General features: G+C 39.7%; 7 protein-coding genes and 1 non-coding gene across 11 annotated transcripts in view; 5 read left to right on the top strand and 3 right to left on the bottom strand.

Moving 5' to 3' along the window:
- Positions 1-2,637: 2,637 nt before the first annotated feature.
- Positions 2,638-4,835, bottom strand: LOC109428956 (T-complex protein 1 subunit theta). The gene is made up of 2 exons (XM_029874928.2): positions 4,613-4,835; positions 2,638-4,518 (listed from the first exon to the last, which is right to left on the bottom strand). Exons 1-2 carry the CDS (start codon positions 4,670-4,672, stop codon positions 2,938-2,940), a joined length of 1,641 nt encoding a protein of 546 aa, XP_029730788.2. The 5' UTR covers positions 4,673-4,835; the 3' UTR covers positions 2,638-2,937.
- A 6,869-nt stretch (positions 4,836-11,704) lies between these two features.
- LOC109428955 (guanine nucleotide-binding protein subunit gamma-1) lies at positions 11,705-13,072 on the top strand. The gene has a single exon (XM_019704800.3). It carries the CDS (start codon positions 12,029-12,031, stop codon positions 12,239-12,241), a length of 213 nt encoding a protein of 70 aa, XP_019560345.1. The 5' UTR covers positions 11,705-12,028; the 3' UTR covers positions 12,242-13,072.
- A 12,608-nt stretch (positions 13,073-25,680) lies between these two features.
- LOC115268406 (U4 spliceosomal RNA) lies at positions 25,681-25,821 on the top strand. The gene has a single exon (XR_003898291.1). It is a non-coding gene; the product is annotated as a U4 spliceosomal RNA (small nuclear RNA).
- A 3,218-nt stretch (positions 25,822-29,039) lies between these two features.
- LOC109408742 (zinc finger protein 271) lies at positions 29,040-37,653 on the top strand. 2 transcript variants are annotated; one of them, XM_029874929.2, is made up of 7 exons: positions 29,040-29,349; positions 29,748-29,886; positions 29,954-30,697; positions 30,756-31,023; positions 31,083-31,717; positions 37,055-37,253; positions 37,322-37,653. In XM_029874929.2, the coding sequence occupies exons 1-7, from the start codon at positions 29,315-29,317 to the stop codon at positions 37,528-37,530; spliced, it is 2,229 nt and encodes a 742-aa protein (XP_029730789.1). In that variant the 5' UTR covers positions 29,040-29,314; the 3' UTR covers positions 37,531-37,653. The 2 variants fall into 2 exon arrangements, with proteins under 2 accessions (XP_029730789.1, XP_062711271.1); XM_062855287.1 differs by having other exon boundaries at positions 37,055-37,187.
- A 1,468-nt stretch (positions 37,654-39,121) lies between these two features.
- On the bottom strand, positions 39,122-41,801 carry LOC109408741 (uncharacterized). The gene is made up of 3 exons (XM_029874888.2): positions 41,642-41,801; positions 40,373-40,481; positions 39,122-39,780 (listed from the first exon to the last, which is right to left on the bottom strand). Exons 1-3 carry the CDS (start codon positions 41,662-41,664, stop codon positions 39,544-39,546), a joined length of 369 nt encoding a protein of 122 aa, XP_029730748.1. The 5' UTR covers positions 41,665-41,801; the 3' UTR covers positions 39,122-39,543.
- A 3,623-nt stretch (positions 41,802-45,424) lies between these two features.
- On the top strand, positions 45,425-54,118 carry LOC109408740 (nascent polypeptide-associated complex subunit alpha, muscle-specific form). Its single transcript, XM_019682114.3, has 3 exons — positions 45,425-45,762; positions 45,830-45,995; positions 51,874-54,118. Exons 1-3 carry the CDS (start codon positions 45,640-45,642, stop codon positions 53,835-53,837), a joined length of 2,253 nt encoding a protein of 750 aa, XP_019537659.3. The 5' UTR covers positions 45,425-45,639; the 3' UTR covers positions 53,838-54,118.
- Positions 54,119-54,924: 806 nt separating this feature from the next.
- On the bottom strand, positions 54,925-55,510 carry LOC109408825 (DNA-directed RNA polymerases I, II, and III subunit RPABC5). Its single transcript, XM_019682205.3, has 3 exons — positions 55,359-55,510; positions 55,189-55,290; positions 54,925-55,127 (listed from the first exon to the last, which is right to left on the bottom strand). The coding sequence occupies exons 2-3, from the start codon at positions 55,281-55,283 to the stop codon at positions 55,019-55,021; spliced, it is 204 nt and encodes a 67-aa protein (XP_019537750.1). The 5' UTR covers positions 55,284-55,290; positions 55,359-55,510; the 3' UTR covers positions 54,925-55,018.
- Positions 55,511-68,542: 13,032 nt separating this feature from the next.
- LOC109428950 (uncharacterized) overlaps positions 68,543-70,650 on the top strand; it is a 2,898-nt gene continuing 790 nt past the window's right edge. The window contains exons 1-3 of one of the 3 annotated variants that reach the window (XM_019704795.3): positions 68,543-68,895; positions 68,950-69,075; positions 69,138-70,650. The exon at positions 69,138-70,650 is cut by the window's right edge and continues 790 nt beyond it. In XM_019704795.3, coding sequence (XP_019560340.3) covers positions 69,169-70,650 — 1,482 coding nt within the window. In that variant the 5' untranslated portion in view covers positions 68,543-68,895; positions 68,950-69,075; positions 69,138-69,168. The other 2 variants (XM_029874934.2, XM_019704794.3) reach the window with 2 other exon arrangements.

Below are 70,650 nucleotides of genomic sequence, written 5' to 3' on the forward strand. Positions count from 1 at the left end.
GGAGAATGACCAGAAACTTCAATGGGAAAGAATGCATTCTAGTATTGTAACATGAATCTTATCATGACAAAAAGCCAACACAAAGTTTTGGACTGGAAATCTCCCTGATAAAGACACCTAACTTAACTTAACAATACTATGGATCAAAATCAGTCACTTAATATAGACGATTGACACATTTGCTAACACAGCTACTAAACATGTTATTGTAACCAGTCAGACAATCCTTGATTTGCACTTTTTATCACTCCAAATTTTATTTTTCTTGCTGACTATATTACCATTTGCCACAAAACATTAAAAATAGTTGAAAATAGTGACTTTTCAACAGAAAAAGTGACTTTAGTTGAAACATCTTGAAAATAGTGACTTTTTAGTGACTGACCCGAAAATAGTGACCAAGTCACTAAATAGTGACTCGCTACCAGGCCTGATGGATGTTAAAAATTGCAATCAGTCAAAAGATTTCAAATGCTACTAAAACCAAAAAGCTCTCAGAGCTCAACAAGACAGCTCTATGAACATTAGCGTGGTTCACTGGAACCGTTTTCTCAGATCATAGCTTTTTTGGTTCCGTTTCGGGTCCTGAGTATCTGTGCAAAATTTGAGCGTGATCGGTTGCGTCTACACTTTGCGCATTGCAATTGAAATTTGTATGGGATTTTGTACGGGAAAACATACTTTTATGTAATTCAGTATCATAATTTACATTTTATATAACTCATTTTGGTATCACAATGGCCAATTTTTCCGAACTGGTTCATTATGCAACTGAAATGAGTTGCATAATGAAAAATAGTTGTATAATGTTCATAATGCAACTCATCCCAACTAACATTTTCAGCGCTATAAGCTTCAGTCATTTGCTTTCTGTTGTGTAACCATCGAGTAAAAGCAGTCAACGCTGAATAAAAGGAAAGCTAGTCAAATATAAATCATAAGCTAATACACGACTGCAAAACAAGCACCATACAGCTACCAAACTCGGTTTTCAGAAATCCATTGCTTGTCACTGGGGCTGCCTTTACTCCACTCTATTGCAACTCCGGGAGATTTCCCGGAAGATGTGAAAACTTGAACACATCGAATAGGAGTCTCCACTAACAAAACAGCTGCTACTATACAGTACAATTCATTATAATGACAAATCCCCAAACCAGAAGCGCTTTAAAGGCCGTTATGCGATTTAATTACGGCTAGATGCTGTAATAAAGAAACTGTTGGTTTACCAACACGGCTTGTCGGATGTAAACATTATTGTCAAAACAAACGTTAAGCGGGATATATAACTACTACACAAATTCTTTACAGCTATCCATGTATGTGCTGTAAAATTATTTGGGTTGCTTTTATTGCACTTTAAATCAATGCCGGAAAATTTGCCGGAAGATGTGCAAATCGAGTAAGAATCCCAGCCACTACAACAGCTGCTTTTATACAGTACGTTTGTAATGTTGCCAAAACACAAAACAGCAGCGCTTCGTAGCCGTTTAAAGAACACTCTTTCAGCTAGAAGGGAGGATTAGCCGGAATAGAAGATGATCAATCGACAGAACTCCACATGGCGACCGTGACAGGATTGTTCCAACAATAAACTTATCTACATCTAAAGTATTCTACATCTACACTACTGCTATTAAAGTGCTCAAATATCCTAATATGCTTAAGGAAATCTTTCTGGAGTTTTTTTTTCTAATAATTTACCTGGAATATTCTTCCCTGGTATTCTACTAAATTTCTACTGAAGTTTATCCTGAGAAATTCCTACAGGAATTTATCCATGGGATTCTGTTGGATTCACTTCAGAATAGTCTTAGGTATTTCTCACAGATTTTTACTGAAATTCCTCCAAAAACTCCTTCTGGAAATCTGCCAAGAGTTCCTTCTGGGAGTCTTTTAAGAGTTTCTTATAGGAGAAAAACCTGCATAAATTCATTCTGAAAGTTTTTGAGGGAATCTCCCGATGTAATTTGTTGAAGAATCTGCTGCAGAAATTCCTGAATTAATCTCCGAAGTAATTTCAGAAGGAATCCCTACAAAAAGTATCTAGAAGAATCTCCAAGAGGAGTTCTGGAGGAATTCTTATAAAAAGTCTTGGAAAATCGTCATTAGGAATTACATACTGGAGCTATCTGTAGAAAGGGCTCGTGCAAGATTCCCCAGATAATCACCCAGTTATAATCATGCTGTGCTTCACAAAACGCTCACAAGTTGGCGATAGTGTGTAAACATCAATCAAAATCGATCGACGAGAACGTCGTGAGCAAGCGATTTGCGAACAACAGAGTATTTAAACAAAGATTCGAACTAATTCTTAAACAGATGAGAAATGGAAAGTGAGTAGAGTACAAACTCTGTATCCAACCCTCGTTAGACCGAAAATGAAATACCCATCCCACACATGAACAATGCACTTGCAACAAAAGAACGAGTGATGCTACCAGAATTTGTTTAGAAAATGTAACCTTTTATACAGATTCTTCTCTAGGGTGATGCCATCTGTGGTATTGTGCAGTACCAAATTGATTTAGCTAATGCTAATAGGAAGATCATCGAAATTCGTGTATAGGTATAGAGGAAAAACCCTTCGGAAACAAAGGCTTTCGGATGCAATGCAGTAATCCTGGAACACGCCTCTAGTATCAAGTGATGGTTTTCATCCTCCGGGAACGAAATGTGTATTATGTGTACCTACGACTTAATGGTTGCCAGCCGCAACAGCAAAAAAGCTTACAAAACCAGCAAAGGTGTACGACCAGAAAAGTGGGTAAGTTTCCAAGCTACTTCTAAAAATGCGCAAACTTACGATGAGATGTGGTGGTGGTTGTTCTTGATGCTCACACAACACTGTTAAAGGGGCGGTTAATGAAGTTATATAGGTAATAATTAAAGTTTATAGAGAATATGATAAGAAGAAGGGCCAAACGAGGAAGCATCTTACGATTCGTCGTCGCTATTGGCCGCGCCGGCTCGCGGTTTTGGTCCACCGGCCCGTTTCGCCATGATGATCTGGTCCACCTTGAGGATCGTGCAGGCAGCTCCGACGGCGTATTTCAGGCCCCAGTACTTGGTCTGGAACAGGTCGTAGATTTTCGTGCTGGTCACATCGACTGTGGCCGGTTGCTCGGCATCGATGTCGAATCCTTCGTTCAGCTTGCCTTCCTTGTGGGCCAGGTAGAGCTTGTTCACGATTTCCGTTGCGTTGATGCCGCTGTTTTCTGCGAGGGCTTTGGGGAATGCTTCCAGGGCGACGGCGAACTTTCGGACGGCGTATTGATCGAGGCCGGGGAGGGTGTCGGCGTATTCTGCCAATTGGCGGGCCAATTCGATTTCAACGGCTCCAGCTCCCGGCAGGAAGCGCCCATCACGGGTAAGACCCTTGAACGTGTTGACTCCGTCGTCGATGGCGCGTTCGATATCGTCCATGTAGTTATCGGTGGAGCCTCGGATAACGATGGTAGCAATACGGCTGTCTGATCCCTCCGACCGGAAGATGCAAACCGAGGTGTCTCCGAGTTCGTTAACGAACACGTTGTCGCAGTAGCCAAGTTCCTCCGCACTGGGAGGGGTCAAACGGGGCAGGACAGTTCCATTGACGGCCTTGCTCAATCGACGGAGGTCGAATTTGGAGTTCAAACGAACTGCCATCAAACCGTACTTGTTCATATAGTGCAACGCCATGTCGCCGAACTTTCCCCCGGCAACAACCACCTTTGCTCCGGTGTCGGCAATGGCCTTGATCTGTGACTCCAACAAGTTTTCCTCTCCCTTGCTGAAACTCTTTAGCTCATCGGCGCTCTTGATCAACACGGTTCCCTTGGTTTCCGTCTGAATGATATCCACCGGGCAGGAGAACAAAGCAATCTTGGCATCCTTGGCCGATGAGATTTCTCCCTCGACGAACCTCTTGAATACCATGCCATGAATTACTTCGGACGTGTGCAGTCCACTGCCAAGAATCTTGCACACCCGGATGTTGTCCACATTGAACGTGGTCTTCTCCGGCAGGATCGACACACAAGCCTTCGTGATCAGTTCCGAGATGAATTCCTCATTTCCCAGCTGCTTGGACATGATCGAGGCTTTGATCGCTTCCTTGACCAGTTCCTGATTGCGATAATCCTTCACTTCGTGACACACCAGCTTCGGCAGAATCTCCAGTGCCTTGTCCAGCGCCTTCTCGTACCCCTCGGTAATATCACTGGTGGTTACTCCCAGCCGCAGCAGCTCCTCGGCCACCTCCAACAACGCTCCACACAGAACCACCACAAAGTTTGTGCCATCGCCGACCTCCGCCTCCTGCATCTGGCTCGCTTGAATCATCAACTTGGCCGCCGGATGTTCCACATCCAGCTCGCGCATAATCGTACCCGCATCGGAAGTGACAAACTGCTTCTCGATGTGGTTGATGATCATCTTGTTCATTCCATTCGGACCGTAAGCCGAGCGCACCGAACTGGCAAATTCCTTGCAGGCGTTGATGTTACGGTACACTGCCTCCTCTAGCCCGGAATAAGCCTAAAAAGAATGAAAATTTCTCACGTGAGTCATCACCTCGCGGAAATCGGAAATCCGATTCCACCCAACCCCAGACTCGACAGTTTCCACTTACGCGAGCGCCTTCCTTGAGCATGGAAGCGAAACCGGGTGCTTTCGGGACGTGGAGAGCCATTTTCGTTCACAGATTTTTCTTGATTCAAGACACAAGAGACACCGCAGTGTAGCTGCTGAAACACAACCTCAAACTCGTTTTTCTGATCACTGGTGCACCGAGCCGAAAACGGGTCTTTCTCGTGCAAGCACTGCTGTTGTTCTGCACAGCACACAGAGGAAAACGGAGAAAAAACACGAAAAACACCCCCGCTTTGACAGATTTGTGTGATGGTGTGAGTGAAATCGGCAAGGTGGGAAGTTTTCGTTTTTGCCGTTTTGTTGTCACATCGAGCCGACGGGGGAGCGGACAATAAAACCTGAGAACGTTCCAGAAGATGTACTAGATTGCACTGTAGGGACAATGTTTCACAAACAAGAGGCCAAAAAAGTGAAACGCTGAGCACATTAAAGCAATGATTTCTTCGAGGATTTCTTGCCAAAGCGTGAAAGATAGAAAGATTGAATTTTGTTGGGGGGTGGAAATCTTTCTTCGGCGCACGCGAGACGAACCAGCCAAGGGCTAAAGCCTGGTTTAGACGGTGCAAGTGACTTGATTCCAGTCAGTTGAAAATGCCTAATTGAATGCGAATTGAACGTGTAAACACCACCATTCATCTCACTTGAGCAACTGACTTGACTTGAACGAAAGTTGAACATGTTGAACTATTTCATTCAAGTCAAACGGAATCATCTCACTTGCCCCGTCTAAACCCCCGATTCATGTGAGTTGATTTCAAGTCCTCTTTCAAGCGAGATGAATTCAATTCAGTTTGCTCACGCGCGGCACGAGCTGAACAATGTAAACACTTGCTTAAGGTGAGATGCATTCAAGAGCATGAAAGTGGACATTCAAGTTATTTGCTCAGTCTAAACACATCATTCCATTGGATTGAACATGTTTGAGAAGTTAGCAAGTCAGATGCTCATTTCACATGAACAGTGTAAACCAGGCATGAAAGTCTCTTAAATAAAGGCAAATCAATCAATCAATTATTTCAGCGCAACTACACCAAAAATGGGGCACGTTCGGTGTAGTACTAGATTTGTAGTAATGAGCTGAATTTTAGTATGGTGAGAAGGTCAATTCTCCGTTTCTGCAATGAAAGGTGCAAAAAGCGAGGGTATTATGATTCCTTGCCTAATTTGATGCTGTTTGAGCATGGATAACTATGTTGTTTATGTTGCAAGAAATGGAGAAAACAACAACATTGTTGCCCAAAGTTTTGCTCAAACAGCATCAAATTAGGCAAGGAATCATAATACCCACGCTTTTTGCACCACTTCATTGCAGAAACGGAGAATTGACCTTCTCACCATACTAAAATTCAGCTCATTACTACAAATCTAGTACTTCACCGATCTGTCCTATTGAAAGCAGCTTTTTGTTGGAGCAGTAAAAGCAATGGGACACGTTCGGTGTACAGTCATGACCCGCTGGTTGGGGGCTTAATAGTTGGGTGACTTTATAGTTGGGGCCCCGTTAGTTGAGCTGTCAGCCAACTAAAAAGTACCTGGATGTCATAATTCAATGTCAAACTGAAAATGACAACCAATCTGTAATTCCGAGGGGCGAGCTAATGAGTTTTTGGATTCTTAACTGATAATCGAAAAGAATTTCTATTTCATATTTCTTAAAAAAAAAAGAATATGTACAATAGGACAGATCGGTGAAGTACTAGATTTGTAGTAATGAGCTGAATTTTAGTATGGTGAGAAGATCAATTCTCCGTTTCTACAATAAAATGGTGCAAAAAGCGTGGGTATTATGATTCCTTGCCTAATTTGATGCTGTTTGAGCAAAACTTTGGGTAACAGTGTTGTTGTTTTCTCCATTTCTTGCAACATAAACAACATAGTTATCCAAAGTTTTGCTCAAACAGCATCAATTTAGACAAGGAATCATAATACCCACGCTTTTTCTACCATTTCATTGCAGAAACGGAGAATTGACCTTCTCACCATACAAAAATTCAGCTCATTACTACAAATCTAGTACTACACCGAACGTGCCCTATTACTTCGAAACAAATGCAAAACATCGGCAATCTTTATTTTGTCGATCATTGAAAGCGTTTTGTGCATGCTTTTGGTCCGGGTGGTTTAATAAACATCTATATTTTCACTTCACCGACTAAAAATGGGTGAAAATAATTATTTCTCGCATTGGCCATATATGTATCTTGCAAAACGTATCAGTTTTGCTCTAAATGTGAAACAAATTAAAAAAAATTACCTTTTGCTTCCAACCTAAACATGATTAAAAAAAACAATGCGCACGCCCCTTGTGCTGCTGTCACTTCACCCAACTAGCGAATCGAATTCGTTGGTTGGGTGGAGGTTGTGGCTCAACGAGCGGGTTCCGACTGTAGTACTAAATTTGTAGTAATGAGCTGAATGGGACTCGTTCGGTGTAGTACTAGATTTGTAGTAATGAGCTGAATTTTTGTATGATGAGAAGGTCAATAGGACAGATCGGTGAAGTACTAGTTTTGTAGTAATGAGCTGAATTTTAGTATGGTGAGAAGGTCAATTCTCCGTTTCTGCAATGAAATGGTGCAAAAAGCGTGGGTATTATGATTCCTTGCCTAATTTGATGCTGTTTGAGCAAAACTTTGGGCAACAGTGTTGTTGTTTTCTCAATTTCTTGCAACAAAAACAACATAGTTATCCAAAGTTTTGCTCAAACAGCATCAAATTAGGCAAGGAATCATAATACCCACGCTTTTTGCACCATTTCTTTGAAGAAACGGAGAATTGACCTTCTCACCATACTAAAATTCAGCTCATTACTACAAATCTAGTACTACACCGAACGTGCCCCATAGGAAGCAATCAGTGAAGTACTAGATTGAAAGTAGTGAGCTGGATTTTTGTATGGTGAGCTGATCAGTTCTCCATTTCTGTAATGAAATGGTACAAACAGCATGGGTTATATGATTTCTTGACTAATTTGATGCTATTTGAGCAAAAGTTTGGGTAACTGTGTTGTTGTATTAGTTATTTCTTGAAACATCAACAACACAGTTACCCAAACTTTTGCTCAAACAGCATCAAATCAGACAAGGAATCATAATACCCACGCTTTTTGCACCATTTCATTGCAGAAACAAAGAATTGACCTTCTCACCATACTAAACTTCATCTCATTACTACAAATCTAATGCTTCTAGTGCTTCACCGATCTGTATTATTCTCCGTTTCTGCAATGAAATAGTGCAAAAAGCGTGGGTATTATGATTTCTTGCCTAAGTTTATGCTGTTTGAGCAAAATTTGAGCAACAGTGTTGTAGTTTTCTCAGTTTCTTGCAACATGAACAACATAGTTATCCAAAGTTTTGCTCAAACAGGATCAAATTAGGCAAGAAATCATATAACCCACGCTGTTTGCACCATTTCATTGCAGAAATGGAGAATGGGGCACGTTCGATGTAGTACTAGATTTGTAGTAATGAGCTGAATTTGAGTATGGTGAGAAGGTCAGTTCTCTGTTTCTGCTATGAAATGGTACAAAATGCGTGGGTATTATGATTCCTTGCCTAATTTGATGCTGTTTGAGCAAAACTTTGGATAACTATTTTGTTTATGTTGCAAGAAATTGAGAAAACAACAACACTGTTGCCTAAAGTTTTGCTCAAACAGCATCAAATTAGGCAAGGAATCATAATACCCACGCTTTTTGCACCATTTCATTGCAGAAACGGAGAATTGACCTTCTCACCATACTCAAATTCAGCTCATTACTTCAAATCTAGTACTTCATCGATCTGCCCTATTGATCATCTCACCATACAAAAATCCAGCTCACTACTTTCAATCTAGTACTTCACTGATTGCCTCCTATTTAGGTCAAAAACATACATATTCAAAGGATGTTACACATTATGATGATGCTCGTATGATCGTTAAAGCCTCCCCAACTAACAATTGCAAGTCACAAACAAACAAGCTTGCTGAATTGTTGCTTAATAATGGTAATGATAGCTGAACTAAAATTATGCTCTACACATTACTGTTTAAATGATTTTTCAATTGAGAAAATTGTCAATGTTCGACTTTTCTCATCGGTATCAACAATGATAAATTAAAATACTTTTCAAAAGTTTAACAAGAAATTTATTCGACAACCATTGATTCCTTAACAAAATAGTTTAACAAAACATTTGTCTGCATCTTATTAAGCTGATGTATCGATAAGCATATGCTCCTGAACAATGTGCTTTCCACTTGTCAAATAAACGCCTTCAGCCCGTCATAGTTTGACTCGGAACTTTGTTCGGATTATGGGATAAATCATGGCTAAAACTGTTTAGACAACCAAGCTATCAATGAACCAAAATTTTAAACGAATCACATAAAATAAAACAGATTAGAATTATGTAGTTTAACATTGAGTGCCAAGAGACGTAATCAACGTAAAAATTAGGAATTCATTTATTATTAGTCTGTAACAAGATATCTTGTACCTTGATTATTATATTTTTTTATCTTCCGCAGCAGTTCGATTGTACGAGACGCTTGGATCGATGCATTTGGCATTTCAGTGCTATCGTGTTAACTGAATATTGTTCCCACAGTCACCTAGATAACCAAACAGCATTCAGAAATCGACATATTTCAAATATCCCTAAACATCCTTATGCACTATTTATTGAACATAATATCAAGATTCCATGACAAAAGCATAAATAATAAAATTTCTTAACGGATCTTCGACTGAGCATGAGTAGATACACTGAACAGATGCTGTGAATGCACCATGTCCAAGACCATACCGCACCACATATTGTCATACATTTTTAAAGATCGATATTTATTAATAAAAATAAAAACATTTTCATATCGCAATTAGTTCGTCTGGAACTTGGGGCAAGACACTGTGCTGGAGAGTGCATTTTCCTTCACAGAGTTACTCAGAAATTCTCTGGATTGCTCCCGTTTTTGCTTTAGTGTTGCCTGATTTATCGCAAAATCAAAACAATATTGCCCGATATCTCGCTTTTCTTGCAGTTTTAGGGGTGTTTTTTAACGAATTTCGTCGATCATTGATGAAAAGAGTTACTCAGAATTTCTCAGAGTTACTCTCGTTTGCACAGTGTCTTGCCCCTAGGTCTGGAAACAATATCTTCAATAAGGACCAAACATTTTTAGCCGCATTCGATACAAGTTTTCTCACCGTGCGATAAAAATACTGACAGCGAAATCAGAATGGCAAACACGTGTTTTGAGTTGAACAGCGGTTGAAGTATAAGGCGTTGTTCAGTTGATTACCACGTGCTATGCTAATTCACCTCTGCTGAACACAAGTTCAGGAGTGATCATTATTGAGTCATGGGAAGATTATGTTTTGCTTTGGGTGCTGCATCTCACCATCTCTAGGATGGCGCAGATAGGAAGGCACGCGGCTGGCAATCAACAGGTCTCGATTTCAAATCCGGATTTAGGTAATTTTATATGTAATTATTATTTCATAATAGGTGTTCTCAACATGAGAGCAATAATTACTCTCGTGAGAGTTCAACATTTTTGCTTTTTATTTATTTTCAGTCATTTTTGCCAAAGCTTAATAACAACTTTCTTGTACATTTGTAAAATGCTTTGAAAAACAAAAAAATAAGTTGATGTACAACATGATGCTTTATAACTTCTCCAAATTTGTGTGAACAAAACCCGAACATAGGTTTTACGTGAAAATAATTCAAAGGTTATTCAACATCATGCTGAATTAATTCGTCATAATGGTGCCTGTTAAATGAGTGATTGTTAGTTGGGTTCACTGTCCGTTAAAAATACCCACAAGGTCATTTCTGGCTGAAAATTTGACGAAAATACCTTATTTTTGAAGCACCAGTTTTCACTGTTTTGGACACCCCAATATATTTTGACCCTCTTAAGTATGTATTTTGGACACCCGGTGTTTAAACCCTTTAGAAACTATTTTCTGCCAATCTGCCACTTGAATATGCTGGATCACATCCTAATTACTCCATTGACAAAGGCTGATTAGACGAACTTTGCGAATTTTATGTGCTGGAATGATAAACGGTTTTGTTTACATCTACAAGTTTCCTCAGCACCGCAATCTCTTTTTGTAAACATGGTACGACACTGACACGGATGACGAGATTGACAAAAACGAATTTCAAGGCAAATAATGCCATTTCCACTGCGGAAATGATTGCTGCCCGTGCAGAGGAATCTAATTTAGCGAATGATTCTAAAAATTTTCGCCATCTCTTCATTAAATCTGTGAAATTTGTGATAATACGACTCAGGGGGTCCAAAATATATGGGGGTCCAAATTATATTGGTTACCCTAGTATCACATGATTCCTTGCCTAATTTGATGCTGTTTGAGCAAAACTTTAGGCGACAGTGTTGTTGTTTTCTTCAACATAAACAACATAAACAACATAGTTATCCAAAGTTTTCGTCAAACAGCATTAAATTTTGCAAGGAATCATATTCCCACAGACGAATTTATCTTCGTTTGTGATATTCCCCACGCTTTTTGCACCATTTCATTGCAGAAACGGAGAATTGACCTTCTCACCATACTAAAACTCAGCTCATTACTACAAATCAAGTACTGCACGAACATGCCCCATTTAAATTCTCTCTTTCATTTTCACTTTTACAAAAATTCAGTAAACAACAAGGACAAGAAACGTCAAAATCCCATACAAAATAACAACAGTGCAGTGCTCTAGTATTGTCGGGCCGCCACCAAACCGGACTTCGCACAATCAAGTCGCGACGCGACCCAACTCGCGACGTTTTATAATCATGTCAAAAGTAGTGCGCATCCTTCCCGTTGTTGTCAGTAACACAGCGCACTAGATGCGAAACAGTTGCGACACTTGTGGACCAAGAAAATGACAATTTTTGATTGAATGTCGGTCTTGATTCCAACCGGATAGACAATATATAAAATTTTAATCATATCATTATACCAGTGTGCTCTAGTACTTCACTCCAGCTTCAATCGAATTTGTATCGTAATATTTGCACACCCCATTTCCTGAAAACGATATTTTCCATCCATCTTGTTTTTCCATCCGTCAGAGAGTCAGAACAAACTTTTCATCCGCGTAATCCAATCTTTTTCGATCGCCATTTGTTACAGTTCGGTTACAATTTTCGCAATTTTGCCGTATAAATTAGCAAGCAAAAGTGTTCAAATTTGGATATATTTACTTCGTACAGTGCATTTTATCGAATAATTGCAAAAAGTTACTGGAATCGATCAAGATTCGGTTGTACAATCGTTCGGAAAAGTGAGCCAGCGGAATCGACCAGAGTGGAGTGGTGTTTGTGCTTGAGCTAGTAGAGGTCACCGAGAAATCCTTCCAACATAGGGCTATCCGAGACGGCCGTAATGGACATCATGGCTTCGAACCTTCAACAGCAGCGGGCCATCACCGAGCAGTTGAGGCGGGAGGCCGCGATCCAGCGGGTTCCGGTCACGCAAGCCGTGGCCGACATCGTCAAGTACGTGACGGAGCACGAAGCCGAAGATTGCCTGCTGGTGGGCTTCTCCAGCCAGAAGGTGAACCCCTTCCGGGAGAAGAGCTCCTGCCAGATTCTGTAAGGTGGGTGTGACGACGCGGAGGGGAAAAGGCGAAAGAGGAGTGCGGCGCGACATCCTGCCCCCTCAGTTGAAGCTAGGAGGAAGAATCTCGAAATTGCCAGCGGCCCAGTTCGATGATCAGCCGAATAATGGTGAGAAATTTTCTGAATATGGGAGGGGTGGGAAAGTGACGTCACCAATCGTCGTCGTCGTCGCCGTCACTCTTTTGTTTACTTGTGTGTAATCTATATATAGATGTTTTAGCGGAAAATGCAATGAGGGAACACAGGCTCACGGTGGCGATGTGTTCCCTTCACGTATAGATAGAGATCGCTTGATGTCATGCTATAGAAAAGGGGAGGGCGTTTTGAAATCACACTGGAAATTGAAAACAGGAAATTAGCTTGTAGGCAGCAATAAAGCAGGTTGAAATCATTTGGAAGAGGCATCTCTGTCTCTCGCATTCTCATCCTATCGGCATTACAAAACAATATCGAACGTTAGAGAGCAAATCGACCCATTGAAATAAAGTAGAATTTATCAGCTTCTCTAAGAAAAGCATAAATAATAACACGAAACTGAAGGAAATTGCCAACTTTACCTACTATTGCTACTACTACTAGAGAAAAAGAGGATGGAATCAGAAACAATATACTATTTATTAAATGTTACTAACCGAATCTGGTAATATCATCCGGTGCGTTGCATTTGTAGCATTTTCCTAGACGTTGGCAGGTACCTAAGCAAAGAGTTTTGAAAGGTTTGTGGACAAGGAATTTTGCAGCAGCACACGTCTAATGCTCGCGTCGGATAAATAAACCGTAAAATATTTATGTACTGTGTAACGAAAAAGGAATCGGTGTAGGAGTTGTCATTTGATCCGAAATGTCCGTCTCATAGATATAGGGAGGGTGATAATATTTGGTCAGAGTCTTTACATGTTTTACCATAGACTAACTTATAGACTAACCATAGATCAACTAATAAAACCATTGAATTTAGTTCGTCCAATCCGGTACCCAATAATATTCATTACCGTGTATTTTTTTCGCGGAAGTAGTCTTGGACGAATTTCGAGGGGATTTCTGTAAGATGCCTTAGCAGAAGTCTTGAAGAAATATTTGGAGAAATTCTTGGAAAAAATCCTGAAAGATTTTTGGAGTATTTCCTGGAGCAATACTTGGGGAAACTCTTGGGTTTCTGGAGAAATTCTTGTAAAAATCTTTAAATTCCTGACGAAGTTCTTCGAGAACCTCCAGAAAATGTTCCTGGAGGAACTTCTAAAGTAATTTCTGTAGGATTTCCTTGAAAAAATTCTTGACAAATTTCTGGAGAAATGCCTAAAAGAAATCTCGGAGGTATTCCTGGAGTAATTTTTGGAAGAATTTCTGAAGGATTCCCTGCAGGTTTCTGGAGAAATTCTTAAAGAGAATCTTGGAAACATTACTAGAGGATTTCTTGGAGCAATTTCTGGTAAAATTCTTGGAGGAAATTCTGGGGTAATGCTTGGAGAAGTCGTGGAGGACTTCTTGGAGAAGTGCCCAGAGAAGTTGTTCGAGTAATTTTTGGCAGAAGTTTTAGAGGAATATCTGCAAAATTAATCCTGTTGTAATTCTTGAAGGAATTCCTAGAGAGATTCTTGTAGGAATTTTTGGCAGAATTTCTGGAAGAATTTTTGAGGAATTATTGGCAGAAATTCTTGGAAGAACACTTTGAAGGATTCTTTGAGGAATTGTTGACGAAAGTCTTAGAGGAATTATTGAAGAATTTTATGGAGGAATTCCTGAACGAATTCCAGGACGGATTCCTGTAGGCGTTTCTGGAGGATTTCTTGGAGAATTTACTTGAAAAAATCCGAAAAATCCCCGGTGGAGTTCTCGGAGCAATCCCGAGATAAATTTTTGTTGTAATTCCTGAAGTAAGGATTTCTCCCTGTCCAAGAGTGATGGGTTTGACGATGGCTTATCAAGCGTCGTCATATAGTGAAAATGTGTTTAAATAATTTCAATTTTAGTCTTTTATAATTATAGATTAGCTAAATTAAATATAGTAACGAAAATTAGTGAAATTGTAAATGGAATAGTATTTGAAAGTAACTAGGTTTTGAATTAAAGCATTTCTTTACAAAATTAATCTAAAATAGGATTCTATTGGTATGGTATGAATAATCATACCATTGCTTTATTGTCTTTAATTTAAACGCTTGATTTCTCATGCCTTCAGCATACGCTTAATCGCTGTCGCATGATCTAACAACAGTTGATTACGCGCAGTGCTGGGGGGACCAACAGGGCTTATTACCAGTCTATACTAACCCTCTAACTACTAACAAGACTGGGAAGCCAACGATCACTCATTGCACTTTTGGTAGTAGTATTAGTAGTAGTAGTTAGTAGTAGTAGAGTAGTAATAATAGTAATAGTAGCAGCATTTTATTAACAAGTAGATTCGTACTATTCTTTTTCACTTCTTCGAAATTATTTTTATAGCAACTATAAACTCAGGAGTGGATAGCATAACGACATTGATTGCAGCAGGGTCCAACCTTATTATGTAATGCAATAGTTCATGTGGGATGTCTCTGCATTACTTATATCTTCTAGTTAAGACAGGGCAGAGTAATAAGAAAATCGCATTAGAGAATGAACAATTTAGAATCTAAATTTTAGATGTTGAATGCTGTTCACTCAAGAAGTTCGCTGGTGCAGGTAGAAAAAAAAACTTGAATCTCTCTATTTCTTAAGTTAAATTTTAAAAATTACATATTAAACGAATCCCCTCCACCCCCGGAACACTCCAACCAAATCCCAGCTGGATATCATCCGGTAATCTCATCATAGTGAAGAATCAAACCGATATCGGCTTATAACTAACTGTATCTGGAGCTTGTCTCATTGAGATGTCTCATTGAGACTCGCAATGCTAATGTGATGTGCACCAACATCGCGAGTCTCAAGCTCAGGGAATTTTAATGTGCTCACCGCCAACTTTTCTCAATCTCATATTGAGATTTGTGCGTACATATACTCTGATAGTAACAAGAAACTATATTTAAAAATGAATGTAAATTATGCTCTCTATGATGCTCAACAATGCTATAAACAGAATACTAAAATTTCCGGGCCGCCATTTTGTGGAGTTTGGCGGCCCACTGTCTTCTTGTCATTTCAGGTTCATTTTGTACAACGCGTGGCTACATAGAGTGAACAATACCATCGTCTAGGGGGCATTTTGGAGCTAAATTCGGTGAGTCTGTTCCATTATATTTACGTTGTCATTATTTTAAATTCACCATGGATAGTGCGGCCTTTTTTTACATGCATATTGTTATGCATCTGTTTGTGCACATTTGTTGTTACCCATCTTTCGTGTATTTACTCAACTAGCACTGAAAAGTTCGTCACTTCGAGTGTCGGCCTAAATTCTTAGTATTCATTTCATTAAAACTACTATTGTTGTACAGTCCACATATTTGATGTTGCCACGTTCAGCACCGGTTTGTCTACATCTGCAAGAGCTTTTGGCTGGGGGTGGGTCTGGTTTGCAGGTTTAGCGGGGGCCTACCACTATTTGGGAGTGTGAGGGGGGGGGGGGGGATCTCTGCATTGAACTCACTACTCATCAATTCCGTGGGGTCTAGAAGACAATTGACGATAAGATTGGAAAAAAGCTTGCAGTTGGGACTAGACTAAAATAGTGGCCGAAAGAAAACAACGCGCTAGACAGCATTATTATTATTTTTTTTAATATTTACCCATAGGCTTTTCGCCGGTTGACAGTATAGTATTTAGCTGTGTACGAAGATACGGATTAGTTGGTGTACAGATGACAGGGTTCTCACGGGAAGTGCTTCAAGCGAGGCTTACATAACAACTGACAATAAAGAGACCTATTTTCCTTGACTTTCTACGCAATGGACATCTGACCGAACACACGTGTTTTCGTTAATCTCCTAGGCATTATTAAGACATGACGTATGTGCATGACGGAACAACTAGCAGGACACAGTTCCAGACGTCTCTTTTTAATAACGATATTCAGCATATTTCCAATAAAACTACACTTCAATAAAGCAAAGACTAAAGCTGCTATGATAGAACAGATCAGAATGACTTAATTGACTTAATGACTACCGTCAAACGGGGTGACTTGCAACACTTGATGTCTTCTGTCTATATCTATCAAAAAAACATAAAAAACGGACGCTTACCTACCAAAACTCAGTTGAACTAAAAAGTTTACATACTATCTTAGTAGTAGCCACGATTTTTACTTTTATATAAATAGTTTCAACAAAATATTCATAAATGTAACATTAGTATGAAAAAGTAACAAAAATGTGAGCTCTAAATCGTTGCCTGCAAAAGAATGATAATCATAATTCCCCAAAAATAATATTCCATATGCGGATTCTTTATATAATAAGCTATATAAATTTCCATTTTACTTTATAAAAACATTACAATATCTTTGTTAAATTCATATGTTTTGAAATATGGTACCTAGACGGGGTGACTTCTTCTTCTTCTTCTTGGCGTAACGTCCTCATTGGGACAAAGCCTGCATCTCAGTTTAGTGTTCTATGAGCACTTCCACAGTTGTTAACTGAGAGCTGCCTCTGCCAATGACCATTTTGCATGCGTATATCGTGTGGCAGGCACGAAGATACTTTATGCCCAAGGAAGTCAAGGAAATTTCCTTTTTACGAAAAGATCCTGGACCGACCGGGCATCGAACCCGTCACCCTCAGCATAGTCATGCTGAATACCCGTGCGTTTACCGCCTCGGCTATATGGGCCCTAGTGGGTGACTTGCAACACTCATTTTATTAACAATTCAAAGTCCAGGAAAACGAAATATTGTAGTTTAACTAATAGTTCACCAGCAACAGTCTGAAGCATCATCATAAGAACTGAAAAATACATTAAAACTTATGTTAAATTAACAATTAGTAACTTGGTGTTTTGAGCCCAATATTTCCATATAAAAATTCACAATTCAGTTTCCTATGTAAAAACAAATACAAAAATATGAATGTCAACCCAAACGACATCACAATAGTAACAAGAAGACTTACCAAATATGCTTGAAACTAAAAATAAATATCTGCGTGTTAGAAAAGGGATTTACATTGAGTGTTGCAAGTCACCCCGCACGACGTGTTATCAAAAACGACCTTATTTAGCTTTTTCAACATGAAAAAATAAATCAATCTATAACTTGTTCACTTTATTTTGTAGAGGGGCCGGCTATTAAAACTATTACAAAAAGTTTAAATTTTAAAACTGAGTGTAATCAACAAATTTTGTTAGTTGAAGCTTAAAAGTGTTGCAAGTCACCCCGTTTGACGGTACATATTGGAGATCTACTTCGAATAACTGACAAATTGACAAGAACCTAACTAAATACAGGGACCATACTACAAAAAAAACAATTGACAAAAAGAAAAAAGGGGAAACTTTTATTAAAACTATTTTTGTTCAACGCAGGCCAAAACAGTGTCGACTTGGGCCACGATATGCCTACGTACTGCTGTGTGTTGAAACAAAAATAGAGGCTCATAGAAGCAAACGTAGGGAAAGGGTGCGGTGTTAGAACATAAGCACAGTGTGCTACCGCCGTAATCACTATGAAAAAAAAATCCTGAAGTAAGGATTTGCTAAATAAAATTATAAAGGAACTGTATAAGAATTCCCGGAGGAATTGTTGGAGTAGTTCCGGAAATAATTTGTAGAGGAATTGCTAGAGAAATTTTTGGAGTAATTTCTGGAGGTTTTTGTGAAGAATTTTTTTTCAGGAAATTCTGGAGAAATCCTCGGAGGCATTCTCGTAGCAATTCCAATAGGAGTTCCTGCAGGAATCTCTGGAGCAATTTTTAAAGAAATTTGTGGAGGAATTTCTGTACGAATTCCTTAATTCCTTCCTTCCCACGACTTTGAACGACTATTTCTATGCCAAGAAAGCGTTTCCGAAAAAAAGTACTTGAACAAAAGTTATTGCAAAATGGTCAAATTTTTCGAAATCAACAAAAAAAAAACCCGATTTAATCCACCTATGGTGAACAGAACCCTTCTTACACTTAAAATTATTGTTGTATTATTTGTATTTAACATATTTTTTTTGTGTAATTGACCAAAAGTTCTAGAAAATATTGTGGATTTAGCATCTAGTGGATTGGTTTCCAAAATCGCATCATGGACCATGGTCTTAACTACCAGAAATGCCAGACACCTCCTAGAATCTTGTATGGCATGTTTAAAAAATAGCTTACATATTCTGGAATATTGTATTTTTTGTTAACTGCCCGAAGATCTTGAATCGATTAACAAATGGATAAGAAAATCAGCGAGATACACTTTGTCTAATATCTTTTAATCAGTCGATTAAATTAGCTCCGAAGTACTTGGTATTCATGGTTATGGTGTAGAAAGGACAAAAACGATATATCTACTAAGTTAATCAGTTTTGGCATTAGCTAGTTATTTTGGCTGTCCGGTTCTTGCATTTTCCCACAATATATAAATTCAAAGCTTTCATTTAACATATTAGGGGTACTCACTAAACAGATTTAATTGCTGCTTGACTTAGATTTTCTGCTTATTTGAAATTTTTCATGATTTTTCGAATGAAATAATCAAAGAGCGGATCTGGTGTGATGGTTAAAACACGTGACTATCACGCCAAGGACCTTGGATCGAATCCCACTCCCGACAAACTCACAAAATATGAGTTCTTCCTTCGGAAGGGAAGTAAAGCGTGGGTCCCGAGATGAACTAGCCTAGGGCTAAAAATCTCGTTAATACAGATAAAAAAAATCAAAGATTGCCTTGGTGATCGCGACGTTTAATCAGTTTAATCAGTTTACGCTGTTAAGTGAATCCCCCTATTGTTAGTTTTCATAGAATTCCTGAGTAATTGTAATTTGTTATTTATAATTTTGTTGAAAACAATAACCTGCTAGTATACACTTTGTATGAGGTCAGCATTATTTATTGAAAAGTAATTTCCCATAGACTGGTCAAAAACTCATGCAATTGAAATACGCTTTGTAAGATATCTCAGTAATCAAATGTCGAATCGAAATAAAATTTCAGGGCCTTTTACAAGGATATTGTAGCTTTCATTTGGTGCTTAGAGAACCCAAATCGGTTGACAGACGGCTGAGATATTTATTGTGGTACCCTTGGTCAAAAATCTCTCAAAAAGTTATCCTGTATTACTCCGAAGTACTCTTTGAAAAATATCTCGGTAACCAAATGTCCAATTTAATGAAATTGTATATAGGGTTCTACTAGAATGTTGTAGCTTTTATTTGGTGCTAGGAGAACAGAAATCGGTTGAGAGACGGCTAAGATATTTATTATGATACACTTGGTAAAAAAATCTCAAAAGGTTTAGTTGTATAAATCCTAAGTACTCTTCGAAAGATATCTCAGTAACCAAATGTCCAATCGAAAAAAAATTTGTGGGCGATCTACTAGGATGCTATAGCTTTCATTTGGTGCCAAGAGAACGCAAATTGACAAACGGCCGAAATATTTATTAAGATACACTAGGTCAAAAATCTTAAAAAGTTTAGATGTATGACTCATAAGTACTCTTCGAGAGATATCTCGGTAATCAAACGTCCAATCGAAAAAAAATTCAATAGCGTTCTACTAGGATGTAGTAGCTTTCATTTGCTTCCAAGAGAACTCAAATCGGTTGACAGACGGCTGAGAAACGTGCGTGACTTTTTTTGTAACGCACATACACTCACACACACATACACACATACACACATACACACACACACACACACATACAGACATTTGCTCAGTTCATCGAGCTGAGTTCATTGGTATATGAGACTCGGCCCTGCGGGCCTCGGATCGAAAGTCGGTTTTTCGAGCGATATTTATACCCTTCTTATGGGGTGTAAGAAGGGTAAAAAGTTGTAAATCAATAGTATTTTGATTGTTTATCAATAGTTCCACTATTGAAACAAGTAGTTTGGAGTTGGGTTTACCTAATGGGATTACAATCATATTCTGAAAACTATTGCATCATATTCATCTGATTCCGTTTGTCTCGAGTTCGTCGAAAATCGATGGTGCTCTAGAGCAACCATGGGAAGTGGAGGGTTAAGGACTTTATGGAGTAATTCCTAAAGTAAATCTAGAAGGAATTCCTTAAGTACCCTAGCGTGGAGCGGACCTGGTGTGATGGTTAGAACACTTGACTATCACGCCAAGGACCTGGGATCGAATCCCACTCCCGACAAACTCACAAAATGTGAGTTCTTCCTTCGGAAGGGAAGTAAAGCGTGGGTCCCGAGATGAACTAGCCTAGGGCTAAAAATCTCGTTAATACAGATAAAAAAAAGTACCCTAGAGCAATGTCTGGAGAAATCCTGGAGAACTTGATGGAGGGATTCCTTGGAGAATTCCTGGAGGTATTTGTGGAGTGATTTCTGGAGTCAATATTTCTTGGAGGAATTCTTGTAGGGAATTCTTTAGGATTTTTTAGAAAACTCTGGATAAATTTCTTTAGGATTTGTAGGAGTATTCGTGGAGGAATTTCTGAAGGTGTTTCTGGATTAGTCAAATATGGAGGAATTCCTAGAGAATCTTCTGGAGGAATCCCTGGAGTGTTCCCAGAGAGAGAAGTAGAGCTTGAAGGTCTTATTTCGTAAATTTCCGGAGTGTTTCCTGATAGAATTCATGAAGTAATTTCTGGAGGACTTCCTAAAGTTTTTCGCGGAACTCGTGGAGGAATTCCTGTAGGATTCTCTTGAGTTAGTCCTGGATGATTTCCTGGAATTATTCTTGGAGGTATTTCTGGAATATGTCTTGTAGGAATTCATGGAGTATTTCCCGGAACAATTTATAAAGGAATTGTTGTACTAATCCATGGAAGAATTTATGGAGTAATTCCTGGAGAAATTCCTGAGGAACTCCTGGAGTATTTGCTGGAAGAATTTCCGGAATATATCCTGAAGGAATTCTTTGAGGAATGACTGATGGAATTCCTGGAAAATTTTTTGGAGAATTTCGTGGGGGAATCCATTAAGGAGTTCTAAAGGAATCTCTAGAGAATTTCTTGGAGCTGTTACGGGAAGAAGTTCTGAAGGAATCTGTGGAGGAATTAGTTGAGGAATTTCTGAAGGAGTTTCATGACGAATTTGGTAAGCCTTGGAAACATCCCTTGAGAATTTCTTGAGAAGTCCCTGAAGGAATTTTTGAATGAATTTGTGATGGATTTTCTGGTTGTATCCGTTGCGGAATTTCTGTAGGAATCCCTTTAGAAAAACAGTAAAAAACATGTCAGGTCACTACAATATACATATTTTACGAACCTTACTTCAAAATACTATGAAGATCTTTTGTATGCCAGTGGACGCTTAACAACACAAAGAGATTCTCGTAGTATTACGAGATACAACAGAAATAATCGTGAAAGATTAACACCGATAAACTGCCCCCACTCGCATAACAATCCCATTTGACTTTTCGTCACTTTTGAGTTATTTAACGTTATGAATAGTCATCATTTTCGATGTACTTCCAGAAACCAAAATAAAAATTACGATTTTTTATGTCAATGTGTGAAAAAATACCATGTCATGAGCGTCCCATATTAAAAGACAAAATTGAATAACTTTGTAGTGATTGTATTATTTTTCACAGTTACGTAGGTATTCACGCAAAGCAATCTGTGAAAGTTTCGAGATGATCGAAATATTTTTCAAAATTTGGCGATTTTTTAAAGTTTTATGCCGTTTTCTCAATTCCACAGGAGTAGATCTTGTTGAGCTTGAAGGTCTTAATTCCAGAATAGTTTGGATGACCTAGATCACCAAGTGAATGTTGCTAAGTTATTAGAATTGCACTCTGAGGCTTTAAAAGTAGCGTAGATTATATTCCGTGAGCATATGCTACAAAAAAAAAATATTCAAAGATTCACATGTTGCGACGCATATTTCAAAATACATTGGGGTCGGTTTATATGCCAGTGGATACCCGACTATCAACACATAGAGATACTCGTAATATAAGGTGCAACAGACACAATCGTGAAAGAATTATGACGATAGAGTTTTCTCTTTACTTCAAGAGAAGAGGCTGTAGACCTTGAAGAACGTAATTCCAGAATAGTTTGCATAGTATAGACTACATTCCACGAATATTGTTTACAATTAAAGCATGATACAGTAGATCTCTGAGAAGCAGACGTCACACTTTACTCGCATCCCACCACGCCTTTGACACGTCTATATCAATAACACGGAGTGACAGTAAAGACATTAGGGGCCCATTTTTATTTGATCAACACATTTTGGGGCCGTTATAACAAAAGAGATGTTGACAACAATGCCTGAAGCTGGGCTGCATCCCATCTATTGCCTTTTTAACGGTTGATTCAAATATCCGGTAGCCGCGGCGCTGACATCGTTTTTGCTCCTGTTTGACGTTTGCTCACTACCGGCATCTAGCGGTGTTCTAAGCGTTACATCTGTTTCTCTGTTTGTAGATGTCGTAACCCAAACTTCTAAGTGTATTGGAGGCCATTTGTATTTCACGGTATGTTCAACTACCACAATATCGAGTTGCTCGTAGCATTGCAAGGTCTAATGAACATCAACGTGACTAAATTTCTTGAACAGAGTGAACACAAATGATGGTAGATCCTGGAGATCTTAAGAAAATGAATTCCGGAGTAGTTTGGATGACCTCGATCACCCAATTCATGTATCATGAATTTTCTAGGGGTGCTTTGAGGCTTTTTGAGTACCGTAGACTATGTTCTGTGATCATTCATCTTGTTATAAAATTTATTTTGGTTAGAGTGTTGGATTTGTGACACAAACTTCGGAGTACTTTGGAGGCCTTGGAATAGCTCCCGGTTGAAAATTTCAACAGACTATGATGGGTAGAGTGATACATTGCGAGTCAAGGATCAGTCAAAACTATTGATGATTAGCCAAACGATGAAATTTGAGCAAAACAGGTAGACTAAACACTAGAATTTATTAAAAATACATTAAAGCAACATATATTCGGCTACCAGCAAAAAGGGGGAGGGGTACCATGTATTTCTTGACTATAAAAAAACACTCCATGGGAAAATGTTTTAAAACAAAGAAGATAATGCATTTCTACCAAAAGAAGATCATCCCGGGTGTTTACGAGTTAATAAACATCATTGTTTTCCAATACATAGTAACAAGTAATTAATCCTGTAATTCCCTTTGCCCTTCAATTTCAGTCTCAATGCAACGGTCTGCAGTGCAGTCTCAATTTACATCCAAATAAGCTTAAATTTTGAGAAGAGTAATAGAATCTCGTTACGAATTCGAATAAGTTCTTCTTCTTCTTTTTTATGGTTCTATGTTCTTTGGCTGCCATTGCATGAATTTGTATATTGTGAGGCAAGCACAATGAGTCATTATGCCCAGGGAGTCGAGAGAATTTTCCCGACGAACGGGAATCGAACCCGCCGTCTCCGGATTGGCGATCCATAGCCTTAACCACTAGACTAACTGGAGCCCCCAAATATTCGTATGAATAATAAAAGAAGATACATTATTGATGCTTTGAACCTCGACATGGTTCAACTAATCCTATAAAACACTTGGGAAATATCACGATCGATTGAATGAACAGTACCGTTCTCCCTTTGTAATTCCCGCATAGCCCTTCAAGCTTGTGCAGTCTTAATTTTCAACCAAATCAGCTCAAATTTTGGGAGAGGCATAGAATCTGGCTACGAATCGAATAAGCGGTATAGAACATAAACGAAATAGCGAAACAATTTTCACATTCTCTATCGTATACGTAAGGTTATAACCTTTCGAGCCACACCAATTGGGTTCTTTAGGGGTATTCAGATTTTTGTATAATCGAAGTCTACGCCCAAAAATTAGTCGAAATCCAAAATTTCATAATTTTTTGTGCACGGGAACTATTTTTGAAATGCATTTAAAGTTTGTATGGGGATTTTTTTGTTCGGGGCGAACTGTCATTTTGTCGATTGAACTGTCATTCTATACACGAAAATTAAAACGGTTTTGTTTATTTAACCATCAAGACAAAGGAATTGGATTGCAATAAAATCGCGTTATACTCAGAAAAATGAGCTCTTTCGATTAGGCTAAACAAAAAGGCAATATTCAATTCACTAAACAACCCAATGAATTAACTACATCGGCTGTTTTCCTACTCTCCGCATCGACCAATGTGGCGCTAGCTTCTATGCGCGAAAAATCGCTAAAAGTAAATCGCAAAAACATTGTATGGCGAATACCATCTAAAGGCAAATTCTTCATAGTGGAACACATTATTCGAAAAAATATTTGGTAGTGGTTGTGCACAATGGTGACCACTATTAAGCCTACCAAATATTTTTTCGGGAAAAGCTTTGTATTTCAAGTAATTCAAGTTTAGATGCATTTCGCCATACAAAATTAAATTGATTTACTCCTGCTGATCAACTGTGGCTGCGCGCAAAGCGGGTAGTCCATTGTGCACGTCTGGTAAACTGCTTCAGAAGGATTATGTTCTGAGGTAGCGATTATGTTTAATCTGTGAGTGACACTCATTTTTGGCCATATCAGAACCCCCTGCAGATTTTTGTCCATACAAAGTTTTCGAAATTTGTATGGAACGTAAACTTTGGCCAGACCACCCTCCCTCTTAGAATCTACGTAGTTCATGGTCGTGGGCTAGAACCTTTCAAATGTCTCTCATGATTTCAGGCCGCATAAGGATAAGGAAGGCATATGTGCGAGTCATCACGCAAAAACGGCTACGCTCAAAAATGTGTTCGGCCTGCACATTTTTAGTAAACATCCATGCCGCACATGACTGTGTTGGAAACACACATTTTTTTAAAATTGCTCGTACGCTCATATGAGCATGTATTTTGCAATAATTTCGACATGGCAACCTCACTGGGTTTATAAACCACCTTCAAATACCGAAAAATATTGATATTTTGCAAAAATTTGAGCGTACGAGCAATTTAAAAAAATGTGTGTTTCCAACACAGTCCCTGTGCGGCATGGGCGCTACTCAAAAATGAGAGCTTTTATTTTAGAGAGATTGAACTTGTAAACTGGTTTTCACCCTTTTATGTTATTTTGCAAACCGTACTCGAGATTTAAATCTATTCCTTTGATTGCAAACACAAAACTATTCGCGATTCCTGTTTTATTGTCAGCCTCCCTATTTCGCGATCGCTCCCTATCATAGGCATCACTGACCGCACCAACCCTCGTTTTTCACTTTTTCCGGAATCCTTGCCTGTAGGAGGGAGGAAAACTAGTTTTACCTGTATCATTGACTCTCATCGACGTAGGTCCGGCGTTCCTTTTAATCGCTGGACCATGCGGTCAAACCGCATCGCACCCGTTTCATATCCATCGCTGACGGATAACGTTCGACCGGAGGGACCTTGGTCCAGAGAGGTCCGGTCAAGTCAGCTTTGCGCAGTGGCGATATCGTAACCAATGAGGTTTAACCGAGGTGCGATTATTGCTAGTTGAAAACTAATACCAATACCCCGCCTTGGGGACGTGCAATACCGTCCGCTATGGCAATTTTTGAAAACCCCGAAAGGGGTCATAATCTTGTGAATAACTATATAAGGACTTATACTTACTAAAACATAGTGAAGCTTGCAAGCAAATTTCTGTGAATCTTCACAGAGATGAGTATAGAACTTTCACACGTTTTATTCATATGGCCTACTGTTATTAATCAGAAGTGGTCCCTATTCTTGGTTTGTTCAAGCCTTTATCTTTAGTCCCGTGCATTAGCCATTTATCAATTCATATTTTTTAAACGTGCTGGGCACGTTTAGTTGAATTTAACATACAAATTATGTTTTAGCACAGGCACATTTCTACCGAAATCCCTGAAGATCCCCGCAGCCATCCCCAGCGAAGTTAGGTTGTTTAAAATATTTTTTCTCATAATCTTGTTGCATCTTTAATAGAACTTGAAAAGGATTTCATTGGCAAAGCCCCCGTATTTCTGTAAAATCATGGGTGGGTCAATGCACTGGCTGTCCTACCGAGGTATTACAACGCGTTAAGTGGTTAAATCATGTGCTACCAGTCCCATGGGCACATCCATTCGGCGCTTCTGATTGGTAGGAAAGTAAGCTTCCTTATCCACTTGTTCTTAATATCCTGAATTAAAATGAAGTTTTTTATATAACGTGTGAATATAGTGAATTCACTTTTGAGTTGCAAAATAAGTTTCGAAATTCCTTTTTGAACGCCTAAAGGTTGATCATTTTCTAAGTAATTTGTTTCATTTTTTTCAGATAAAACAGGCTAAGATGTATCCGATGTATGCTTCATGCACGGTGGTCTTAAACCTGCATCTCCAACGTTAAACTCCATCGTCGATTCGGAAGCGAATGTGGAGCTGGGTCGCCGATACTCTACATCCAAAGGTGGAACAGACTGTGAATAAGTAAGTATTTGAATCTGCGCACAAACGATCCCTAATCAAGGGTTTAAAAGGTTTAATTTCATTGCGTGTGGTCAGAGCCCACAAGGCGAAGCCGTGCGAAGAAATCAGAGGTTTTCTGTTGAGTCGCACCGTAAATCGGACATCCTACCCGAGCTCACTCTGCATCGCTGCGCGCTGTAACAGCAGCTAAGCCAACTTTATCGCAATCGCTACCGAGGACATCGCATGTCGTAAGAGCAAGTCATCTTTGCCAGCAACGGCCGGGAACTCCGTGGCTATAGGAAAGCATAGGAGATCATCAAGGCACCGCACTGCTACAAAAACCTGCGCAGGTTCGTGGATACTTTGTTCATGGCCATAAATTGATTCCCTTGGTGTTTTGTTCAATTTTACCGTACATTTAGCTACATTTCAACCCGAATAAGTTCGTGTTTTCGTAAATACATGTAATTGTTGAATTTGAAGTTCTGAGAGTAGTCACACTTCGTTTCTGGTTTAGTTTTGTGAAGTAGTGTCGTGATCGCTAACAATACTGGTTACGTCTGTTTGTCTGTGTTCCAAGTAATTCGTTTTTTTTTTGTTTCAGATAAAACAATCTTCGTATTGCATAAGAGGAAACGACGGTCTTTATACACAGATCCCTGCAGTCTATGTTTCATGCACGGTGGTCCCAAAACTGGATTCCCTACGTTGAACTCCATCGTCGATGTCACCAAAATACGATAGCGACGCGACAGCAATTTGGAAGCGAATGTGTCGCTTTGTCGACCACTCTCAGCAATTAAGTAAGTATATAAAGCTGCGCACATACGAACCCTTCCCGAGGGTTTAAGAAGTTTTATTTCATTGAGTTCGGTCAGAGCTCACAAGGCGAAACCGTGCGAAAAAAATCAGAGGCTTTATGTTCAGCCACCACTTTCTCCGCACCGTAAATCGACCATCTTACCAGAGCTCACTCTGCATCGCTGCGCGCCCCAACAGCAGCTTCAGCGGCCAGGCCAACTGCCGCCGTCGCTACCGAGATCGTTGCACGTCGCCAAAGCCATGGCCGGGAACTCAGTGGTTACGAAGGTCATCGAAACACCGCATCGTATCAAAAACCTGCGCAGTTACGTGGAAATTTTGTTCAAGGCCATGATTACTTTCCCTTGGTGTTTCGATTCCCGTTACCGTAAATCTATAGCTACATTTAACCCGAAAAAGTTTGTTTTTCAAAAAAAAGTAATTTTTGAATTTGAAGTTCTTAAAGTAATCAATCAGTCGTTGTTTTTGGTTCAGTTTAATAAAGTTAAGTGTCATATGAGTATGTTTGGATAACGCAGTTTTGACGTTTGTAATGAAACTTTCTGACGCCAAAGTAATAATAATCATTTATTTTCTGGCAAAATCAAGTGGCAAAATTCTGGCAGTTTAGTGAAGTTAAGTTTCATATGGATAAAGACGTTTTATTTCATCGCGTGCGGTAAAGAGCTCACAAGGCGAAGTTGTGCGAAAAAATCTGAGGCTTTCTGTCCAGCCGCCACCGTAAATCGGCCATCTTACCCGAGCTCACTCTGCGTCGCTGCGCGCCGTAAATGCAGCGTCAGCGGCTAAGCCAACAACCGCCATCGCTACCGAGAACGTCGCACGTCATCAGAGCAAGTCACCGGGAACGGCCGGAAACTCTGCGGCTTGGAAAGTATAGGAGATCATCAAGATATCGCATCGCTACCAAAAACCTGCGCAGGTACGTGGAAACTTTGTACATGTTCATGTTACCGTACATCTAGCTACAGTTTAACCCGAATAAGTTCGTTTTTCGTAAATAAATGTAATTGTTGAATTTGAAGTTCTGAGAGTAATCAGTTGTCGTTTTTGGTTCAGAAGAGTATTGTGAAGTTTCATATGAATTTGTATGGACGGGAGAATTTTAACGATGTAGTTTTGGCGTTTGTAATGAAACTTTCTGACGCCAACATCATTCTATCCTGAACTGGATAACTGGAATAAAGGATATAAGGTGATAGCATTTCAAAGTTTATGATGTTTTAATGTCCAGCAATGAAACTGCAGACGAAAACTATAATTAAGTTCACTGGAGAGTTAGCCCATACAATACCAAGTACCCTAGCGCGCGTATGTTCTAGTCTATAGTGCTCACACATACACGATCACGCGGTCGTTCTTTTCTCGGAAAGAATCGGAGCTCATGTGGTCCGCGTTCGTTGCCCTTCGGCTATCAACAAACCATCGTGCACTGGTATCGTGCATTTCATTCGGTTGTACGACGTCGCGTAGGCAGGACCGCGGTTCGCCGTCGGTTTGTTTATATCCAAGCAAGTGCTCTACCATAGAACATAAGAAGAGGACATTATCAGAGCACACATCAACATACGGCGAGAGCATTCAAAAAGAGAGTAATAAAAACCGTGCAAAACTTTTTTCTGCAAACCAATTGTTGAAAATGTGAGCGAGGCAACGCGAGGCGATAATTATTTTTTCTGATGGAGGTGACAAATCTTTTCCGGTGCTAAGGCGATAGACTAAGCTTTACGTAAGAGGAATTTCTGGAAGAATATTTCCTTCCGACTGGCGATAGCTCGGTAAGCGGGGCGAAAAAAAATCGCTACCGCCAGACGCGAGACACGGGACCATGGCAGAAGATTTATCGATCAATAAAAATAAGATGTGAGTATAGACATAAATAAGTGCGCCTTCACTTCTCAAGATAATTGCTGCCAGTGGCATATAGCGCAAGATTTTCTCGAGAGAGCGGAGCAAGATCAAAGATGGATGCCCTGCAAATGTTCTAAAGTTATTTTAATTAGTTTTACTTGCGGGAAAAGTTTTGATGAGCTTTCCGGTATTTTGTTTTTGTATGTGGTTTGTTTACATCGTGATAAACGTATGGGATTTGAAATAGTTTTGAGATCGTTAGGTTGGATTCGATATGAGAATAGAAATCTAGCGAGTATCGAGATAGAATTTCCAATTGGCTCATCTTGAGAGGGAAGGCAGCTCCCTTTTTTAAATAGATTATGAATGTGGAAGGTACTTATGTAAATGTTCGTTTGATTGCTTTTCAGCTGTTCTTCGCGTTACAACAACAACGACATCTGTCGGTTGTGCTTGAAGAATGAGGCCCATATGGAGCCGCTGTTTTACGCGAATCTATTTCCGAACATTCTGCTTACCAAGAAGATTTACGACTGCACATCGATACAGGTATGATGGCGTGTTTTAGATTTAGCTCTGCTGTGCAGCTAAGTGCTATTTTCTTCTTTTCGTTCAGATTATTTACGAGCGCAACCTGCCGATGTTTGTTTGCAAACTTTGCGCCAACAAGCTAGATGAATATGTTCGATTTCGGGAGCGCTGTGTAGCAAACGATGAATTTCTGCGGAATGCTTTGGCATTTTTTGATGCAGGCCAAAACAGTATTAAAGCTGAGTTAGAGGAGATCAAACAAGAACAGGTGGCTGTTCCAATTCCGGTATCGCAGTCTGCTGTTAGCGTTCCAATAGATTTTCGACAGGTGAAGAAAGCCCCAGAATCAGAATTGTCCGAACAGGACCACGAGGAAGATCACCTGGAACAGCGGTTTGCCTGTGATGATTGTGATTTTCTCGCCGATGACGACAAATCGCTGCAAGAGCATAGAAAGCAACACGAGGAGAAGCTGTACGCGTGTACAATATGTTCTAAAACATTCAAATTACGTCAACATCTGTTGATTCATAGTCATACGCATGTCGAACTACAGCAGGAACGGTTGGAGCAGACAGCCGATGCGAAGCCTACGTACAGCTGCACAAAGTGTACCAAAGTGTTTATCAATAGGGGCAATTTGTTAAACCATGCGGTTGAGTGCCATGGTAATGTAAAGAATTTCTCTTGCGAGATCTGCTTGAAATCTTTCAAGTACAACGTACAACTGAGGATTCATATGCGAACTCACTCCGGTGAACGACCGCACACCTGTGAGATTTGCCATCGAGGGTTTTCCCAGCTATCGAATCTACGATCCCACCGAAAGGTTGAATAGTATCACAGAGTTTTGTGTAGATCAGATCTCATTTGTCTGTGTCTTGTAGGTCCATTCAAAAGTTAAACCGTACAAATGTCAGCTATGTCTGAAGAGTTTCACCATGCTGGACAACCTGACGGCGCACAGCCTGAAATGCGTCAAAGACAAATACCGGTGCACGCTGTGTGCCAAGTCGTTTGCCAAAGAAGGAAATCTGATTTCCCACCTACAGTGCCATAGCGAAGGAGTTGTGGAAAAGAATTTCAAGTGCGAAATGTGCCCCAAAAGTTTTCGAAACAAAGAGGACTGGAAACGGCACGTTCGAGTGCATACGGGTAGGATACATTTGAAGTTGTAGTATGCTGAGCAATCGATTACTTTCTACCAATTTTAGGTGAAAAGCCCTACGTTTGTGACATATGCCAAAAAGGATTTGCACAAAAAGCAAACCTTCTGTCTCACCGGAAAACACATCTTAAACCTGAAGTTATATTCAAATGTGAAAGATGCGAAAAGATCTGCCGTACTCAGAAGCTACTGGAAATGCACGTACAAAAGTGTGGCTTCGTTGAATCGCCGCCCGCTTCGGTGGTGGCGGTTCAAGTGCCTACACCAACGCCACCTTCCCCAATGGTTACGCCACCGCCGGCGCCGCTAACGCCTACCCTGGAGGTTCTATCCGATTTACTTCGGTATGAGATAGCCATGCGAACGCCAACCAAGCTGCAGGAGATGTTAATGGCGGCCATGGAGAAAAGGAAAACAGTAGTGGCTGCGCCAAGCGTACCCATTGAACATATAGTACATAAGATGACAACGGAACAGACGCCGCCCCCAGTTGGGTCGACAAATCGTCAATATCGCTGCGAGGTGTGCTTCAAGGTGTACTCGCAGTATCCCAGCTTGGTGAAGCATCGAAAGGTGCACCAGAAGTCACCGAGGGCCAGATCGAAATCCACCGAGGCTGACGACCGGCCGTATTACTGCGACATATGTGGGAAAAATTTCAAGTTCAATCGGAATTTGAAGGTAATTGCCGAGCATTTTATGCTGGTTGTCTTTTCGTGTTCTTGTAGTTTCTCGTGGGCCTTTGTCACATTATTTGGGGAAGCTCCAATATGATTATTAAAAGCTCCGGGACCATGTAGACGAAGCGGTAAACGTGCAGGTAATCAGTAAAACCATGCTAAGGGTGTCTAAACACAATTCCTGATCGATCCAGGAACTTTTTCCATTTAAAAATTGCCTTGGGTCATAGAAAATCTTCGTGTCTGCCACATGATCGGGGCTCCATTGTGTCCGGTGGAAAAATATCATTGTTAAGGACAGCATTGCTGGAAAATTGCTAAAAGACTTCCTGAAGCAATTTTATAAGAATTTTCAAAAAGAATTCTTAGAGAAGTTCTTGTAGGAAAATTTAGAGGAAGGTGATCATGCTGAAAATAAACTGCATGGTACTACGAAAATATAGTGAAACACTATAATTGCGTAAAAGACAAAGACATCACTTCTGGATGATCACTCCTTCATGCGTAATCTTGCGAGCTGCTTCCTCGAAAGGGTTTGACTAGTCACGGAGCGCTTCGCAAACGTTTCTTCGAGGGCCTTCCACATCAACCAAGCGGTTTCCTTTTCTCGGACTACTTCCAGGCATTCTTCCGATAAGAATCCGACCAGCAACGACTGCGCCTTCCTGTCCAGCTGGTCCCACTTCGCTTTTGACGCATCATGTTCAGCTGGAGCTTCCACCTTCAACACCGTCGATACTTCCGCCGCATCCAGGTAAAGCTTGACTCGGAACTTCATAGTTTGGACCAGTCAGCTGCGGGATGCCGGAACCTTCTTTCAAAGACGAGCCCATAACCTAAAGGAGGTTCTCTTCAGAAGGGCGAAAGAATGCAACAGAGCTTGAACAATTTAAACTATCTTTATTAAGTATGTGTTAACTGTTTGGAGGTTTGTAGTGGAATGACCTTAACAACTGTCATGGCGGAGTAGCTAGGTTTTTCATAGCTCACTACTTAAACTGGATCGGTTCAAGGCCTCCTATTTCTTCAAAAAACAATGTTGAAATAGAGCGGCGGTCTCTCCCTCTCTATCGCAATAGCGGTCGTGCGAGGGTCGCATTGTCGAACGCCCGACACACACTGATGGTCTCATTCGCAAGTTGTGGATGAGCACGTGCTGTGGATGGGCAACAGTCTTGACACGAAAACTAACATGCTCTCACTGTTGTTCGTAGGCACGCTCAGAGAGGAGGGACGTGGGGTGAGGTGGGCGTTGGATTCAGATTGGCTTTCTACTTCACAGAGTTGTTACTTGTTCTGTGGCGGAGTTGGTTAACGCGCCCTGTCTAGCGAACTTGGGGAGACGTGAGTTCAATCCCCACCAGAACCACGTGGATTTTTACGCAATTTTTCCACTCAATTTGTCCATTTCTCAACACATATTGTGTCTATGAACTTCAGGCATTACGTATGTCTAAAAATGTTAGTTTGAACTTAATTTTTGGTAATCAGGTAAGTAAATTCGATGAAGGCGCATTATCATTGAATCATGATGAAAACTAAAACTTTTTCAGGTGATTTTCTCGTCCTCCGGCTCGAGCAGTGCCTCGGGCACAGAGAACAGACTTCCAAGTCCAGTTCCGAAACTCTGTAAGGAATTTACCGGCCATTTGAAATCGGCAACACAAGTGGCAATAGCGTGGCGCTACAATCGGTTAATTTCCCGTACTAATTTAATTCACCACTTGAAATGTTTCAATAGGAAGCAATCAGTGAAGTACTAGATTGAAAGTAGTGAGCTGGATTTTTGTATGGTGAGATGATCAATTCTCCGTTTCTGCAATGAAATGGTGCAAACAGCTTGGGTTATATGATTTCTTGTCTAATTTGATGCTGTTTGAGCAAAAGTTTGGGTAACTGTGTTGTTGTATTATTTATTTCTTGCAACTTCAACAACACAGTTACCGAAAGTTTTGCTCAAACAGCATCAAATTAGGCAAGAAATCATATAACCCAAGCTGTTTGCACCATTTCATTGCAGAAACGGAGAATTGATCATCTCACCATACAAAAATCCAGCTCACTACTTTCAATCTAGTACCACCGACGAACCGACGTGACAGTGGCGATTCAAAACTGTCCCCCCCAAATTTAACGGTCGACCAGCGAAGCGAGCGATCGCTTCTGTCAAATCAGCGCAGACGCGAACCGTTTCCTATATGAACACACGGGGGTTCGGTGTCGAGCTATCGAATCATCGCGGGCCGTTATAGAGGTGGCGATAGTGTTCGGCTATTTTTCAACATGGCGTCGCGGACAACAAATTTGAATTTATTTGTTCTAGCTGACACGTCGGTTCGTCGGTGCTAGTACTTCACTGATTGCTTCCTATTCACCACTGACTGTGGCAATATCAGTGGGGTGACACGGCTGTCAAACTCGGTACATCGCCGCTCCACCCAACATCATTTTTGGTACGGCGCGTTTTGGTACCCACTTTCTGGTCGGTTTACCCTAACTTGCTCCTGATTTTCGGGTGTGTGGCTCGTGTGTTGCTAGTGCTTATTTCAGAAATTACACATTTCAAACGAAATCGTTGTTTTTGATGATTGTTTCTCTTTCCTTATCACTTTGCACGATATTATATGTAGCAGCGAAGCAGTGTCGATGTTTCCAGCGCATGTTTTCCATGAATTAAACAATCAAAACAAAAACATTGGACGCCATGTTGAATTGAATGCTGGGTAGATGATTCGGGCCCTTCGTCATCCCCCTGGGCAATATGGGGTTTGGTGGCGTTAGTGTTGTCATCGTGTATTGGTTTGCAACCTAACTCAAGTAAAGATTCAAATCCTTACACATTTTTCCGAATGAAATTAGTTCTAGCCTGGATGCCTGTTCTCTGTGCCTCGGGTAGGATCACGCAAAATGTGTCAAGGCAAATGCCTGGAGGGAAATGCTAAGTGTTTGACTCTTTTGCTGATGTTCAGCAATTTCTAATTTTGCTGAATTTTCAGCTATTATTACGCCCTGGGCTTGGATTATATCTTCCAGGAAGCTTTGATTTCAGGCTTGTGGTCGATGTGCTTTGCAGTAATGATTGGAACAGCTGAATGTATAATCAATGGCAAACAATTCTGTAAAAATCAGATCTTCAAGTCATCTGATATAGTTATACTGATCATTATGCTGCATAGTATATCGAACATTTGTCGAAGTCATTTATGTGCCGGGAAAATATAATTCCAAGTTGGTGAGAATATTACAAACTGAGGGAGGGTAATAGGCCCAGTCAGACCCCTGAATGAGCAATGTGGGTTAGTGTGTGGGAATGCCATTGAAGGTTTGTAATATTCTCCGAGGCTTTCGAAATCCAACAGGGCGCGTCCCCGGGTTGCGGATAGGGGGAAAAGGGAGATTTTTCGCATTTGTACTGTAATCAGTCAATGTGATATTATCTCCTATGGTGTTGTAGTGCGAATAAATGATCTCATTCTATGGGAATTCGAACCTTGTAATGTATTGTTTTTGTTTATCAACTTCAATTTTCTAAGCTTGACAAGGTTTTGAATACAAGCATGCGATAAGAGAATTGCCTAATAGGAAAGTCACATCACGCTTTTACATATGCAAATGCTATCCATGGGGTCATGTCTAGCATTTAATATGTATGGCAATGACTGATTCTTACCTAGCAGAGGTACTACAAGACCACGCGGACAATTCGATTAAAGGCTTAATTGAGGATAATATATTTTCCAGAACTAAAAGAACATTTTTTCCGGGGTGACTGGCGAGTAGGAGAGGGTGGAAGTTTCCGTTTGTTATAATTGACAAAATAAACAATCGGGCACTTTTTCTTTCTATGACTTGCTTGGCATTTTGTGGATTATTGTTTTTTTGTTTTGGAAGGCATGCGATTCACTATTGAGCCTTAAAATTATTTTGCATCTGAATAGCATTGATATTGTCAAGTCTGTACCAACATCCTAATCCCACACCAAAATACCCTTTTCCTATCCCATGGCGTTTATGTGGTCAGCAAAGACTATTCAGCCATTACCCCTCCTTATCATCGGCTTTGGACTGACTTGCGCTCTCATTGCCTCACCAAATGCTGCAAAATGAAAATGAAAATGACTTTTCAGCTATTATTACTGAATATTCGGCAAACTGCAGTTTGCTGATCACGTTCCAGCAACTAGTTTTGCTGGATGAAAAAAAAAATCAAAATTTGGTGTGTACATACTTCCAGGCCATTTCGGGCAATGACTAACTAAAATACATGCAAACCGTTCCCTAGCAGGCGCAGGAATACAGGGATATCAAAAGTGTCAAAATGTAGAGGGTTTATTCTGAAAACAGAATTAGGAGCTCAATTAGGGTTAGTATTCCTAGACAAAACCTAGCTATGAACACAGCAACAAAGACTGTGAACTAAAGGCGCATTGCCAAACAAACTACAATCTCAGGATGTCTGATGGACCTAGAACAATCATGAAACCTCGTCATCCGATAATCGGAAATAGGCTAATTCATGTTATGTGTTGTGAGCGTCAATTTGTGACGTTGCTCTATTGTGTATTTGTAGTGTTTTGTTTTATTTTTTTGTGACAGGGCGCCTAAGCAAAAAAAATGAAAGCATTTGTAGGGTTCCATATTATTCATGTAACCCGCCAATTGGTTGTATGTGGCAAACACAACGAATTTCAATTTCAAACCGATTGATTTGAATTTTTGTACAGAGTTAGATACTGTACGTGCCAAAACCTATACAAAAAATCAAATCAATCGATTTGAAATTGGTCTAGTTATAGCGCCAAGTGCGCAAAATAGGTACACCTGCCCAAATGGTACAAGCAGTGTTGCCACATTTAAATCTGTATTTTCCCTTTCAAAAATTTCCATAATCTGTATCACCATTTTTTGTCAAAAATCTGTATGAAATCTGTAATATTTCTCGAAAAATCTGTTTGAAATTCTGTAAGTTTCTGAAAAATCGGTATCATTTCCAAAAATCTGTAATATTGGTATACAGAATTCTGTATGAAAAGCTGCAAGAAAATCTGCATGATTACAGAAAAATCTGTATATGTGGCATTCCTGGGTACAAGACCCTAGATTGCGACTGGATCGCCCGGAAATCATACCCAACATGCCCTCGTCATGGTTTTGTTGAACATTCCCGCATTTACCGCTTAAACTACGTGAGCCCTAACTAATATGTGTTGTTTTCTTAGTTAACCGGCTGGCTCATAAGATTAGGGAAACTGTATTTCAATGGCTTTGAGACAAAGACACTTTTCCAAATTTATTAAAATAGGTAGAACAAGATTGAATGTTTTGCATGCCTTTTAAGGTTCACATGAAGCTGCACACCAAAGCGAACGGATTCTTCAAGTGCGACAAATGCAGCAGTACGTTCGAGGCGGCCGATCAGCTCAAGAACCACCTGCTGGAACACCCGATCGACGTGGAAAAGATCTTCAACTGTGAGTTCTGTTCCAACACGTTCAAATCGAACGAAGATCTCAAGCGGCACCGCCGATCGCACACCGGTATTCTGTCGCCCTAAAGTACGACTCCTCCGCCATTGGTAATCCATACATCCCCTTTTGCATTTAAGGCGAACGCCCGTTCAAATGTGACACCTGCCCGAAGGCGTTCACCCAGCTGTCGAATCTACGAGCCCACACCAAAATTCACGAGAAGAAACGCACCGCCTTTGGGTGCAACATTTGCCTTCTGGAACTCGACACGGTGGAGGCACTGAATATGCACCTGAAAACGCACCAGTATCAGCTGTTCGAACTGTGCAAAGAAATGAAACATTAGAGTCTGTACTAGTTGTTGGCCATATATACCTTCGCGTAGAAACCTGTGTTATACCCCCCTGTATTAGACCGTACTATGCATTATACTCATATACACCGGTGTTATTAAATATTGAAAACATGTACCAATGTGATTGTGTTAGCGAAATAAATGTTGTTGAATGTATGTAGTATACGTCAGAAGCCATAGAAAAAATCGTGTTTTATTTCGAAGTGTTTATAGAATTTAAAATTAATTAGAATTTATAGAATGCATACGAGTATGAGCATGAATTTGCGAATAATAGATTTTGGTTTGGGAACTGAATTTGAATTAATTGGACTGTGGAAGAGGGGTGTCCAATTAGTCTAGTGGTTAAGGCTATGGATCGCCAATCCGGAGACGGCGGGTTCGATTCCCGTTCCGGTCGGAAAAAATTTCTCGACTCCCTGGGAATAGTGTATCATTATGCTTGCTTCACAATATACAAATTCATGCAATTGCAGGCAAAGAAGGCCTGGTCGCTTGAATGCTTGCAATGCATTTTCGATGTACTGCAAGCATTAATATTGACAAGAAAAATTGTAGAATCAGTCGATTTTAGCATTTTCCAGGATTCTTTCAATGATTGACTGTGAATGTGTTATTCTAGACTAGACTAGACTGTGTTTTCATAGAATGCACACTGCTTTTTTAAGTGATAGAAGCAAATCAAAGGAAATAGGTTTTATTTATGAGACTGATGGCCCAATTCATGTAGAGATATTACAATTGGAATTGGAATTATTGATAAGAGAAAGATAGATCAATACAGAAAAAGCATACACTTACTAGTGCAAGAAAAGAAATCAAAAAAGGGAACGATAAATTAGAAAAAAAATAGAAAAAGCATAAATCATTAGTAGGATCTACGAAAGAAAAGAGAAAGTTATTTCTGAAAATCGAGAGTTAAGAAGATATCATCATCTGCATTGCTTGCTATAGACATTAAGGAACACATTTCTGAGTTTGAAAAAGCAGGTAAAGAGAAAACGAATTGCCATAATACATTTAAATCGAAAACTGCCAAACATGTTCTCGAGGATGGACACCTATTGACACAGGAGATCATTACTATTTATCCTACAAAACGTATCTTTATTTTGGATGCTTAACATAATAATTTTTGAAATTTTGGTCCATCATACTAGCAAAAGTTCAAACTTTCAGCACCATTTTCTTCTTATGACTACACTCTCGTCGAATGATATCTAGATTGAGTTTAAATAAGGGCGAAAGTAACATGAGAAAGTTCTCTTCATCGACTCTCTCTTCTGCAAATTAAAGTGACAAGATGCAAATTCAATCGAATTTTTTTACACTTAGACGCTAGATTGCATCGCAACCTAGCGATTTATGACCAAAAAGTTCAACAATACTTGCACCTTGTCACTTTAATTTGAAGAAGAGAGAGTCGATGAAGAGAACTCTCTCATGTTATGTCATATTATGTACTGATTCTCAGGTACTGATATGCAATTATGGACAATGGAAGTGGTAGTCAAAATATGCGCATCTGTCAAAAGATAATCATTAGGGGAGGGACTAAAAGATACAAAAACACAATTGAAGATTTCCGTTAGTTAATAACAAAACTTTATTCTCAAAACTCAGAATTAGGACTTAGTTGTCTATGCACACTGCAGAACATATACTCAATATCTCCGCAGGGTTTCTGTATATACAGCATCTCTATCGGTTATTTTTGGTTGCGGCAGGCCAGTAAAATATTCAGCTCGTCTGTATCGTATTCGACCAGATGTAAAGTGGGACTAGAGAATTTAAGAATTCGAATCATTTGGCCGAACAATCCTACGCCCAACATATATCACAATCAGTATGAACTGTTCCTTAGAGAAATGGTGCCTTTCCGGGCGAAAGCACTAACGAACAAACGTATAATATAATAAGTCTAAATAAAGATAAAACTCGTAAACAATTCTTCTTCACTAATAGTTAACACTCCTCAACCGAGACAAAGCTTTCCACGGCCTCTTAGTCTGCTTTACTGCTGCTGCTAGGGATAGCTTCCACTAGTGCACTGGCTGTCGCAGTTGGCTCACTGCCTTCAGTGCTACTGCCCGGAGTCTCAGCTATAGGTCCGATTGTGCCATTATTAAACCGTTGCAAATTGACATTCTTTATGCATTGCATTTTGAATTGATAGTGTTCGTCGATCTTCGCCTTGCAGCCATCGCAGATGAACGCCTTACATTGTGGGGTCGAGATGATCTTGATAATAGAAAAGATATAGGTTGTTAAAGATCTTATCTCTACTCTGAGCTTCACGTTGAATGTTTTATCATCGAAATTATCATCATAATCAACAATTTAGAAGCAGTTTTATCGTTCAATATCTATTTTTTGCAATGAAAATATATTTATGCAATTCAGTATTATAATTTTAATTTTATAAAACTCATTTTAGTATCATAATGGCCAACTTTTCCGTACTGATTCATGAAGCAACTGAAATGAGTAGAAAGTAGCATATTGTTCATTATGCAAATTATTTGGGTTATACAATGAACATTATGAAACTTAAATGAGTTGTATAACGAATAATCATTACATAAAATTGTGTATGCAACTTGTTGCAAATCAATCTCGATTTTTTTCAGCAGTCTGCCTCCGTATTTATCCAACTTTGATCCAACTCGGAAAAGTTGGTTGGATAAATGTACGACTCGTGTTGAAAAAATCTTCTTTTTTTAACTCGTTTCATAAATAATTAACATTGTATTTTGAATGAAGAATGTTTTGATTTCCAGCGAAAAAAACTGCTTTTAAATTTTCTAGAAATGATGCCATAATGTTGGCTTACCTTTAATGTGGTGCATTCGTAAATTTTATCGGATATCACTTGGTTGATTTTATTTAGTTGATTTCCGCGAATTTTGCATAACCTACAGGCGTTGTATATCCGTGGACAACTGAAATTGAATGTTTAGTTAGGTGTTTGCTAAGACTATAATGAATTGAATAATATTTTCAGCCCACATGTTGAACATTGAACTACCACATCTCCTATTCTTTATAATAGCGAGAAAATCGTCACAAGTTCAATCATTCGATTGGACCAACGAGATGGTTATCCGTGAAGGAATATGATTTTGTCGTGCCCTTCACGAACCAACCAGATGGTTAGCTCTGAAGGATTCCGATAACTGTCGTGCCCTCAACACACCAACCAAGTGGTTATCCGCGAGGTTATCCACGAAGGACTTCGATTTAGTTCCTCGCTTTTCTCTGACAGATATATTGAACGATAAAATCCATTTTGATCTGACATTTTCCACGGCGAATCTTCTTCTTCTTTTTGGCTCTACGTTCCCACTGGGACTTGGCCTGCCTCTCTTCCACTTAGTGTTATTTGAGCACTTCCACAGTTATTAATTGAAGGGCTTCCTTTGCCTGCCATTGCATGAATTTGTATATTGTGAGGCAAGTACAATGATACACTATGCCCAGGGAGTCGAGAAAATGTTTCCGACCGGAACGAGAATCGAACCCGCCGTCTCCGGATTGGCGATCCATAGCCTTAACCACTAGGCTAACCCCGGCGAATCTTTGATTCTTTAATATTGATTTTGATCTATAGCATTTCTAATTCTGCTAGATCTGATCCTCGACAGCCATTTGTTGTGTTGCGTGCTCGTTTCTTGACGGTTGAACAAGTAATGAATTGAATAATATCCTTAGTCTGCTTGATGAACACTAAACTAACTCTTATAGCTAATAAGATAAGAGCAATGATGATAAAAAACTACAGTATTGTGGTTTTAAAAAAGCTCCAAAAATTACTATATATTGCTATATTTTCTTGTTAAAAACGAAATAATTAGAAGACTGTAAACATATTTCGGACACAGCACTACACATATATGTACATAGCAGTACTAACCGTTCTATTAAATCGAATGATTGTGTAATTGAATTACAGTTCAGTATTTGGATTATTCTCGGATAAATTTAATTACGCACTGCATTTCTCTAATATCAATGCATATGACAAGGTCATATGTAGCCTACCTTGCTATTCGCTAATAAAATCCCAAACTACTACTATAACTAAATCGTCTGAGTCACTTACATAAAATTTGTATCCTGAACCATCTTAAGCTGTAATTTTCACCGGAAAAATACTATTTTTCCGTCCTGAATATTCTTTGTTATTGTAGTCGAACTCTCCCGTTGCTCGTGATTTTTCCTGGCCAGTGATGGTATTTTTTTTATGGACATGACTTTTCGCTGCTTGACACTCTCTGACAGCATCATCGGTTTGTTTACCATGCGCGGCAGTCGAATTCTGTGATGGGAATTGAAAAAAAATATGCAATTTTAAATTTGTTTATTCTTCATTACACCAACGAACCTAACCTCAAAATGACTGACAACTCTCAGGTTATTTTGACAGATGTAACATGAGCATAAAAAGGACGGCAACAAAATCGATAAAGTAGAATGAGTGATCCGTCTTTTCGTGCATGTGTGTGGTCTGTCAAAATTACCTGAGAAGTGTCAAACATTTTCCATTAATAGCTTTGTTGGTGTAATGAAGAATTAATTCTGTTTCACAATAGCAAACCATCCCCAAACCATTGAATCTAATGTAAAGTCACAGTTCAAAACAGACAGTTCTCGGCATATTTAACAGTTCAAAACAATACAAATACATAAAAATCTACGGTATATTTGATTCCACGTAAATGTAGGGGAGACTGAGGAGACTTGATCCCTGGGGAGACTTGTTTCCCCCATATTTGCTCGGAATCAAAAACATTTTTCTTCTAGCATAATTTTTCCAAAACTACTCCTGGACAAATGTTTTGGCTACAAGTGATTTCGATTGTACATTGCATTATTTTTTAACGGCTGATGGTTTGTTTTCAGTCCTTCAGAAATCTTTTAGGCGATTCCGAAAAATCTCAATAACTTTGTGAAAATTAAACCAAATCGTGTCAAAATTTCACAACACATAGTTTAAATGGTTTAAATAGAATACTTTCAAACTTATTTATCCGAATAAGGCTGTTGTTAACATATTTTAATTAATTCAGCTTAGTATACCGTGAGGTCGCCATTCACCGCTCATTTTGGGTCAATCATACAAAAATGATCAAATGTTAGCAAACTATCGTAACAAAAGTGAATGTAACATGCTGCCAGATTAAAAAACTTTCATTTCACCAAGTTTTTATATGGGTGTACTTGAAATTACGTTCTCTAAAAATATTTCTCACATTGCGCTGCAGGACAACATGGGAACTGTTCAGGGCAAACAGCGGAAGAAATATCCAACAGGTAAAACCCGTTAAAGATTCCATTTTGACAAAACAGGATGAACTGAACGCCATGAATCATCAATACTTTGGTAAATAAGAGTTATTTTGTTTTTGTAAATGAATAGTTTTTGTGATTCCATGAAAAAAAATCCAGTGAGCGGTGAATGGATCCATTATGAGCGGTGAATGGATGCATGAGCGGTAATAGGAGCCAAGAGATAACACATTTGATTTTTGATTTTATCGGTTGCAAACATATTTTACAATCGTTTTATATTTTTTCTATAATAACAACATAATTGTTGAGTTGCTAACTTAAATTAAAGTGCAATATTCGCAAACGTTGATTTTTAATGTCATATACTTTACGAAAATGCCGTTAAATGAGCGGTGAATGGTGACCTCACGGTACGCAACAGTGAAATGGGGAGACTTGATCCCTCGAGGATTACACACACATTATACATGTGAAAAATAAAATTCTTTTCGGAAGCCTCTATTTACTTGGAATTCTAGTCTATTCAACGATAAAATGTGTCAGATAATTATAACTTAAGTACAAACCAAGAAAAGGGGGATCAAGTCTCCCCATTTTGAAAATACGGCATATCCTTAAACATTTAAGGAAATCTTACAATTTTAAACACTCCAAAGTCCAAATTCATCGAAAATACAAGAAAACTCGAAAAGAAAATGAATAGGCTCCTAAAGTCCTATCGGGATTCTTGTTTAAACCACAATATATGGTTCAAGAGTACATATTTACTCAATTTTTGACGTTTTTATTAACCGTTGTTGAAAATATATAATTTTTATTTTTTTAGCCTTTTGCCTCGTCCCTAGCTTATAACACATACTTTGAGTGATTTTTTTTCACCGTGTATGTCAGATAGGAACATTTTTGAAATCCCAGTGCGAAAAATGTCGAGCTCAGTCACACAAGGTTGACCTCAAATGTCAAAGTAGAACTATTTACCATTTTACTTATTTTGAATTTTCTCATTATTCCTTTGTTTTTCAAGTTCGAGTAAAGTACAATTCGGATTAGAATACCATGCTTGATCGTATTATTCAATATAAGCGAGATTTCGTCTTTAATTTTAGGACCCTATTGAAAGACTCTGGAATTATTTTCCCTTTAAATAAACCATGTGCTCAAAGGGGGATCAAGTGTCACCCATTTTTGAAAAATACATCATAAGACATGCCTCCATAAAAACACAGTTTTGAAAACTTTAACAATAATTTAAAGGCCTTCTGTTGTGTATTAACTTGCAATAAATGTTTACCTGCCATTTTGTATTATGTTTCCAGTTCAAAACCGAATTAGCGACATTTTTTCTTTGACTTCCGCTGCTTTTGCCTTGTGTTAAACACAATGTCGGAAGTGGGGCGCTGTATAGAGCACCAGGTGTACAATACAGCGCCCCACTTCCGACATTGTGTTTAACGCAAGGCAAATGCAGCGGAAGTCAAAGAAAAAATGTCGCTAATTCGGTTTTGAACTGGAAACATAATACGGAAAAGATTCAGGTAAATTTAGAAAAAGGGATCAAGTCTCTCCAGTCTTCCCTATTAACTACGTTTGATTCACATTAGAATTTTCTGTTTTGCGAAAAAACTTGTATGAAAAAAAAGTCCTTCTTTGTATTGTTACGATACAACCTATACAATTCAATGTGAAATGCTCATTCACATTTGATTCTATTGTTAGAAACATTTGATTCTATTGTTTTTCTATTGTTATTTTAACATTGAATTCTATTGTGAGAACATGGTTTTCAATGGTACTGTTACATTAGAATCCTATGTTTTTCTATTGTATTTTTTATCCGGGTAGTCATCTTGTAGCGAACATTTTCTTCGCTATGACAGTTCAAATGGCAGCCACCGTGGAAAGTTTCTGCCAGGAATCGGTCAAGAAGTTTCTTGAGCGATTCCTTTTGAACACGAAACTGGGCTTATTACTACAAATCTAGTACTACATCGAACGTTCCTCATTCTCTGTTTCTGCAATGAAATGGCGCAAAAAGCGTGGGTATTATTATGTTTCCAGTTCAAAACCGAATTAGCGACATTTTTTCTTTGACTTCCGCTGCTTTTGCCTTGCGTTAAACATAATGTCGGAAGTGGGGCGCTGTATAGCGCACCAGGTGTACAATACAGCGCCCCACTTCCGACATTGTGTTTAACGCAAGGCAAAAGCAGCGGAAGTCAAAGAAAAAATGTCGCTAATTCGGTTTTGAACTGGAAACATAATATGATTCCTTGCTCAATTTGATGCTGTTTGAGCAAAACTTTGGATAACTATGTTGTTTATGTTGCAAGAAATGGAGTAAACAACAACACTGTTACCCAAAGTTTTGCTCAAACAGCATCAAATTAGGCAAGGAATCATAATACTCACGCTTTTTGCACCATTTCATTTCAGAAACGGAGAACAGTACTGACCTTCTCACCATACGAAAGCAAAATCTGCTTATCACTGTGAGGCGACGTTCGAACTGCGAACTGACAGCATACAGCATGACTGCATGAGCTTGTTGCATCATTTGTGAAACATCCCGCTATCATCCGTCAGTCAAAAGTCCGCTCGCCCGCGTCAGTGTCAATCTCTGTTTTCGCTACAGCGGCCGTCATCGGCGTACGCGTCGCAGGTCACCGAAAAAAAAAAGTTTAGCTTCCTTGCGAGTAAACCACAATTTTTTCGCGTTTATCGGGTCGCGGTTCTCCGGTGAGCATTGTATGTGCTGAAAAAAGTGATACCCTCTGGGAGGCAAGCATTGGCCGGTCGGCACCCGGAGCAATGGATGTGACGGAGTGCTGTAGGCTATGCCTGAAGGATGCCTCCAGCGCTGAGGCGGCCCGAATCGATCTGCACCAGGATCAGACCGTGGCGGACATGGTCCAGGAGGTGTACGATATCTACGTGAGTGGTGGACTGGGAAGGGTTGGCCGGAGTCCGCACAGTGATTGACCGTGACTTTGTTTCGCAGATAAAGGATTCCCACCGGGGTTCCAGCTACATTTGCGTGCCGTGCTACCGGAATGTAGCCAAAGTTAAGACCCATCTCGACCGGCATAAAACAACACGGACATTGGCGGCGATGAATCAATCCATTATGGAAGCGCAGGATGATGCCTTCATGGAGGAATCCGATGGTGAGTATTGGTTCTGTGCGCGATGGGCGGCGGAGAGGGAATGAGCCCTTTGTTGATCAGTGTTCCAAAATGGTGGTGTTTAGCGAGGACGCGAATCGTTATTTTTTCGAACATTTCGAATGAAAGATCGCAGGCGACACCTGGGAAATTTTATTCGAAGTAATGAACACTGTGGGATAGTGGTAGTAAATGGCCAACATATCTATTTCAGATTCTATTTTCGCTAATTAAACATTCACGGTCAGAAATTCACTCATATTTGACTGCCGTGAATCGCAAGTCCGTCCCATCTGCATTTTGGGCAAAATTGAGTTAATACCCGTTTTCGACCTTTCTTCCTTCCGATGCTCTTTCAGCTACGTAAATAAAAATATTTGTTCAGTAAAATCTAAAAACCACCAAGTCAGATTGTCCCATAATGAAAATTAATCGCAAGTCAGTCCCATCACGAACTTTTGTACCTTCCAATACAAAATTGATCAATATTTTTGTTACTTTCAAATTTTCTATAGTTACTTCTTTACGTTTGAAACAATTTGTGAAAGTTTCACGATGATCGCAGAAGTTTTCAAGTCACGGCAATTTTTTGAAGTTTTTCATATTAATCAAATTTGAAAACTTCAGGGTCCATTTTCTCAATGCCTACTTTTTACATATGGGACTGACTTGCGATTCTCGGCAGTTGAGCTTAAGTGGGATAGCTCAAAAATGAGTATATTGCATTTCCAGCGATAGCGCTGGCCCAAGCGCGAAAATCGGAATTCGAAATTCGGATTTGAAAGTAAGTCTATTTGAGAGATTTACAATATGAAACAAGTTCAATAAAAATCCATCACTTTGGCCAAACAAGCTCAACATAATGCGAATCATAGCAACCTTGGATGAATGTCGAACTTCAATCACAAATATTTGGCATAATGACAGTGTAATGGCACCTTAAGGCTTAAGGCAACACTAAACAATCGCCTGGTGAGCCAACAAATAAGATTTTGTTGCGTTCATAAATCACGTAGATTTAAGAGGGAGGGGGTGTAGTCTGGTCAAAGTCTAGGCTCCATACACATTTTATTTTATTTTATATAGACGAGAGTCTACGATGAGACCCCGGTCTGAGATGATCAAAATTTGATATACGTGGTTTATGAGCAGCCCCTTAAATTAAATTTAACCACCCATAGTTTTTAATATCCAAAGCTGTAAAGGCATGGGTATTCAGCATGAACATGTTGAGAGTGACGGGTTCGATTCCCTTGGTCCAGGAGCTTTATTGTGAGAATCTTTCTCTGTAATGATTATTCAACAACATTTTTCATTATTTGTATACACTTTATTACCGATACTTCAATATTACATACAATCATTTACATTAGAGACTGTATATATAGAGACATGCAAAGACGACTTCTTTTGATTTGTTCTTCTTCTTCGCCAGACTTTGTTCTTTATAATTTTGCTGGCGTGCACGATAGGTAGCCAATTTGACAGTTCGATAGGTAGATTGGTTTCACTCTTTGCGGGACTGTGTTATAAACAGACTGTAATTTACATAACAACCAATGAGAGTATATTACAGGTGAGGAAGAAGAAGAGATGGCTATGTATTAGTAAGCGAAGAAAAATGTAAACACAAATAGTGACGTCACTATTTGACACGCGTTCTTATGGGAGCTCGCTTTGCATGTAGTAGTGAGATGTTTTGCACCAAACACGGATCGCACGCACACGAAGTATCTTCTTCCACACCTTTATTAGACTCTCATTGCATAACAACATCTCCACATATGACAGATACTCAATGTTATCATACACGCTAAACGTAATAGAGTAATACAATAATTTATTATGTGTCACAAGGTACTATGTACAGTTATGAAAATTTCTTCGACTTCCTTTGACTACTCTATTTTCATGCCTGCCACAGGATATAGGGGTAGGCGGACAGTATGGACACCCGGGGCAAAATGGACAACCTCAACACAACAGACGTAACACTCTTTAAAACGGCTTGGCAGATGCATTTAGTGGAGATGAACCAGCCTTGGGCTGAAAATCTCCCTCATAAAGCTAATAATAATAATAAGATGCATTTAACGATAAATTCAAATTTCATTTGATTTGCGCGATTGATTCATCAGAGGCGCTAGTATTCGATCGCTTTGGCGTTTGCCAGTGTACACGTTGCTGAATGATGCAAACGAAAATTACAGGCAGTTTGTGTAGTAGTGTGCGTGTTAGACAAACGTCAAGTCGAGATACATCATGGCCGACAGTGTCGCGCGCGGTTCTACCAACAGGTGGCAGTGTGCTCATGTTTACTTATTTTTAATATCAAAAAACTAGTTTGATTTTTTTTCCTTTCGTCGGGGCAGAATGGACACTCATCTATAAGGGAGAAACGGTGAGGGGGAAAACACAATCTAAATCACAAACAAACCAAATTCCTCGAATTGAGTATGTTTTTGGTCGAATGTTTGCTGTCGTAAACATAGGACGAAACAAATCCGACAAAAAACGTCTACAGTGGAAAATCATTGTTTTACGCACAGCTTTACATGCGGACAAAAACAACTTTATTCATAACAATCCGAATAGGACGCAATCAATGAAGTACTAGATTGAAAGTTGCGAGCTGGATTTTTGTATGGTGAGATGATCAGTTCTCCATTTCTGCAATGAAATGGTGCGAACAGCGTGGGTTATATGATAACTTGTCTAATTTTATACTGTTTGAGCAAAAGGTTGGGGAACTGTGTGTTGAAATTGCAAGAAAAAAAAAATAATACAACAGTTACCCAAACTTTTGCTCAAACAGCATAAAATTAGTCAAGAAATCATATAACCCACGCTGTTTGCCTCATCTCATTGCAGTAATGTAACTCGCTACTTTTAATCTAGTACTTCACCGTTTCCTTCCTATGGGGCACATTCGGTGTAGTACTAGATTTGTAATAATGAACTGAATTTTTGTATGGTGAGAAGGTTAATTCTCCGTTTCTGCAATGAAATGGTGAAAAAAGCGTGGGTATACGATTCCTTGCCTAATAAGTTTTGCTCAAACAGCATAAACTTGGTCTTGATTCTCTGCGACTTCCACTTGTAGATAAGAATCGGTTTGAGCGAGTGAAGTATACAGTATACTGTATACAGTTACCGGCACAAAAAAAGATCCACCATATACAGTAGACGTTCGATAACTACGACATGTTTACGTTTCACTTAGCGAACAAAATTCGATAACTGCAACGTCAGATTGGCGTCAACAACCCATCAATTGACGTAAAATGAACGTAAAATTCATTCGACTGTTCATTCGGGCTAACCTGGCGCACCGTTTTGACGGAAAGCGGTGCGATAACTGCAAATTTGTTGCACTTACCGACCTTGCAGTTAGAAAGCATTGCAGTTAAACCGTTTGCACCGACCGAACGTCTACTGTAGTGGTTACAGTTTCTAATGAAAATTACATGCACAAATGATAAAATAAACCTTTCAATGAATGTACTACACCCATTTTAAATTGTTTTAGTAATCTGTGTTGAAAAATAATTGGTTTTTGGTCAATATAGTGAATTCTAATAAGATTGGGAAAATTGGTTAAAAATATTTAGGGTATGACAGAAAAAAAGTTCCACTTTCAAAAATTTCAAAATTTCATCAAATTTTCATACGTTTTGATTCTTGGTGTATGCTATTGTGATGTTTTCGACATATTAAATTTATTTTGACATGTATTTTATCAATTTTAGGGTGCTATAGAGCGAGTTTATTTTTCATGGTTAGGGTAAAATTTTCCCTAAACTACAGAAACTATTTGTAAGCAAAAATGAATACAATTAATCTACAATATAACAATAATTTATTCAGCTGCAGACCTACAGGGATGTGCTTTTTGGACCATTTTTATGAGTATTGGTCGACTAATGCAAAGAAATGTAGATGTTGTGAAGATTATTAACGATTATTTGATATTTAACTCAAAACACTCTCACATTTGTGTATCGCAATGATCACCTTCATCTGCTTGTGCTAAAGCACGGTTTCCCAACCATCGTTTCGCGACCCCCCAAGGGACTGTTCATAAATCACGTAGACCAAAATTTGGCCATCCCAGACCCCCTCCCCCCCTCGTAGACTTTTGTTCACACAAAAATTTTGAAATTTGTATGGAGCGTAGACTTTGGCCAGACCCCCCCCCCCTCTTCCCATAAAGTGTACGTGGTTTATGAACGGACCCCAACTGCTTGCAGGCACGCTGCGATTATTTTGCTAAAGCATGCTGGAGGTTTTAGAATAAACTTGTTATTGTGATACATTGAAAATTTGTAATTATCAATGTGTATATGATATAATATACCTTCAAAAAAGCTTTAGCACAAGCAGAAGGAAGTGATCATTGCGATACACAGACGTGAGAGTGTTTTGAGATATCAAATAATCCTTAAGAATCTTCACAACATGTGCATTTCTTTGCATTAGTCGACCATCACTCATAAAAATTGTCCAAAAAATGACATCCCTGTATGTCTGCAAGCTGAATTATTCTAATCTCCTCTCCTCTTCTTGGCGTTACGTCCTCCTGGGACAAAGCCTGCTTCTCAGCTTAGTGTTCTATGAGCACTTCCACAGTTATTAACTGAGAGCTTCCTCTGCCAATGACCATTTTGCATGTGTATATCGTGTGGCAGGCACGAAGATACTCTATGCCCAAGGAAGTCAAGGAAATTTCCTTTACGAAAAGATCCTGGACCGACCGGGAATCGAACCCGTCACCCTCAGCATGGTCATGCTGAATACCCGTGCGTTTACCGCCTCGGCTATATGGGCCTGAATTATTCTAATATTGTAGATTAATAGCATTCATTCTTGCTTACAGATAGTTTCTGTAGTTTAGGGAAAATTTTACCCAATAGGAAGCAATCAGTGAAGTACTAGATTGAAAGTAGTGAGCTGGATTTTTGTATGGTGAGATGATCAATTCTCCATTTCTGCAATGAAATGGCGCAAACAGCGTGGGTTATATGATTTCTTGACTAATTTGATGCTGTTTGAGCAAAAGTTTGGGTAACTGCATTGTTGTATTATTTATTTCTTGCAACTTCAACAACACAGTTACCCAAAGTTTTGCTCAAACAGCATCAAATTAGTCAATAAATCATATAACCCACGCTGTTAGCGCCATTTCATTGCAGAAATGGAGAATTGATCATCTCACCATACAAAAATCCAGCTCACTACTTTCAATCTAGTACTTCACTGATTGCTTCCTATTGACCATGAAAAATAAACTCGCCCAATAGCACTCTAAAATTGATAAAACTCATGTCAAAATAAATTTATTATGTCGTAAATATCACAATAGCAAACACCTAGGGGCAAGACACTATGAAAACGAGAGCAGCTCTGAGAAATTCAAAGTTACTCTTTTTATCGATTATCGACTAAATTTGTTGAAAGGCAGCCTCAAAACTGCAATTTTCATGTCAGATCACACTTTGGTCTAAATAGAAGAAAATCTAAGGAACTGGGAAGAATTCTGAGCAACACTTCGAACACAGATTTTCTCTCGTTAGATCTGCCTTTCCCCTAGGTTAAAAGTAACGGTACATTCGAATTTGGCTATCAGACTCATCACTTTATGCGTTAGCAACGTTAACAAATGCTGAATTCCCAACGGGACTGCCTATTTACCTGTTCACTCCCGACACGAAGGTATGGCAATATCTGTTGTGACTCTTTTTTGGTTCAGCTGTCTATGGCATTCCTTTGCTTTCTTCGACATCTTCGGGAGGATGTAGCACACACAAGGCTACGATTAGTGTCGCAATCTATTTAATAGCGACTCTTTTTTTAATGATCCATTATGCTTAATTTATTTCAGACGAGGACTTCTTCACTAGTTCCAAGCTTGGCTATCGCCGGCCAACCTCTTCCCCAGTGGACGTGCTACTCAGCCTGAAAGACTGCATGCAAAGTAAACGTTTCCGTGAAGCGTTGACCGAACGTTGTGAGCTGGGTCACCTTTTGGTGTCTGGACCGATCTACCAGAGGGCTACCGGCAGCTTCCTGGACACGTGGCATCCCACTCAGCTGTACTGCCACAAATGTCGCAGTAAATTTGATTCAAAATCGTCGCTCGAAGAGCACACCATCTCATGTAAGTTTAAGTGCATTTTCTGCTCTCGAAGCTATACGCATGAGGAATCATTAAATTTACATTCGTGTCCTAGAAGAGATAAGCATAAAAAAGCAAAGAAACGTAAAGCAAAACAGCATCGTTTGAATAACGCTACTAAAATAAGCAAAACTACGACACCGTCTCCTACGGAGAAGTCGCAACCGACTATCGTAGCCGATTCTGTAGTGCAGCAGAAGGAACAACCGACGACTGTAGTTCCGATTCCACAGTTATTGCCTGCGCCGGTGGCAGCTCCGCGCATTGAAGGAGAAGCGAACCTGGATGCCGAATTGACGAATCTACTGGAAAGATGGTACGGCCAAGGGGAGGACATAGAAGAACTGAGCCATCTTAGCGTTGGAGCCATTGACGCTCCGCTGGATAACGGCGTTTTCACTAATTCTGACCTGTATAGTCGCATTATAGATTCCAGCTATCAGGCATCTACAGCTGCTCCAAAACCAGCTATTTCAGTTCGACCCATGAGCCAACTGATTGAAACTCCCGTAGAACAGAGTCTGCCATCCTCTGTACCAGCCTTGGTTCCCCTGTCTGATACGAATGTCCCTATGGATGTGATTGAAATCGATGATGACGACGATGTACACACCACACTTCCGGTGGTTCCTTCGGCTAGTGCTTCTACGGCTGGTAAACCGGAGCAGACTCTGAGTGAAAAAGATATCCTGAACATCGTCAAGCACTTCCGGGGCATCGATGAAAATGAGTCATACCTTGTGAAGGCTAAGATCAACGGAGCGCAAAAACTTATTTGCATCAGTAAGAGGAAAAACGAAAGCGGTGTGCAAACCTCAGTTGCAGCTCCCGTGAGCCAAAATAGTAATTCAGCGCTCCAAGCGGGCAGTAGAAATCCTCCACAGAAACAAATTGTGATAGCACCTTCAGTTAAACAATCATCCGTACAGAATGCCAACACTATTATACCTTCGACTGCCGTAAAACCTCCTTTAGCGATCAAAAGTGTAGCCTCCATCAATGGGGCTCCAACTGCATCTACAGGTCCGCAGCTGAAAATTTCCCACGTACAGTCCTTAGTTTCGGACCCGAGTACATCACAGCAACCGGCACCTAGACTCTTGAATGGAATGCCGCAGCAAACCACTACGGTTGCATTGAAACCCAACTTGGCAGTTCGGAAGGCGCCGGCTGCCAGCTTCACCGTTAGAACTGCTCAACCGAAACCTAGCGCGGCCAATAAGCCGGCCCCGCAGAGGATCATTGTTGGCAGCAACTCGTTGAAGTTCGTGAGCAACAGCGGAGGTGCGCCTAATCGTTTCGTTCCAATCGCTCCTAAGCCTGATGCCGGTCCAAGCCCACCGCGAGCCGTATTTGTACAGAGAAAGCAGGTGCAAACCATCATCCAATCGTCGACGTCGACGGTAACGCGGACTAACATTGGAGGGAACGTTGAATCCACAACGACTAGCAGCAGCAGCAGCACAACTACCGATTTTAACAATTCGTTGCTGAAAACGCAACTACTCCAGCAACCGGCGAAAGTCTATCCGGGCGGCAGTGGAACCGCCCCGAATGGGAATCGGAATATCGCCTCTAAATCGACTACTCTAGGTGGAGCGTTGGCTAGCCTTGCTGGCTCGAATAGGCAGTTTAAATTGAACAATACGACCATCAAACGGATGAATTAATCTCACGTGAGCCGAGAAACTAGCAGAACAAGTGTCACAGGTATTGTAGAGATAACGGAACATTCTTCTGTTCATAAATCATTGAACACGTATCTTGTAGAATTGCAGACGATTTGCCTTAATTGCTTTGCTTGGCAAAGGGAAGTATTTGGGGCCGTTTTGGTCTGGTCGGGTTTCTTTGAATCGAATTCTTCGGGTAATGTTCTGCAATTCTACAATCCATTTACAAACAAATTAAGGCAAAGTAATATAGCTCTAAAATACGATAAGTGTAACGTTTATACGTAGATGCATTATTTTATATCACATTCCTTTGAAATATAGTTGTATTTTTGTGTAAAATATATAATAGATGACATTTTGTTTCGAAGTTTTTTTCTGAAAAATATCCCAACATTCAAGATTCAAACCAAAAAGCACCGCCAAATTGCTTGTTGCATAAATAAGTGGGGAAAAAGCGTGTGAAAAAGACATATCTAGATATGTTTTATATTCACCATTGGTAACAGCATGAGAAGTTCGAGGGTGTTCAGATGACCCAAATAAAAAGCAGTAAAACGTCGCAAGAACAACACTTTCCACGCTGAAGGTGGCTGCTTCAGCGAAGTAACTCAAATTTTGGCAAATATGACACAACTTTGCACTGTGCGGCATTAAATTGTTACTTCGAACATGCCTGTGCCACCTATGAGAAACAGTGGAAGCTTTTCGAACATGGGTGGGTGTCTCAGCTAAATTTAAACGTAACCTTCACGGTCAGAAAATTCACTCATTTTCGAGCTAAAGTGGGACAACTCAAAATTGAGTAAATTTTTTTTCCAGCGATAGCGCTGGCCCAAGTGCGAAAATCTCATCAGTTTAAGCCGTATAATATTCTTGATGATGCGAAGAATATTATACGGCTTAAACCAGTTGGATTTTTGCACTTGGGCCAGCGCTATCGCTGGAAATGCAATTTACTCATTTTTTGAGCTGTTCCAGTTTAGCTCAGTTTTGTGTGAATCTTACTCATTTTAGAGTAACATTTTCTTAGCGTGTATCCGATTCTGATTAGGATCGATCGAAATTTACAGCAATCAACACCAAATTACAACTTAAAATACTCTTTTATTCAGTTTGTTTTTCAATAGTTAAACATATACAACCTTAGCATTACGAACGACACCACCTAAACTAGGGCCCTACTTCTCCAGCGGAGCATAATTCAGCAGTTTTTCAATCAGATCGACATGACCCAACAGCATACGGCGGCAGCAGTACCGTTTCAGTCCGAGGGCATCCAAAGCGTCACTGTAAAGAGGTTGGCCCAGAATGTTAAACTGCTTTCGAAGATTCTTGACCGGAAACTTACCCTTCCGTGTATTCGGCTTGCAGCAGTCCCAAATAGGCTTCCCATTTGTTGCCGATTACTTTGCCGCATGTGAAGCACCGCACCGGGATGATCATTTTCCAGCTGAAATGGAAAAAACATTCGATTGATAACTAATGAGGAACAAGTTTAACGCAAACTTTTACATATACCTGGTGAAATTTACTGAGTTTAAGGCGAAATTCGTGTATAATTTAATGTTTTTGCAGCAGCGCAGAAGAACGCGTTGGTGATGGAACCAGATTATCGAGAACACTCGATCAAAACAAATTTTGACAGATTGGGAGTTCGCAGAAAAAAATTGAGCACAACACTGAGCAACATTTGACAGCATGGTCCACCGAAAAATAGTTGGGAGTTTGAGGTGCTTTTTCCCACACTGAAAAAAGTATAGTGCTGCGCGCAAGGGATTTTCAAATTTTAAAAACCCAATAGGCTCCTAAAGTCCTATCGGGATTCTTGTTTTAAACCACAATATTATGCCTCTCAAGAAAAATCAGAACATGGCGATTATCTGCCTCTGGTTTCTGATATAAGCGCGACAGTCACTAATCATAACAGCGTCACCAGATTTAAAAGTATATAATTCCATTATATGGGGTTTGACAGCAAGAACACTCATTCAACTGAGCCACTCTTGCCGTTCGTCACAAATACATCCAAAAACATCTGTCACTTCGCGAAACCCACGTGCTTTTGTTTTTGGCGGGAACACTTTTTCTTTTGTTTTGCCTTGCGACTGTCATGCGGCGGTATGCCTAGCGAGCGTACGACCGCCGCAAGACTCGAATAAAAGATAAGCGCGGCAATATATGGTTCAAGAGTGCATATTTACTCATTTTTTGGCGTTTTTATTAACCGTAGTTGAAAATATATAATTTTTATTTTTTTAGCCTTTTGTCTCGCTTCTAACTTATAACACATACTTTGAGTGATTTTTTTTCGACGTGTATGTCAGATAGGAACATTTTTGAAATCCCAGTGCGAAAAATGTCGAGCTCAGTCACACAAGGTTGACCTCAAATGTCAAAGTAGAACTATTTACCATTTTACTTATTTCGAATTTTCTCATTATTCCTTTGTTTTTCAAGTTCGAGTAAAGTACAATTCCGATTAGAATAACATGCTTGATCGTATTATTCAATATAAGCGAGATTTCGTCTTTAATTTTAGGACCCTATTCAGTTGAAAATCCCATGCGCACAGCACTACACTCAGCGAAAAAACTAGCGAAATTCATCGAAATACCTTATGAAAATTTGCTATAATTAACTCTTATGGATGACATATATAAGAATACCTTATGAAAATTGATCGTACTTGCTATGACAAATTTCATAAGATATACTTATGAAAAGAACAAAAAAATCTTAAATTCGATCCAATAAAAAATCCGGAAGATGGTCCGCCGGAGGCATAGCAAGAGCTGCTCAATTTAATCACACAAATTGTTCGTATTAAGTACCTACCGGATGTAAACGCATCTGAAAGAGAATCAAATTTTCTTTCCAAAAAAGTGCTCGTTTGTTTCTCTACGATGCGGAATACGATATGAAAAAGTGAAAAAAGTGCACTTTGCCTATGCTGCGCCATGTGAATTTTAGGCGGAGTCACGTTTTTCATAGGGTTCTCATTCCTGCCACCAGCTGCGGAGGGATCGTTAGCTTCCGTTGGATTTACCTATAGCGTTCCCAGCCTACGATGCTTCGCGATAAGCTAATCGAAAAACATCGAAAGGGATGAAAAGACAGGCTTGGCTGGAATGCAACAGCTCAACGGCGAAAAGGAGCAGCCACCAATGCTGCTCAGCATCGAGTCTGTTCGTGTACGGCAGGTTGGTTTGATAAAGCGAGGTAGGGTGAAAACGTATTCGTTGTCGAAAGCGAATCGCATCATTTCGCGAATGTTATCACCAAATAGCAAGCTTGGCGCAAATCAAATCAAATTTGAATTGATCGTTAAATGCATGTGCCAAGCCGTTTTGAAGAGTGTTACGTCTGTTTGTCTGTGTTTCATCGTTTCTATGAACAGTCTGGCTGATTTCCCAAGAAAAGGGAACTTCTTGTTCTCGTCCAAGATTTGCATTGCTCTATGAGGTCGAAATGCCACCTTGAAGTCGATGAATAGATAGCATTTTTTGGAGGATTTGCCATACAGTGAAGATTTAGTCCGTTGTTGACTGGTCATCGATGAAGCCCATTCGATAACTTTCCACGAACTAATTCGTTTTAGGTGATAGCCGACAGAAGATAATTCTGGTAGATTCCTGGGTAGATTATCCTTTTCGTCCACTCTTTCCGCAGGTGCTCGGATTCGTACGCATTGTGATTTTTGAACGGTAACTTCGAGTCAGAATTTCTCAGAGTTGCTCTCGTTTGCACAGTGTCTTGTCCCCAAGGGGAATGACATATCCTTTTCTAATCGGAATATCCGCATTAATCCGTTTCTAACCGTCGCTAACCGCGTCTAACTTTTGCTCACTTAGCAGCTCGCTTAGCAACGGTTAGCGACGGTTAGAAACGGATAAATGCGGATATTCCGGTTAGAAAAGGATATGTCATTCCCCTTGCTTGTCCCTAGATTTGAAGCCTATACAGTCCGGATTCGCTGATTGGGTCACGACTGCGTCCCGATTAGCGAATTGTGTTCGTTCGTTGGGGCAACTGACAACTGATCAAAAGCAAGTGACGAGAAATACGTCATGAAACACTCACATACTTGCGCAAACGTTCTGTATACAGGAGCTGTGTGCGACGGCGGTCAGACGTTATTGACTGTGATTTTTAGTTGGGTTTTGCCCCAACCAGTGAACATTTAACCAACAATCAATACGAAACTGGAAATTCGCCCGTGCTCCAGTTTCATCAAATTTCAACGACCCCAATCCCCCACTACATCATTTTTGAATGTCTAAAAGGAGGCGGCGCTTCTAACATTTTTGCTGTCAATCAATTTACCCATGTTTCTGCCACATTTTCGTTCTTTTGTTTTGTTTTTTTTTTTCTTTGCAATGTGTTTTGACTGACCCAAGCAGTTTTGGAGGGTAAAAAAAGGTTGTCCCAAGAGTCCTGACAAACAGTGCGATGAGGCCACCCCCCGACAATGATGCCCGAAGATAATCAAAAACTGCCGGATTCAAGTACCAATTTCGGAACATCAAAACAAATTGTCTGTACGGTGGTGGCGATCGGAAAGCGCAGATCGAATAAATAAGGTGGCCGTTTATAAACCACGTAGACTTTTTAAGGGGAGGAAGGGGTTTTTCCCAAAGTTCCATACAAATTTTCTAATTTTTGTTCTGAGGGCAAGTGTGGCGGGGCTGCCAAAGTCATCGATAATACACCATACGATCGGGAATAGGCTGACCTTGAGCCCTGCACGGGTGTGGCCTCACGAGGGCTAGACATCGAGGGCATTTCACACGTTCTGAATCACGACTTCTCGCGGAATATTGGTGAGTACGTGGAACGGACGGGTCGCGCTTGCCGAAGTGAAGCCCAACTAACAATTGGCTTCTTTAACGATGTTGAGATAATTCGATATTCTGAATCCGCATGTCAAACTGAGCTGAAATCCAAATTTTCATGAATTTTGGACCCCGGGAACCTATTTAAAAATCAATTTGAAGTTTGTATGGGAGCAATTTGTCGAATCACCCCTCGTCGCAGTTTGTACTGCGTGGAGCTGTCAAACAGTTGGCCAGCTGTCAAAAGGTGATTTCAAAAAATCTCTATGATATTGATTTTAGGTACCAAAATAAGGTTCTGAAAATCTGAAAAAAATCATAGTGGCTCAGAAAAAGGTGCTCTTTCGTATAAAATCAAAAAATCAATAAATTTTTCATCATTTAAAAACCTAATTGCAAGTCACAAACAAGCAAGCTTGCTGAATTGTTGCTTAATAATGGTAATGATAGCTGAACTAAAATTATGCTCTACACATTACTGTTTAAATGATTTTTCAATTGAGAATGTAGTCAATGTTCGACTTTCCTCATCGGTATCAACAATGATAAATTAAAGCACTTTTCAAAAGTTTAACAAGAAATTTATTCGACAAGCATTGATTCCTTAACAAAAGAGTTTAACAAAACATTTGTCTGCATCTTATTAAGCTGATGTATCGATAAGCATATGCTCCTGAACAATGTGCCTTTCACTTGTCAAATAAACGCCTTCAGTCCGTCATAGTTTGACTCGGAACTTTGTTCGGATTATGGGATAAATCATGGCTAAAACTGTTTAGACAACCAAGTTATTAAAAAAAAACATTATTTTAAACGAATCACATAAAATAAAACAGAATAGAATCATATATGTAGTTAATCATTGAGTGCCAAGAGACGTAATGAACGTAAAAATGAGGCATTTATTTATTATTATTAGTCTGTAACAAGATATCTCGTACCTCGATTATTATATATTTTATCTTCCGCAGCAGTTCGATTGTACGAGACGCTTGGATCGATGCATTTGACATTTCAGTGCTGTCTGTTTACTGAATATTGTTCCCACAGTCACCTAGACAACCAAACAACATTCAGAAGTCGACACATTTCAAGTATCCCTAAACATCCTTATGCACTATTTATTGAACACAACATCAAGATTCCATGACAAAAGCATAAATAAAAAAAATGCTTAACGGATCTTCGATTGAGCATGAGTAGATTACCTGAACAAATGCTGTGAATGCACCATGTCCAAGACCATACCGCACCACATATTGTCATACATTTTTAAAGATCGATATTTAATAATAAAAATAAATACATATTCATATCGCAATTAGTACGTCCAGAAACAATATCTTCAATAAGGACCAACACTTTTTGGCCGCATTCGATACAAGTTTTCTCACCGCGCGATAAAAATACTGACAGCGGAATCAGAATGGAAAGCACGTGTTTTGGGCTGAACAGCTGTTGAGTATAAGGCGTTGTTCAGTTGATTACCACGTGCTGTGCTAATTCACCACTGCTGAACACAAGTTCAGGAGTGATCATTATTGAGTCATGGGAAGATTATGTTTTGCTTTGGGTGCTGCATCTCACCATCTCTAGGATGGCGCAGATAGGAAGGCATGCGGCTGGCAATCGACAGGTCTCGTGTTCTAATCCGGATTTAGGTAATTTTATATGTAATTCTTATTTCATAATAGGTGTTCTCAACATGAGAGCAAATAATTACTCTCGTGAGAGTTCAACATTTTTGCATTTTATTTATTTTCTATCATTTTTGCCAAAGCTGAATAACAACTTTCCTGTACATTTGTAAAACGCTTTGAACAACAAAAAAATAAGTTGGTGCACAACATGATGCTTTATAACTTCTCCAAATTTGTGTGAACAAAATCCGAACAAAGGTTGTACGTGAAAATAATTCAAATGTTATTCAACATTATGCTGAATAAATTCGTCATAATGGTGCCTGTTAAATGAGTGATTGTTAGTTGGGAGTATTTACTCAGCTTTATTCATATGGCCTATTGTATATCCGGTTGGAATCAAGACAGATATTCAATCAAAAATTGCAATTCTCTTGGTCCACAAGTACATATCGCAACAGTTTCGCTTTTAGTGCGCTGTGTTGCTGGCAACAACGGGAAGGATGCGCACTACTTTTGACATGATTCAAAAACGTCGCGAGTTGGGTCACGTCGCGACTTGATTGTGCGACGTCCGGTTTGGTGGCGGCCCGACAATATTATCGCAAAAAACGCTATTGTCAGATTTCTTGAAACCTAGCTTGAAACGTAAACACCGCGCGGTCGTTGAAATGTTTTAAGGTGAAACATCAAGAAATCCCATTGCAATTTTGCATACAAACTTTAGAGGCACAAATCTGACGAACGAAGCATCGAACCAAGCCGCACTTGTTTTTCATGGCTTTGCTTACTTGCAAAAAGAGGTAGCTTTTCCAAATCGAGAGCATTTGTTTACGAATTTTCAAGATTGGTGCTCTTGAAAACGTGAGCAGGGGACCAAGTCGGCCATTGTGGCAGCCATATTTGTATTCTCTGATGTTTCTCCTTAAAAAGGGACTTTGCACAAAAGTTCACGCCTAGGTTCACGCATTCTATCGCTTTCGAAAGGAACAGCCGCACCGTAGGAAACGCCGCAATATTATTTCCCATAAGGATGAAGTAAACAGGGAGTGAAAACCACGGCTGTGCCTTTCGGAAGCGATAGGCCGCGTGCACTTTTGTGCAAATCCCTCAATATTTGTTCGTGTAATAACCAATTTTTGTAGCAACTGGTTGTTTCTGTAGCAGCTCAAACTCTCGTGTATTTTAACGATGAACCACAAACAAACAGACTTAACAATTGCGAAGTTTTCATCGACCTCGCTTTTAACGATCATTTAAAATTTTCATAGTTGTGGCTTTCATAACCAGAGGCGCGCGCATCGTTTTTCTTTGCATTTGACGTTTCACACTAGCGCCTTCTGGGGACGATATTGCACAATACAGCGATTCGTGCAACTTTTCCGCCAGGTGATGGTAGTTTGACGGGGTCTCCAGTTAGCCTAGTGGTTAAGGCTATGGATCGCCAATCCGGAGACGGCGGGTTCGATTCCCGTTCCGGTCGGGAAAATTTTCTCGACTCCCTGGGCATAGAGTATCATTGTACTTGCCTCACAATGTACAAGTTCATGCAATGGCAGGCAAAGAAAGCCCTTCAATTAATAACTGTGGAAGTGCTCAGAGAACACTAAGTTGAAGCGAGGCAGGCCAAGTCCCAGTGGGGACGTAGAGCCACAAAGAAGAAGAAGATGGTAGTTTGAACTGGGCGATGGATTTCCATGAAAATCGTTCAAGGTTTTAGTCTGTTTGTCTGTGGATGAACACTGCCATCGTGGGGTCAAATCTAGGGGCAAGACAGATCTAACTAGAGCAAATCTGTGCTCGAGGTGTTGTTCAGAATTCCTCACAGTTCCTCAGAATTTATCCCGTCTATGCCAAAGTGTGATCTGGCACCTAGGGGCAGGACCTAGGGGCAAGACACTGTGCAAACGAGAGCAACTCAGAGAATTTCTGAGTAACTCTTTCTGTCGATGATCGACGAAATTTGTTGAAAGACATCCCCAAAACTGCAATTATCATTCAGCACACGCAACACTTTGCAGTTTGACATTGGTGCCAGATCACACTTTGGTATAAATGGGAGAAAATCTGAGGAACTGTGAGGAATTCTGAACAACATTTCGAACACAGATTTGCTCTCGTTAGATCTGTCCTGCCCCTAGGGCAGGACAGATCTAACGAGAGAAAATCTGTGCTCGAAATGTTGTTCAGAATTCCTCACAGTTCCTCAGATTTCCTCCCATTTATGCCAAAGTTTGATCTGGCACCTAGGGGCAGGACAGATCTAACGAGAGAAAATCTGTGCTCGAAATGTTGTTCAGAATTCCTCACAGTTCCTCAGATTTCCTCCCATTTATACCAAAGTGTGATCTGGCACCAATGTCAAACTGCAAAGTGTTGCGTGTGCTGAATGAAAATTGCAGTTTTGGGGATGTCTTTGAACAAATTTCGTCGATCATCGACAGAAAGAGTTACTCAGAAATCCTCAGAGTTGCTCTCGTTTGCACAGTGTCTTGCCCCTAGTCTGGCACCAATGTCAAACTGCAAAGTGTTGCGTGTGCTGAATGAAAATTGCAGTTTTGGGGATGTCTTTCAACAAATTTCGTCGATCATCGACAGAAAGAGTTACTCAGAAATCCTCAGAGTTGCTCTCGTTTGCACAGTGTCTTGCCCCTAGTCTGGCACCAATGTCAAACCGCAAAGTGTTGCGTGTGCTGAATGAAAATTGCAGTTTTAAGGATGTCTTTCGACAAATTTCGTCGATCTCCGATGAAAAGAGTAACTCAGAATCCCTCAGAGTTGCTCTCGTTTGCACAGTGTCTTGCCCCCAGCACTGCAACTCTGTTGAAGATCTATCATTAAACAGTTTTGACTTTGGTTTAGTAATAATTGATTATTCACGAGTTGAAAAGTACGCAACAAGTTCAGCTTCCGTTTTGTCTGCAACAAAAAAGTTCGAGATCATGTCAATCTGTTACCAGTAGGGATAAAGACTAATCGTCGCGCCTTTTTTGTTGCTTGTTTTGTGCCTCTTTTGTCTGCCAATTCTCTTCATTGGCTTTGTCCGAATCCGTGGAAAACTTTATATTTTTGAGAAGATAATTTCATAAGCTTTGATCGCTGAAATTTTTGGAATGCTTTTTTTTCTTTCCTCAGTTATGACCAATTTTGTAAAAAATTACCATGTAAGCCTATTTGAAGCCTATACAGTCCGGATTCGCTGATTGGGTCACGACTGCGTCCCGATTAGCGAATCGTGTTCGTTCGTTGGGGCAACTGACAACTGATCAAAAGCAAGTGACGAGAAATACGTCACGAAACACTCACATACTTGCGCAAACGTTCTGTATACAGGAGCTGTGACGCGACGGCGGTCCGACGTTATTGACAGTGCTTTTTAGTTGGGTTTTGCCCCAACCAGTGAACATTCAACCATCGAGACAGCCCATCTAACGAGCTCTCAACGAACGAATCGTCACTGTATTATACGGTCATTTTTCACAATATTTGCCATAACTTAGGAACTAAAAAAAAGTGCATTCCATAAATTTCAGCAATCAAAGCTTATGAAATAAATAACCTTCTCAAAAATATTTTTTCGAAAACTTTCCGCGAGTTCGGACATATCTGACACCAATGTCAAACTGCAAAGTTTTGCGTGTGCTGAATGAAAATTGCAGTTTTAGGGATGTCTTTCGACAAATTGTGTGGATCATCGATAAAAAGAGTAACTCAGAATCTCTCAGAGTTGCTCTCCTTTGCACAGTGGCTTTCCCCTGGGAAATAACCTTCTCGAAGATATTTATTTTTGAATATTTTTCACAAGTTCGGGCATAGTTTTTCCGGCTTTTCTTTGTGAATTTTCTCAACTTTGGAAAATTTGTCCAGATAATTTTTTTTTGTTTTCTGAGAAAATTTGCTTTCATTTTCTAAAAAAAAACTTTGTTTCTACGACGCTTCGTTCTTGAGTTATGATTTTTCAAAGTAAGTACCCTGATAAAAAATATCATAGAAATACGATAAATTTTATTGTTACAACACCATTTTTTCGAATAATATACACCATTAAACGTATTGTAATTTACACGGCACACTCACCATCACCCCTATTGTTCTATACCATTCGGCGAATGGTAAATGGCACTTTTACAATAAAAAATGGTGGTCGTTATGTATCTTAACCATAAAATTTTGAGAAAATTTTCATACACTTTTTCGCGAAAAACAATAGAATGTATTGTGTTTTTATGAGACATTTTTAGGGCACTTTTCAAAAGAAAACAATATATCTTAATGTTTTTCCATTGTTCTTACCATACAAATACAATTAATTAAATGGCGTCAAATGAATCGTTGTTACAATAAAAATACAATAATATTTGTTGTTATTTGTAAGCAGTTTTCGCTTTTGAAAATCCATAGAATTTATATTTCCCGCTAACATTTATATCCAGCATTTACGAGCACTAACGGCCGCCAGAATGATATGCACATTTTATGATAAGAGTCAAACACTATGATGTCTGTCTGGTATGTGTTGCTTGGCAGCTGTTGATGCGATCTATCATCAATCTTTTCAAATAACTGCCAAATATCACAAGTCAGACCTCAGGTCGTATGATCCATACCATAAATCGTTCACAATTCATGTGGCCATTAGTATCTGTAAATGCTGGAGAAAAATGTTACCGAGAAATATGAATTCTTTGGTTTTTCGAAGGCGAAATCAGTTTACATAACAACAAATATTATTGCATGTTTATTTTAACATCGGTTCAATTGACCCCATTAAACAAATTGTATTTGTATTGTTATCAATGGTAGTTTACTATTTACTAAATTACTTTAATTTATTGGGAAACAATAGAAAAATGATTGTTCATCTTTTTCTTGTCGTAACGTCCTCACTTGGCTAAAACCTGCTTTTCAGCTAGTTTTCTATAAGTACTTCCTCAGTTATTCATTGAGAGCTTCCTCTGCCAACACGGCTTGACGTCTGTCAGTCGTTGAAGTTTTAGCGAATAACATTCGATAACCGAAACATCTACTGTACTCAAATTTAAAACGAAAACTATAAAAAAAATATGTCAAGTGATTTTGTATTTGATTATACAAACATGATCCAAGCAACAATAATATTTATTGTTATTTATACCGCATTTAGTTCACTACTGGACTGCGAACTGCGACATTATAAGTGCGAAAACGTAAATAAAAGTGCGCGATTGCATCAAATCAGGTTGATGTCTTCGGCGCACTATTTCTTCAATCTATGGAGAACAAGTGCTCTGAAGACACCGAGTTGATTTGATGCAATCGCGCACTTTTATTACCGTTTTCGCACTCGTGAAAACTACCCGCATAGTTGTGAACAAAACGCGTACTATCTAACATGTTGTTCACAACCACTTGCGACTTTTTCTGAACAATATGACATGATATCCACCATCACTACACATGGTAATGTAAGCATGTTGTAGTATACCCCTTGGCAAATTGTAATGGGCCTTTTCACAATATGACGAATAGGCTGTTAAGTTAGGTTACAATAAAAAATCAGCCTTTTTCTCGAACAAAATTTTCGCAAAACAACAAGCCAAATTGTTGTTATATTGTTCATTTTTTGCAGCAATAATTGCAAGTCAAATTGTTATAAAATCGTTCAACCATACATGTGGAAGAAAATTGTAACATCAAATGAAAATGTTCGTTTATTGTGCTGTATGCTTAAATTAACAACATTCCGTATTATTCATGTATCTTTATCTTAAAAATAACGATGAACCAATTAAGCTGTAATGGGCAATTAGGCCGTAATGCATGATTATATACTGTGTATTTATACAAAGCAAGCATTGCTCTGAATGAGCTAAGCAAGTCGAGTTTGCAAACAATTACTTCAATGTTAGTTTATTGTGATCCTTTTTCATTTAAATTCATCTGATACAATTTTTGATGCAGACTAACACGCTTAGATCAGTTTACCTTTTTTCCAAAAAGTGCACAACCGCAAATATGCGTAAATGATACTCAAATATAGGTTAACAAAACTCAAATATGGGTAATGTGGACACACATATGAGTAATTGTAACCCAAATATGGGTTAAAATTACCTATAAATGAGGTTGTGCACTTTTCCAAAATATGAGTTTTATTTACCCATATTTGCGTAAAGTTTACGCAAATTTGAATAAAATTTACCCATATTTTAGAAAAATAGGTAAACTGATCTTAGCGTGAATGCTTGTTTTGTATACGCAGTATATATGATCATGCATAGCAGCATAATTGCCTTATAGTAAAAAATTGTTTTTAATGATTTGTCTTAATTGTTTAATAATTAAAAATGATTATAATTAAATTTATCTTATTCTAAATTGGTTCCTAACCATCCGGTGTACCTGTTTTAATTTGTCGATCGTCTCCATTTACCCCAAAAACTTCTTCAAATCGCTACGATTTTCCAGCACAAACGGGTGGCCCTTCTTCCATACACCGAACGTTCCTCCCGACTCTGCTTTGCACCTTTCGCTTTCTATCGATCACTCAGGGAATTTGATTCAGCTCCCTGCCAATCTTCTTTTGCCGTCCGGCAAAGAACACCGTCGGACCAAATTTTTGGGGATAAATTCCTTAAGATAGTGCTTGTTGACTTTCTGGTCGGCGATCACTTCCGGATTGACCTTGACCAGCAGTCGGGTTTCCTCGTCGTCGTCCGTATAAACAGCACATTAATCGCAACCCCATTCACCAAAAAAAGGGTTTTCGAAGACCTCCTCCAGCGAGTGCTCAGCACCATCTCGAAAGGATCTTTCACCGACACATCCGGCGGCGGGTTCCACAATAATAGTTGATGCAGGGAAGGTAATGAACATGACGTTTGTCTGCGACGCAGTGCCGTCTACGGTGGTCGACTACTGGTTGCCGATGCGGCCGAAGCCGACGACGATGTTCCGGGGGGAAAATGTTTCCGACTGCAGAAAGAAAATATTTGGTTATGTTGAATTTAAACTTGCATGAACCATTTTTACATTAGGCAAAATACTTACCGCTAGTGGCACTTAAGGATCGCTTCAGATAAATTTCCTGATCTTGGTCCCAATTCAGCTTGCAATTTTCTACGAAGCAGATATTTTCTTTAAACCGGACGCTAACAAAATTGCGAGTTGGGTCCGCGGCGAGCAAACAAAACAAGTTTTGGCACCTTCACTGCAGCAGAACGACGAAAAGTGTCAGTACACGATTGTTCACAAAAACTAATGCGCAGCACTCTTTGCCAAATGGTTAAGGAGATGTAATATATAGTGAAATGTGATGGTGTTAGTATGTTGCTCAATTATAAACATCAACCTCATGACATGGGGTAAATTTATATTTCTACTATTTCTCACGAGTTTTCGTCTCCTTATCATATAACAATGTGTAGACATTATGTCACATTGTTACTCTTTGGTATGACTCCAACAAATAGTAATTTATTGTTCAGAGCTATAGGTTCCACATTGTTCAACGTAAAAGCAACAATATGGGGTAGATTAACCTCAACAGTAAGAAGTGTTTTACTGTTTGGAGCACATGGCAAATTGTATTTATCTATGCGGGTAGTGCGATAGTCCAGTGGTGAACTAAATGCGCTATATTTGTTACGAATTGTTTTTAAGTGTAATTGAGAAAAAAAATCTTTTTTAATAAAAAGCCCATGAGAACTTTGCAGACACTTTTGCAACTATATAAAAACAACTTAAATTAATTTTTGCTGATAGTAACTTTAAATTATTATAGAACTATTGAAAAACAATCGAATCAATTAGTCACTAATAAAGCTAATGTTCACTTATTGTACGAACTATATGGGCTTGATTTCTGTTGTAAAAAGTAACAATATATCTACTATATGTTTTATTGTGAACAATAAAACCAGTCATATATTAATAATATTTACCATGTAATGAATGGTAATTTTTTATCCGGGTAGTGTCAGGGGAATGGGGGAAAACAAGAAATTTACACCTGAGTTTTCCGGGAAAATAGGCGACCCTGAATTTTTCTCAATTATTTTTATTTCTTTAACCATGAGCCCTGCCCTAATCCCTGCCTGTGGAAAAAGTTTCATGAAAATCTGAGACCCAAGCTGAGACCCTTCGGCCCAAACCCGTACGACGTTAATAAAAAAAAATCCCCTTCTGCGATACCATATATTTATCACTGGTGTCAGGTGCATTCCAGTTGCTCAAGTTGCACCGATGCATCGCATCAGATGTTCGAGTTCGACTCGACTGGAGGGCAAAACAAAAATAAACCATTTTCTTGCGTGTGCTGTACACATTTCCATTCAAATTTCGTCGTAAGATTGCCGTGTTCCTCGTAGTTGCGGACATTTTAATTTGTTTGAATTTGCTTCGTTGTTTCTGGCAAGTGAAACAGAGTGTAAGAAGCTCAAGCACCGCTCTAGAATATTGAAAACAAAACATCAGAAGTTAGGTGAAAGGCGCATCTTCTCCGTATGTGAGCTTACTGCTACAGCGGAGGTGAGTAATCAATCGCTTATCTTTTCCGAATCAATTGCAAGGTTCCTATTATAGTTCAATGCAATTTAATTTCTAGTGAATAATTTGAAAACGAGCGTGCGTGTTTGGTAATATTTCTGTTGTGTACAGGTCAGCCATTCGAGAGGAACTAAATGGAGAAAGGATGCTTTTCCTCCAAGTAACACTATTTTGACCATAAACGGAATTCTCTTGGGGAATAAATAATTACAATTAAAATTCAATATTTAACGATCGGTAAGTGCGTAAACAATACATATTATGCCAATTTCCGTAATGTTTCTCGAATCTTCTTTCAGTGACGCAAATTACGCAACTTGGTGCAACTGTATGCACCCGATAAAAATGACTCGTTTGGAAGTGGTGCTGGCACTGCTGCTCCACATGGGAATGGATGGGACCAGTCCACCAGTTGCTTCGGCGGCATCGTACAACGACCTTCCGGTGAGCAACATTCCCCTGTACAGCGATGGGATATACTATGAGAATTTGAAACCGGTGAAGATTCAGGTGAGCACCTGGACGCTGCAGGCCGATTACGACCTGAAGGAGTTTATCAACGAGATATCGGTGGCCAACAGTAGCGTGGACAAGCTGATAAAGGCTTGCAGCGAAATGATGAAGAAATTTCCCGGAAGCTGCGAGAGCATTGGGAATATTGTGGAGCTGACACGGGAGTTGAACGATTTTCAGAGCTTGCTGCAGAGTTTGTGCGACGACAAGCGGCGAACGAAGAGAGGAATATTGAAGTCGTGGTTCGGCTTGATGGATGATGAGGATCGGGACGAAATTGACGAGAGTTTCAAGAAAGTTGACAACCAATTGGAAACACAATCTTCGAAGGTGGACCATTTCTTCGATTCAACAAACAAGGCCATAGCGGTTCTCAGTGGGAACGTTTTCCAGGTGGATCCGAAGAAACCGGGCACGATTGACTATAGCCGAGAGGGGCAACTGCTGATGATGGACATCCTGTTGAATAAGATTATCCGCAAAAAGGAACTGTTTATGAAGCTCCTGCAGTCGTCGAGTTCGGTTTCGTTGAGTGACGACATTGTGAGTCCCACTCGTTTGCTGAACGAAATTGAAAAGCTGCAGAAGATACTGCCGGTGGATTTTACCTTTCCGGTTCAGTTCAACCTTCGGGACGTCATCAAATTGTATCCCCTTTCGAAGGTGGTTGCTTACGTGGACGACTGCAAGATGAAGGTCAGCATCCTTTTGCCACTCTGCAACAAGGTAGAGTACACTACCCTCAAAGGCACGAGTGTTCCTAAGATGGAGGACGGCATTTTGAAGATGTTCCCCTTGGAGAATGACGTGCTGGTCTACAACAAGGAACATCATCTCGGGTTGATCATGAATTACGATGAGTACAAAAGCTGTAACCATTTGAACGATTTCGCCTTGTGCAACACGCACCATCTGATCAAGAACCTGACTTCCGCAGAGGATTGCATCGTTACGTCGTTTTTCAATCGCACGAGTGCCGATTCCGACTGCCGCGTCCAACGCCTTCAACTTCGGCATCAGCTATGGATCCAACTGGCCGATCCCAATCGCTGGGTTTACGCCGTCCCGAACCGCACCACGGTTGTGGTTAACTACGGACTGGAAAACAGCCGTACCATCGAACTCAGTGGAATAGGAATGCTGAAACTCACCCGAATGTGTCACGTGCGGTCACAGGACATCGTAATCCAGTACATCCCCCAGCTGCGAGGCGCTATGGAACCGTACTCGCTCGGTTTCCAACTTCCGGCCGTGGTGACACGCGATCAATCCCGGGTAATATCCGCCAGCGATAACAAC

This window comes from Aedes albopictus, chromosome 3, assembly GCF_035046485.1.
Source record: "Aedes albopictus strain Foshan chromosome 3, AalbF5, whole genome shotgun sequence".
NCBI classification, from domain to species: domain Eukaryota; kingdom Metazoa; phylum Arthropoda; class Insecta; order Diptera; family Culicidae; genus Aedes; species Aedes albopictus.

Excerpts from the sequence above, each read along its gene's own strand:
- LOC109428956 (XM_029874928.2), bottom strand. The coding sequence starts at position 4,672 with ATGGCTCTCCACGTCCCGAAAGCACCCGGTTTCGCTTCCATGCTCAAG. Across the intron at positions 4,519-4,612 it reads TGCTCAAGGAAGGCGCTCGC|GCTTATTCCGGGCTAGAGGA; the intron begins GTAAGTGGAAAC and ends CATTCTTTTTAG.
- LOC109428955 (XM_019704800.3), top strand. The coding sequence starts at position 12,029 with ATGGACATCATGGCTTCGAACCTTCAACAGCAGCGGGCCATCACCGAG.
- LOC109408742 (XM_029874929.2), top strand. The coding sequence starts at position 29,315 with ATGGCAGAAGATTTATCGATCAATAAAAATAAGAT. Across the intron at positions 29,350-29,747 it reads TCGATCAATAAAAATAAGAT|CTGTTCTTCGCGTTACAACA; the intron begins GTGAGTATAGAC and ends ATTGCTTTTCAG. Across the intron at positions 31,024-31,082 it reads GCACGTTCGAGTGCATACGG|GTGAAAAGCCCTACGTTTGT; the intron begins GTAGGATACATT and ends TACCAATTTTAG.
- LOC109408741 (XM_029874888.2), bottom strand. The coding sequence starts at position 41,664 with ATGGTTCAGGATACAAATTTTAT. Across the intron at positions 40,482-41,641 it reads GTTCAGGATACAAATTTTAT|TTGTCCACGGATATACAACG; the intron begins GTAAGTGACTCA and ends ATTCAATTTCAG. Across the intron at positions 39,781-40,372 it reads ACGAATGCACCACATTAAAG|ATCATCTCGACCCCACAATG; the intron begins GTAAGCCAACAT and ends TCTATTATCAAG.
- LOC109408740 (XM_019682114.3), top strand. The coding sequence starts at position 45,640 with ATGGATGTGACGGAGTGCTGTAGGCTATGCCTGAAGGATGCCTCCAGC. Across the intron at positions 45,763-45,829 it reads AGGAGGTGTACGATATCTAC|ATAAAGGATTCCCACCGGGG; the intron begins GTGAGTGGTGGA and ends TTTGTTTCGCAG. Across the intron at positions 45,996-51,873 it reads CTTCATGGAGGAATCCGATG|ACGAGGACTTCTTCACTAGT; the intron begins GTGAGTATTGGT and ends AATTTATTTCAG.
- LOC109408825 (XM_019682205.3), bottom strand. The coding sequence starts at position 55,283 with ATGATCATCCCGGTGCGGTGCTTCACATGCGGCAAAGTAATCGGCAAC. Across the intron at positions 55,128-55,188 it reads CAAGCCGAATACACGGAAGG|TGACGCTTTGGATGCCCTCG; the intron begins GTAAGTTTCCGG and ends ACCTCTTTACAG.